Source organism: Oryzias latipes, chromosome 17 (assembly GCF_002234675.1).
Source record: "Oryzias latipes chromosome 17, ASM223467v1".
Taxonomy (NCBI): Eukaryota; Metazoa; Chordata; class Actinopteri; order Beloniformes; family Adrianichthyidae; genus Oryzias; species Oryzias latipes.
In genome coordinates this window covers 12,430,687-12,502,775 of record NC_019875.2, presented here as the reverse complement: position 1 = coordinate 12,502,775, position 72,089 = coordinate 12,430,687, and the positions used below count along the sequence as shown (strand labels likewise).

The 72,089-nt window shown below is 36.3% G+C and overlaps 2 protein-coding genes across 3 annotated transcripts in view; both read left to right on the top strand.

Annotated features, from left to right (window-relative positions):
- Positions 1-20,480: 20,480 nt before the first annotated feature.
- Positions 20,481-44,288, top strand: LOC101156281 (T-cell receptor alpha chain C region). The gene is made up of 5 exons (XM_011486319.2): positions 20,481-20,535; positions 42,274-42,486; positions 42,610-42,645; positions 42,735-42,842; positions 44,030-44,288. Coding segments are annotated over exons 1-5 (399 nt in total). The 5' UTR covers positions 20,481-20,495; the 3' UTR covers positions 44,032-44,288.
- A 22,466-nt stretch (positions 44,289-66,754) lies between these two features.
- Positions 66,755-72,089, top strand: part of LOC111949110 (kinesin-like protein KIF20B) — a 9,987-nt gene continuing 4,652 nt past the window's right edge. For both annotated transcript variants that reach the window (XR_002875155.1, XM_023965534.1), the window contains exon 1: positions 66,755-69,196. The gene's annotated coding sequence lies outside the window, so the exon portion shown is untranslated. The remainder of the gene's footprint in view (positions 69,197-72,089) is intronic.

Below are 72,089 nucleotides of genomic sequence, written 5' to 3'. Positions count from 1 at the left end.
TGTGTTGTGTGAACACGGGTGCAAGAAAGATGATCTTTGGATCTGGAACCAGATTATCCGTAGAACCCAGTGAGTTCTCAAACACTTTCAGTTTTTCTTGATGTTTTTTTCCTTCTTAAAATATTTCCTTAAATGGAAATGACTGCAGCAAGTAAAAGCAGAACGAACCTGTCCATGATCCTCTTTGGACCCGGAACCAGAATGACTGTAGAATTCAGTGATCTGGATTGGACTTCTCCAGTTTGATGTGGTTCTGGTGTCATGTCTCTCTTGTGTTGGAAGTAAATGGGTTTTTTTGATTCTGTTTAGAACTATTTAAGTCCTGAGCAGACTCGGTTCAGATTGTTCTGGTCCATGTTTCAGTCGTGTCAGCTTCGTGTGCTGAAGCTGCTCTCCGTGGGTCATGTGGTTCTGGTGTCGATACAAAATCCTCTTCAGTGGCAGCACTGTTCTTTTCCAACTTGTGTTTGGTTCTGAGTCGGTTCTGGCTCATCAGTTGGATGAACGCTGATTCTGTCTGCTGGATGAGAACCAGCTACAGCTTGAAAGATCTGATCCAGGAACAACAATTGAAAATCCTGTTAAAATGTTTTGACTGTGATGAAAAGGTGAGGACTGATCCAAAACTCTGAGGCAGAAAACCTGCAGAGGTTTTTGTGAAGGAGCTGAATGTTGTGTGACTGGTAGTAATCAGTACAAGATCTTCTTTGGACCTGGAACCAGAGTGACGGTACAAACCCGTAAGTCACAGAACCAAGAATCTTATTATAGTCAAAAGAGGAATTTTAAATGAAATGTTTTTTTTTTAAATAACATAACTGAAAATGCTAAAAACTGATTCAAATGTATAAAGTTGTGTTGATTCAAAAAGTCATTTTTTAAAAACAAAATCTTGCTTATATTAATGGCAAATGTAAAAAAAAACATTTACCTTAAGGTTTTTTTTTAAACAAACTGTAAATAAGTTAAAAAAATAAGAAAATTAGACTAGTAGAGTTTACAAACTACCTTTAAAAATGTTTCTGAGTAAAATACAAGTTTTATGTTACAATAATTTCACCTACTTGAAACGATAAAAACATATTAGGTGCCAATTACAAGTTTAAAGTTGACAAAAAAGTTATTTTTATTTCATGCAAAGAAGAACACAAATGCAGAAATATGAGCTTTAAGGAACAGATCTTTGCATTTTAATGAGAAACCAAACAGATCATTGAGTCTGATTATTGTCCTTGATCGGACTTTAACTGACTGATGAAGAGTTTGTGTGCTGAAGATTCATATTGTGTGTCTGTTACCACCCCAAACAAACTGGTGTTTGGAGCTGGAACCAGACTAACCATTGAACTCAGTAAGTTCTTCTGACTATTGTTAATCTACATACATTTTAAAACATATTTTTCTGATCAAAGTATGAGATTTCTGAAGCACAAACAAAAATTCAAAATCAGCAAGTGGGTTTCTTTGGTACAGAGAAAGTAAACTTTTTGGGGGACAATTCTTTCAGTGAAGTTTTTGGGACCCAAACTCGACATCAAATATGAGTAGAAAGAGAGAAAACCCTCAGATAAAGATGCGTTTAAGTGAAGAGTCTTTTGAAGGTTACGCGCACAGCACGTTTGCGTTGATGGGTTTGCGTCATGGAGTGTTGTGTTGTGTGAATACTGGCAGTGCAAGGAGGATGGTGTTTGGACCTGGAACCAGTTTAACCATTGAACCCAGTGAGTTCTGAATTTAATAGTTGTTTGATGAGAAGAAGATAAAAGTTTAGTATTAAAAAAAACATCTTTTTTAAATGACTGAATATGTTAAAGGACAGTCAGATTATGTATCAAGAGAGTGGCTCAGTCTATGAGTTCATCAAATTTGGTTAGATTTGCATTGGTGGAGTTTAAATTTGGTGATTTTTGAGGTGAAATCAGTTTAACTACTAAACCCATTAAATACTTACATTCATTCTTTTTGTTATATTAATGTAGATGATGCAGATGATGCATTAAAGGAAGACCAGTCATTAGAAACACGATTTCTTCTCCTCCCTGATGATCGACTCTTAAGACTCATCAAAAATGCTCTGAGGTTTTCTGTGCAGAGCAGACAGAAAAGAGTTTGGAAAATAAGGAGCCATCCAGAGGACTGCATCTCTATAAACAAAAGTATTATGGATGTTGACCCACTAGTTACAGAGGGACTGCGTGAGACAACATGGTTTGTGTCATAGAGCATTGTGTTGTGTGAATAGTGGTGGAGTGAGTCGGATGCTGTTTGGACCTGGAACCCGATTAACCGTCGAAACCAGTGAGTTCTGACATGAACGGCCTTGTTTTTGGGGAATTCTTGGTTTTCTGATGTTGATCTGTTCAGAGACATCACCTGGTCCGAAACGAGCTTGGTTTGTTTTGTCGACACTTGGTCTCTCTTCTGTCAGGTAGATAAAGCCAGTGACTGAAGACGCTTTGGTTTGCGTTTCCATGCAGATGAAAAGGTCTGTGTTCTGCCGACGGGTCAGTCTAATCTGATCTCACTCATAAATTAGAAATATTGGAAGAGTTCAGCAGAAGCCTTTGGATACAGACTGAAGTCTGCTTCGGTGCTTTGTGTTGACTTTGTGTAGAGGGGTTTCATGTTGTGTGAATGTTGGTGGGTCCACAGGCAGGCTGCTGTTTGGATCTGGAACCAGATTAACCATAGAAACCAGTAAGTTCTAAGTGAATTGTGACAAAGTTATAAACACAAAAGTTATTTGGAAGAATTTTAGTTTTCATTGAAACTGTTTACTTTAATGTTTATTTTTCTGGAAAATATGTTTTTTCTGGAGCTTCTGGACTCTGGTTTATCTCCTCTGGAGTTTTTGTTGTGAAGCTTCTTGCTGTGTGAATACCGGTGTCAACAAGCTCATTTTTGGATCTGGAACCAGGGTTACCGTAGAAACCAGTAAGTTCTGAAATAAATCAAGTTGTTTTTGAGTAATCAGGATTGAATTAATGAAAATGGCGCTGTGATGGACAGGTGAACTGTCATTGAGTTACCTCACCTTCATTCTTCATTAGTTGAGTAGGAGGCAAGTTTAGAAAATGGATTGATGGAAAACATGAAAGTATATTGAAAGAATTTGGGTTTTATAGAAATGTTTGTATTGTCTGGAGCTTCTGGACTCTCATCCAGCTCTTCTGGAGTTTGTGCTGTGGAGCTTCATGCTGTGTGAATGTTGGTGCTGCAGAGAAGCTCATTTTTGGACCTGGAGTCAGAGTTTTTATAGAAACCAGTAAGTTCTGCTCTTTTTTAAACCGTCCATAAGTCGGTTCTGTGTTGGACTATGAAGAATTGTCAGAATGAAACAGAAAAGGATTGATGAAAACTGAAAAAATACCCAAGTTTTACCCATAAGTTTAAACTTTATCTAGTGAAATAAAAAACCAAAGGCTTATAGAAAATCTGTATTTTAAATTTTAGTAAATTGAAGGCAAATGTTTTTTTTTAAAAAGTACAATAAAACCTGAATAAACTGAACTAAAGCTAATAGTTTACTCTTTAAACACACATTTTAAATTGAATTTACAGGGAATATTAAATTCTAGTGTCCAATGAGAAGATTTATTGGTGTGTAAATGTAAAAAATAATGCTTTGTGCGTTTGTTGGTTTTGCTAAGCTTCAAATTGTGTTTTTTGGACTCTGAATCAGACTGACCATTGAAAGTAGAAAAAAATTATAATTATCTTTATAAAACACACATTTTTTACATAAAAACAGATTGATTATTTTAATGTTTTGAAAAATTATTATATTTAAGATGAAATTGATGAGCAATTTAAGAAGTTCAGTCTTTGCTAAAATAACATTTTATTGATGTTGATTTAGCTTTATTAGCTGCAATCATTATAATGTTGGTCTTTTTGTGCCCTCATATCTGCAATAAGTTTACAAAAGCTGGATTTTCATGTGATAAAACATGGAACCAGGTTGTAAAGCGTTTGGAAGTGAATTGCTGGGTTTGTGTCCTGGAGCTTCATGTTGTGTGAATGCTGGCACTGACAAGATCTTCTTTGGATCAGGAACCAGATTAACCGTTCAGACCAGTAAGTTCTGCTGCAACTCATCCACAAAACTGCTTTAATTTTCTTAGTAATATTAATATTTATTCCACACTATCATGGATCTTTTCATAATGTTTTTTATATTTTTTAATTATTTTTAATTAAATAAAAGTTTATTAGTTTTTTTGCAGCCTGAAGGCTGATTCTGGAAAAACAGTTCAAATAGATTTAATATGAAATAATAATAAAAAAACAAAGTTCTAAACAATTTTTCATTTTCAGGCATTAAACTCAGACAACAGATCAGGAAAAAGGCTTTTGAAATAATGTCTAATAAAACCTCACTTTTACATTGATGATGGTTTTGATCCCTAGATCAAAAGCAGAGTTAAAACGTCAAAATCCCAGGTTCTGATCAAAGTTTGACTTCATTAAAATGTTGATCAAAAAGAACAATTTGGGTCCATAAAGTTCTGCTGAGTGAAGGTCAGGAGCAGCTGTTATTGTAGCAGAGCGGTGGGTTGTGTGTCTGGTTATGGAGCTTCAGACAAGATGATCTTTGGACCTGGAACCAGATTATCGATTGAAAGCAGTGAGTTCTGACAGTTTTACTTTATTTTTAAGACGTTTGATCTGAGTTTGACTCCAATACTGTTTGAATATTGGTTTAGCCAAATGCATTGACAAAAAGAATAATCATAAAATCCTAATTACGTAAACCAATCTTAGAAAAGGCTGTTTGTAAATGTAATGATGATTTTTGAAGCTCCAGGCCATTTTGTGATTGTCTTCACAAAATGAAATGAGGAAAAAGTTGTTCAGTTTGTGGCTCTGTTGTTGTTGTGTTTGTGCCATGCAGACGCATGTTGTGTGTCTGGTTTTGGATCTGCTAAAGCGACTATTTTTGGACCTGGAACCACTTTAGCCGTTGAAAGCAGTGAGTTCAGATCACAATCTAGCGTTTTATCATCTGCATAAAAACAGAAGTAAAATTCCTTCATGACAAAGAAATATAATTTTTGGGATCAAACCATCAGGAAATCTTTCTGTTTAGATTGATGGCTGATCAGTTCGTTTTCTTGGTTTTTGCTGCTGAGTTTCCTGTTGTGTGACTACTGGTTCTGGATATAAGATCATCTTTGGATCTGGAATCAGAGTTTCCATTGAAAGCAGTGAGTTTATATGTTTATTTTTGTTGTTGTTTGTTTTTCAACTTTTAAAAGAAGTATTTTTTGTGTTTGACTAAAATCAAAGACGGTTTAAATCTTGATTCATTGAGAAAAAACAAATTTACTTAAATGTCCCAATTCTTTAAACTGATCTTTCAAAAGGTTGTTGGTAAATGAAAAGGGGATTTTTGAAACTCTGTGTCTTTATGCGATTGACTTAATGAGAAAACATGGTTGTTTAGTTTGTGTTGCTGAGTTTCCTGTTGTGTGAATGCTGCAAACAAGATAATCTTTGGACATGGAACCAGACTGATCATAGAAACCAGTAAGTTCTCATGAAATGAATCCATAATTAATGGTTCTAATATGTATTTGCAATAGGGGGTAAAACTTTAGGTTCCTTTCTTTGGCTTTGTTGTTTGCCTTTCGTCTCTCTGTTGTGTTGGTTTTGGATTTGATCTAAAACAAATCAGAATAATGATTTTGTTTTGGTAGTTTTGGTGTAAAAGCAGCCGTTCTCCTTGCTGAGAGTCGTTTCTTGGTTTCTTGGGTTTGTGTTGTGAGTCTGTGTGTTGTGTGTCTCTTGGTGGTGCCAACAAGATCATCTTTGGATCTGGAACCAGATTATTGATTGAAAGCAGTGAGTTTTGATGTTTCAGTTTATTCTAATCTCCCAAAGATATAAAAGGCTGACGGGAATGGTTTGATCTTAAAAGTGATCAAAAATAAGTGTAAATATTCAGACAGATGTTCTATTATTTCTAATAACTTTTTGACTTTAAGTGATTTTAAAAACACGTTGATTTAATACGTTATTATTGGGTGAAATTGAGATTTTCTTAGTATAAAACTGAATTCCAGTGTTGGTTAAAAGCAGAGAAGGTTGTGCTGAGTTTGTGTCACTAAGACTCCTGTTGTGTGACTAATGCTGCTCAAAAGATCATCTTTGGACCTGGAACCAGTGTGACCATTCAAACCAGTGAGTTTAGATTCAAAATGATACAAATAACCTAAAGTTCTATTGTTACGCTTATGCAAAAGATGAACTTGGTTCCTTATCATCTGAAAAATACAAACTGTAAACATTTTATGTTTTAGAGGAAAATCCTCTTGAATCTAAACACAAAACTAAAATTATGTCAAAACCTTATTAAAATAGGAAAAGTGGATTTGAAAGTGAAGCAGGTGCAGCAGGTTTGTGTTTTAAATCTGTGGGAATTCTGAAAACAAAGTGTTAGATTTAAAAATGGTTTAACTACAGATTTTGCATATTTATTTATTTAATTGACTGAAACAGGAATTTTAAATTATCTGGAAAAAACACGTTTATTTCTTTATAATATTGACTATTTTGATGGTTGAAAAAATTTGTGGAGTAAATATTTTTTAGAAGATAAATATTTTAGTAAGTAAAATACAAATTTGTTCGGTTTGGTAGGTAACAGCAATGTTTATCTGCAGAATTAACTTATTGTTTTTTAGAAAAAGCGTGAATTTATTTTTAGAATTTAAATATTTTTAAAATCATCAGCAGAAAAAAGATCGAATGAATTAATCTGAATTAATTTTTATTATTTTTCAATAGAATATAATGAAAGCAATCAGGAGTGTGTGTAGTCGTCTCTTTCATGACTGGGCTGCAGTTTTTTGTTGAGGACGTTCTTGTTGTGTGACTGATGGTGGTGGATATAAGAGGATTTTTGGACGTGGAATCAGAACAACTATTGAAACCAGTAAGTTCAGACATTTATCATGTATAGTTTTTAAATGGAGAAAAAAGTACAACTATAGAAGATTTCTGTTCAAGTCAGTAACTTCGAAAAGTCTATCTTAACAATTTGGCTTTAGATTTTGTTCAGTTTTTCTAAATATAACCTTGATTCAAAAAATAACAAGAACTTTTAGTGTTTGTGTTGAGGAGAAATTAAGAATCTTAAAGTCATCATAAACAACTGAATTCCCTAAATGAAATGAGAATCCACTGTTAAACACCCGATGCTGCTTTTGTGTTCACTGACTTTGTCAAGATGAGGAACTTCTGCAGGACTTTCTAGATCCCCTTTGGATCGTAATACTTGTTCTAAACAGAATGTTTTTTCTTTTTTTAAAGTTCCTATAAACATCTTTAAATAAAACAAAACTGAGAAAACAAACTGCAGAATATTCAGCAGTTTTCAGAACAGATCTATAGTTTTTAGAGATGAGAGTTTGTGCTTAGAGGCGTCATGCTGTGTGAATACTGGAGGAGCATATAAGATCTTCTTTGGATCTGGAACCAGATTAGCCGTTCAAACCAGTGAGTTCATACTTTCATCATTCCAGTTATGTTTCTGATACATCTTTAAGTTTAAACTTCTGTGCTAAAACAATAAAAAATATTTTTTGTTCATGTTTAACTGTAAGCTTTTATTGTGAAAAGTTAGATATGAATGTGATCACAACCATTTGAAAATCATTCAAAAAAAATAGTACCGTAATCTGGATTGAAACTCATAATAATTTATATTTTTTAACAGAAAGATAATATCAGGTTATTGGAATTGGGTTTCAACCATTGATTCAAAGATTTAGTTTCCCAATGTTTGCACCTGGTGCCAGATTAAGGGTTCAAACCAGTAAGATGCTCTTCAAAATTTCCAAAAGGATTTATTTAAAAAAAAATAACAGAGAAAACAAACTGTTTTAATGTTTAACAGTTTTACAATAAGAGGAGATCTACAGTTTGTAGAGATGAGAGTTTGTGCTTAGAGGCGTCATGCTGTGTGAATGCTGCAGGAGGAAATAAGATCTTCTTTGGGTCTGGAACCAGATTAACTGTTGAACACAGTAAGTTTGATTATTGATTTTTGATTACATGAAGAGTTTAATCAGTTTAAAAAAGTAAAGAAAAATAACTTTTGCTTCACAAAAACATCATTAATCAGAGTTAGCAGACAGAATCCCAACCCTGGTTGTGTATAAGGTTGTGGTCTCTGAGTTTGTGTGTTGGACTTTTACATTGTGTGAATCAGTTTGGAACAAACAAGCTGGTCTTTGGATCTGGAACCAGATTATCAATTGAAAGCAGTGAGTGATTTTTAATAAATAATAAAAAAAGATTTGTTATAAGTTTATTTCTGACTAAAATTTAAAAGCGATTGACATAAGGATTTAGGCAGAAATATAAAATAACACATTTACCATAAAATGACATTTTTTTCACTTGTTTGAAAAAAAAAAATTGTTGATAACTGATTAACAGTCCAAACCAGTGTCTTCAAAATCTAAAAAAAAGAGCTTTTTTTAAGAAAAAATACTGAAAGAACAAACTGTTGAATGTTTAACATTTTTACAATGAGACGAGATCTACTGTTTGTGGAGATGAGTTTGTGCATAGAGGCTTCATGCTGTGTGAATACTGGAGGAGGAAATAGGATCTTCTTTGGGTCTGGAACCAGATTAACTGTTGAACACAGTAAGTTTGATTATTGATTACATGACGACTTTATGATGATTCCATTTCAAAAAAGTAAAGAAAACAAATCACTTTTGCTTTACAAAAAGCATCAGTAGTCAGTCAGCAGAGAGAATCCCAAACTGTTTGTGTTTAAGTTAATTGTTTAAACTCTAGTTTGTGCGTTAAAATGTTGATGTGAGTTCAGTTTTTAAAAGTCTTGAATTGTTTTATAAAGTTGTGAGTTGGACGGAGGGTCAGTTTGTGTTTGTGTACTGGACTTAAGATAAAAACAATTTCTGGATCTGAAACCAGTTTAACCATTGAAACCTGTAAGCCAAGATCAAATTTATGATGATTCCAGATGATGACGGTCAACTCAAAAGCATAAATAAATGTCAGAAACACTGGGATTTCAATTAAAATAAATCAGGAATAATTACTTGTTTTGGTTGGTGTAAAAGGTTAGGTTAGGTTGCTTAGGTTACTAGAAAACAGTGAGAATCGGTTCCTGAGTTCTTTGGTTTGTGTTGTGAGTCTGTGTGTTGTGTGACTGGTAATGCAGGCAGGATCACCTTTGGACCTGGAACCAGATTATCAATTGAAAGCAGTGAGTTCAGATGAGTTTCTTTGCTTAAAAAAACAAAAAAAAGTTTGACTAACCTTTGTTTAACTGTCTTACTCAAAATTAAAAGTGGTTCACATATTGATTCTGGCAGAAATATTGGAAAAACACACCATACATTTACCATAAAATCACAAATTTTTCACTTGATTTAAAAAGAAAAGGTGTTTGTAAAGGAAAAGTAGATTTCTGAAGCTGCATGTCTTTGTGATTGTCTAGGGCAAGAGTTGTTCAGTTTGTGTTGCTGAGTTTCCTGTTGTGTGAATGTTGCAAATAAGATTGTCTTTGGACGGGGAACCAGACTGATCATAGAAACCAGTAAGTTTTCATGAAATGAATCCATATTTACATTTCAAAACATTAATGGTTAGTCTTTGTTAATCTTTAGTCTTTGTGACAGGTTGTCAAACTTTAGGCTTCCCCTTTTGGGTTAGGTTTAAGGTTGCGTTTATGGGTCAATTGTTGTTGCGTTTGTGTCATGCAGATGTATGTAAAACCATGTAAAACAATCATTTTTGGACGTGGAACCACTTTAGGCGTTGAAAGCAGTGAGTTCAGATCAGAATCAACGTTTTCTGCAGAAACATTAACAAACCAAAGGAAAGATGTTTTTGGAAATGATGCTTTTCAAAGAGGCAATGTTGCTTAAAGTGTTATCATCTGCATAAAAACAGACATACAGAAATATAGTCATTAGGATAAAAGGAAATGATCACATTTTGATTGATCGCTGATCAGTTTGATATTCAGTTTATGTTGTTGAGTTTCCTGTTGTGTGAATACTGGAAACAGGATGATCTTTGGACGTGGAATCAGTTTATCCATTGAAAGCAGTGAGTTCAGATGTTTATTTCTATCATTGTTTGGGTGTTTTCTCCCCCAGAAAGGAAATAAGAGAAATGATGAAAGGAACAATTTGAACTAAAAACTATTAAAATAACTGAATTGACCAAATATTTTTGACACATAGCACTCTTCAATGTTTAATAGCTTCAATCATTTCTAATACCTTGATTTAAAAATGTGTGGATTTAACATAATTTATTATTGGCTGAAATTGAGGTTTTCTTGGTCAAAACTGAATTCCAGAGTAACTTAAAAGCAGAGAAGGTTGTGCTGAGTTTGTGTCACTAAGACTCGTGTTGTGTGCCCTATGCTGCTCAAATGATCATCTTTGGCTCTGGAACCAGCGTGACCATTCAAACCAGTGAGTTCAGATTCAAAACGATACAATTAACTATAATTATTATTGACAACTCTGACGAAGACGGAAGACATCCGTTGATAGATGTAAGGTATGAGGAAAAACACAACCGTGTCTGATAATAGAAGAACTTTAAAAGTCAGTTATCGATACAGACACTGTGACACTTTATTGAACTAAAATTATTATTACGCTAATGTAGAAGCTGTTTTTTTTAAATTAAACCACAAATCTTTAATTACAAAAAAATATATATATAAATTTTTAATCCTTTTTTTAATGGATTGGGCTGCAGTTTTTGTTGAGGACGTTCTTGTTGTGTGACTGGTGTTGGTGGATATAAGATGATTTTTGGACGTGGAATCAGAACAACTATTGAAACCAGTAAGTTCAGACATTTATTAAGTATAGTTTTCAAATGGTTAAAAAAAAGATTTTTATGTTTAAGTTAGTAACTTAAAAAAGTCAAAAAGTCTATTATAAAAAAGATTTTATAAAAGAACTTTTATAAAAGATAGAGCAAAAGATAGAGCATAATATTCTACAATCAGTACTTTTAATGTTTGTGTTGAGAAGCTGTGCATTGTGTGTCTACTGGAAATGGATTGAAGATGATTTTTGGTGCTGGAACCAGTTTAACCGTTCAAACCAGTAAGTTCAGAAGCAGATCCAAACTATTTTTTTAACTTTACTCATTTTTAGAACACTCTATTCTCCAACTCAGAAATTTTACAAATGTTAAGATTAAAACGTTGGATTCAAATAAAATCAAACTTAAAAAACATATTCCTTATATTAATGTTTTGCACAAACCTTCAATCAAAAAAAATTAAAAAATGTTTAAATGGTTTTAAAATAGTTCAAAGGTGTCAATATATTAATAAATTATTATTGAAAAAGGAGGAAAAATGCTGTTAGTGTGAAAATAAACTAAAAAAAGATTAAGTTTTGAAGCAGACTATTAATTTAAATTAATTGAAAATTTCCCATTTGTGCGAAGAATTTTTTTGCTTCATGTTATAGACAAGTTGTTTGGTCCTTGAAAATGATTGAAAAAATCTAATAAGATTTATACTTCTTAACTTTTTTGGCTTTCAGACAGAAAAATGTAACTCCTAACGTAATCATAAACAAGCGTTCTTAAACTGAATACACTGACTGTGACCAGAATCAACTGTAAAACATCTGCTGTTTTGTTTCGTGGTTGTTGAGTTTCTTTAAAAGTCTTAAGCTTTGGAAGTTCTTAAGAACTTTTGAGATTCTCTTTGGATCTGGATCCAGATTATCAGTTCGAATGGATACAATTGTCTTTGTCTTTAAAAGTTCATATTAACAGCTTTTAATTACACAAAATGGACAAATTAAATTTTAGAATAACCAGCAGTTTTAAGAACACTTGCAAAATAAGAAAATATCTACAAATGTAGAGATGTAAGTTTGTGCTTTGAGGCTTCATGTTGTGTGAATACTGGAGCACGAGAAAAGCTCTTCTTTGGCTCTGGAACCAGATTAATCGTTCAAACCAGTGAGTTCATAATTCTATCGTTCACATTATGTTTCTGATGTGTTTTAAGTTTAAACACCTGCGCCAAAACATCAAAAGAGTAAATAGGTTTTTCATGTTTAACTATAAGCTTTTATTGTGAAAGGATAATTATGACCGCCATCACAACTGCTTAAAAATCCTCTTAAATATGAAATGAAACTCAAAATAATCTACACTTTATAACATAAAGATCATTTCAGGCTGATTGCAGTTTAGTTTCAAATTCTGATTGTCAGAATGAGTTTGACAATGTTTGGACCTGGAACCAGATTAACAGTCCAAACCAGTGAGATATGTTTTTCCATCTTTAACCCCCCCACCAAAAATCAAATAAAAAAACACAAAGAAACAATCAGTATATAACCGTAATACTCAACAGTTTTAAAAACACATTCAACAAAGAGGAGATCTACAGTTTGTAGACATGTGAGTTTGTGCTTAGAGGCTTCATGCTGTGTGAATGCTGGAGGAGGATATAAGATGTTCTTTGGATCTGGAACCGTATTAACAGTTGAACGCAGTAAGTTTATCTATTGATTATTGAATGCATGAGGAGTTTAGGATGATTCCAGATAAATGAGATGAAGAATCTGGATGGATCAGATTCATAGTGATGTTCAACTTTAAAGCCCAGATAAATATCAAAATCATCCAGATTTCATTTAAGTACATCAGCCCTTTCTTTGTTTGAGATGTTTTGGTGTGAAAGTGATTGTTTATGGTGTTTAGGAAACAATTTCTAGGTGAGAATTAGTTCTTTGGTTTGTGCTATGAGTGTTTGTGTTGTGTGAATGTTGGTACTTCCAACAGGATCATCTTTGGACCTGGAACCAGATTATCCATTGAAAGCAGTGAGTTAAGAAGGTTTTCTTTATATGTTTTGACTTTTAAAACAAGTTATTAAATTAATTTCTGTCATAATAATTAATTTTGTGTGTCTGGATTTGGATCTGCTGAAGCGATCATTTTTGGACCTGGAACCACTTTAGCCGTTGAAAGCAGTGAGTTCAGATCAGAATCAACGTTTTCTGCAGAAACATTAACAAACCAAAGGAAAGATGTTTTTGGAAATGATGCTTTTCAAAGAGGCAATGTTGCTTAAAGTGTTATCATCTGCATAAAAACAGACATACAGGTATATAGTCATTAGGATAAAAGGAAATGATCACATTTTGATTGATCGCTGATCAGTTTGATATTCAGTTTATGTTGTTGAGTTTCCTGTTGTGTGAATGCTGGAAACAAGATGATCTTTGGACGTGGAATCAGTTTATCCATTGAAAGCAGTGAGTTCAGATGTTTATTTCTATCATTGTTTTGGTGTTTTCTCCCCCAGAAAAGAAATGAGAGAAATGATGAAAGGAACAATTTGAACTAAAAACTATTAAAATAACTGAATTGACCAAATATTTAAGACCCATGGGGCCACTTAATGTTTGAATGTTTCTCTCATGTATGATATCTATGGCAATTCTTGTGATTTAAAAATGTATTTTCAGTGAAATAATTGATTAATTGTTATTTGATGTTTTCTAAATCTAAAACTGAATTACATGAGTTTGTTTTGAATTTGATTAAAATCAAAGACTGGATATGGATATTAAAAAACAAAAATAAAATTCACCTTAAATTCAGTTATTTTAACGGATTTTATAAAAGATTGTTCGTAAAGGAAAAGTGAATTTTTGTTTATGTGATCAACTGAATGAGAAACGTGAAGAGTTGTTCAGTTTGTGCTGCTGAGTTTCCTGTTGTGTGAATGCTTTAAATAAGATCATCTTTGGACTTGGAACCAGACTGATCATAGAAACCAGTAAGTTCTCATGAAATGAAACATAAATGGTTTTAATATGTAGAATTTTAACAGGGTGAAAAGTTTCCAGTGTTGTGTTTCTGTCATAATAATTCATTTTGTGTGTCTGGTTTTTATCTGCTAAAGCGATCATTTTTGGACGTGGAACCACTTTATCCATTGAAAGCAGTGAGTTCAGATGTTTATTTCAATCATTGTTTGGGTGTTTTCTCCCCCAGAAAAGAAATGATAGAAATGATGAAAAGAACAATTTGAACTAAAAACTATTAAAATAACTGAATTGACCAAATATTTTTGACACATAGCATTCTTCAATGTTTAATAGCTTCTATCATTTCTAATACCTTTTTGACTTTAAGTGATCTTAAAACATGCTTTTTTAATATAATTTATTATTAAGTGCAATAGAGGTTTTCTTAGTCTAAAACTGAATTCCAGAGTTGGTAAAAAGCAGAGAAAGTTGTGCTGAGTTTGTGTCACTAAGACTCGTGTTGTGTGAATACTGGAGCACGACAAAAGCTTTTCTTTGGCTCTGGAACCAGATTAATCGTTCAAACCAGTGAGTTCATAATTCTATCGTTCACATTATGTTTCTGATGTGTTTTAAGTTTAAACTCCTGCGCCAAAACATCAAAAGAAGATATAATTTTTTCACGTTTAACTAAAAGCTTTTTTGTGATAGGATAATTATGGCCGCTTTCAAAACCATTTGAAAATCATTCAAATAAATAGTAATCTGAATTGAAAGTCACAAGAATCTACATTTTGTAACAGAAAGATCATTTCAGGCTGATTGCAGTTTAGTTTCAAATTCTGATTGTCAGAATGAATTTGACAATGTTTGGACCTGGAACCAGATTAACAGTCCAAACCAGTGAGATATGTTTTTCCATCCTTAACCCCCCCACCAAAAAAAACTAACAAAAAGTTAGTGTTAAATTAAAGTTAGACTTTAAGTGGTTTTAAAACATGCTTTTTTAACATAATTTATTATTAGGTGTAATAGAGGTTTTCTTAGTCTAAAACTGCATTTCATTGTTGGTTAAAAGCAGAGAAGGTTGTGCTGAGTTTGTGTCACTAAGACTCCTGTTGTGTGACTAATGCTGCTCAAAAGATCATCTTTGGACCTGGAACCAGTGTGACCATTCAAACCAGTGAGTTTAAATTCAAAATGATACAAATAACCTAAAGTTCTATTGTTACGCTTATGCAAAAGATGAACTCAGCCTAAAAAAAATCTGAAAAAACAAACAAAGTGTAAAACCTATTCAAACACATTTTCAGCCTAAAATTGATGTAAAACAGTGAAATAGAATAATAAATTACAGGAAAATGTGGAATTGAACTGAGTTGAGTTTAAAAACATAATCAATACTTTCTTAAGGGAAATCCATCTTCATTAGGTTCTAGTTCAATTTGTGCTTTGGAGTTTAACTTTGTGTGTCTGGAAATCAGAATAGGATCATATTTGGACGAGGAATCAGATTAATTGTTGCAGAAGGTGAGTCCTTATATTTCTGATCATCTTTAACACAACTTGGATTAAAAATGTTATTAACAATTTTTAGATAAAAAAAATGTTTATCTGCAGAAATAACTGTGTTTGATTAAAAAAAACATACATTTATTGGAATTTCAATGTTTTCAAATCCAAGAGCTGTGAAAAAAACAAAATCATTAATCCAATTTTATTTAAACTTTAACAAAACAAAAGAATAAAATAAATGCAATGAAAAAGTTAACTTTTCCATGTAGAGTGTATTTCTTAACGGACTGGGCTGCAGTTTTTGTTGAGGACGTTCTTGTTGTGTGACTGATGGTGGTGGATTTAAGACGATTTTTGGACGTGGAATCAGAACAACTATTGAAACCAGTAAGTTCAGACATTTCGTTTCAAATTGAGAAAAATGCACAACTAGAGAAGATTTCTGTTCAAGTCAGTAACTTCAAAAAGTCTATCTTAACAACAAGTTTTAGATTTTTAATTGTTTTACAGTCAAAATGTTTTGTTGAAACCAAGTAGGTTAAAAATTGTCACTCAGATTATGTTTCTGATGCATTTTCAATTTAACTGCAAATCTAGAAATGCAAATTATTTGACATTTTTGAAAAATAAAATAAAATAAAAAGAATTAAATTTTTATATAAGACAACAAATATCTTAAATCCTTAAAACATTCAGAAGAAATAATTATTTATTCATGTTTAACAATAAGCGTTTATTATGAAAAGATAAATATGACAACAATAAGAACCACATTGAAAATTTATTTTCTGCTTCTTTATGCCAGAAAGTTGATTTCATGCAGGATGCAGTTTGATTTCAAATTCTGATTGTAAGAACGTGTTTGTTAATGTTTAAACCTGGAACCAGATTCAGGTTTAAACCTGTAGGATGGTTTTTGTTTCTGCTTCCTAAATATGGCTTTTAATAAAAATAAATAAAAACAAACAAACAAAAAAAAACACTGAGTAAACAAACTGTCAGACATGAGAGTTTGTGCTTAGAGGCTTCATGCTGTGTGAATACTGGAGGATATCGGATCTTCTTTGGATCTGGAACCAGATTAACTGTTGAACACAGTAAGTTTGATAATTAATTACATGAAGAGTTTATGATGATTCCAGTTTAAAAAAGTAATTAAAAATCATTTTTGCTTTACAAAAAGCATCAGTAGTCAGAGTTAGCAGAGATAATCCCAAACCCGGTTGTGTTTTAAGTTTGTGGTCTCTGAGTTTGTGTGTCGGACTTTTACATTGTGTGACTCAGTTTGGAGCAAACAAACTGGTCTTTGGATCTGGAACCAGATTAACCGTAGAAACCAGTAAGTGTGTTTAAACTCTAGTTTGTACGTTAACATGTTGATGTGAGTTCAGTTTTTGAAAAGTCTTAAATTGCTTTTATAAAGTTGTGTGTTGGGTGGAGGTTCCGTTTGTGGTAGTGTACTGGACTTCCATGTTGTGTGTCAGATGGAAGCTATAAAACCATCTTTGGCTCTGGAATCAGTTTAACCTTTGAAACCCGTAAGTTCAGATCAAATTCATGATGATTCTAGACGATGATGATGATTAGTAGTGGATCAGACTATAATCTCTTTAGGTTTAAAATGTCTAGAGTTAAAGATGTATTATTAAAAAACATTTAAAATATGTCCTTACAGAAAAACTGATTTAGTGTAAACTGGCTCCTAATATTCAGGATTGTGGTTCAAACTTCAGCTGCAGTTTGTGTTGTTGATCATCACGTTGTGTGACTCAGGGCAATTATAGGATGCTGTTTGGCAGTGGAACTAGATTAACAGTTGAATCTGGTAAGTTCAAATAACTATTATATTAGTCAATAGTATAAAAAAAGAATCAGTTTGTTTAATCAAAGCTCTTTAATTATCCTATTAAATGATTTTTGAAAAACAAACTCTAAATTTCAGTAAAAACATTTTCATTTTTTTTGCAAAAGATTGATTTAAATAAAATAAATATTTTATTTTTAATAAATTAAACTTGAACAATATTTATGTTTTTACGTTTGAGCAACAGAACTGAATGTGGAAAGACAGTGAATACTTTCACCTCAGTCTGCTTCAGTTTGTGTTGCTGAGCCTCATGTTGTGTGTCTACTTATGGTGGCGGAACAAAAATGATCTTTGGATCTGGAACCAGATTAACCGTTCAAACCAGTGAGTTTAAAACTGTTTTATTCAGATAATGTTTGTGATGCGTTTGGTTTGATCTTTAGAAGAAGGAAATCTTTAGTTTTATTTTGAAAGGATGAACATGAATACAATCACAGCTGCTTTCGAAACACGTCAAAGTAATGATAATCTGGATTGAAACAAAAAAATGATCTGTTTTGGCATCAAACGGAAAAGTTTAAATCTGGATTTGAATTTGTTGTGACTGATGGAATCAAAATGGTCTTTGCATCTGGAACCAGATTAACTGTTCACACCACTGAGTATTCCTATTCATCCTTTATATGACCTAATACGTAATGTTTAGGAAATGTTCTACATTATAAACAGTAATGAATGTTGATTTACACTTTTAGATCAGGGTTGATGGTTTGATTCTTGGGGTTTCGATTTTATAAGAAACACCTGATTTGATATGCACTCAAAAAACGTTCACTTTGAATGAACATAAAAAAATTATGGAAAGGATTTCCACATGATTAGATTGCGTTACTTTAACAAAAATGAATCATGTTGGTCCTACTTAATGTATTTAGGTTGGCTCAACTTAATATATTTAGGTTGGGTCAACTTAATGTATTTAGGTTCAAACTAATAAATTTAAGTTGATTCAATTTAAATAGAGTAGTTGCACCCAACTTTAAATTGATATTGTTGCTCACTCTAAAAAGAAAAAAGTTGATCCAATTTAATTGAATCACTTCAATTGGTCACACATAAGAAAATTAAGTTTATTTAACTTAAATTTCTATTTTTTTCTTTAATTTTATTTACACATCTGTAATTGGTACATTGTTCCAATGTTACAACCAATGGGTCTTTTAATTTTCACATCAATGACATGAATTACCCAGCAAAGTCCCACATCACAAGCCAAGAGCTCAATTACCGTGAACTCTGTGTTAAGTATTGGAACATTAACAGTTTACCGCACAAGGGGGTTGGTCATCATCCTCTACCAAACTTTAACTCATGGTGCAAAAAAAAAATAAACATAACAGTTGAAATCACTAGTTAAAACAGAGTAAAATAGCTAGACAATAAAACCCAGGGACAAAAACTCACACTTAAACCCCAATCTGCCCAGATAGACAAAGAAAATGGTATCCCACAATTCCTTGCGATTACTAATGCATCCAATTTAATGGTATCACGTTGGATCAACATGATTGAAATTAGTAACTTTTAAATGGATTATTTTTATGTACAATCGACATGATTCATTCACGTAAGATTTACAAACATAACATTTTCTGGTTGAAATGACAAGTTACTTTTTCGTTAACTTAATTGGCTGGTAATTTCCTTTTTTTGAGTGTGTTTGGTTGAAACTTTAGGCTGAAATCTGAAACTTTTCGAGATCTGAATCCATATTGACCCAAAAGATTGAAAATGGTAAAACTAAGTCAAACCAGTCAATTAAAAAGTTAATTTCAAGCATGTGATCACAGTGAAGTGGTTCCAGTTTGTGATTAGGGGTTTCACATGGTGTGAATGATGGAGCCAGAAAACTCTGGTTTGGACCTGGAACCAGTTTAACTGTCGCATCTAGTAAGTTTTACAAATTAATCCTACTAATTATGTTTTATTGTTCATTTTATAGGTTAAATATTATGATGCTGCACAGAAAATATTGAATGAAAATAAAATAAATCCAATTCAAAGTTTATCAGATTTCATGGATAAAAGGATTTTTTTGGAGGAAATTGTTGTTCACGTGAACACAGATCAGTTTGACAGGAGATTTGTTTGGAACAGGGTTGTGAGTTTGTGTTGTGAGTTTGAGTTGTGCGACTACCAATGTAAAGATGATATTTGGACCTGGAACCAGATTAACCGTTCAAACCAGTGAGTTCACACTTGAATTTTTTATTAGTTTATGGTTTGAAAGTTGATGAAATCTCCAGGGAAAGTTTATTTGTATGAACTTCTTCATGAGAGATTTATGAATTAAGCAGACAAACTGAGATCAAATATTTCTTTGAAACACTTAAAATGAGAACATTTATCCTGAAATGTATTTGAACAAACGTGGCTTCTAGAGGGTTCAGTTTGGTGTTGTAGAAGTTTTGTAGGAACTGCTTCAGTTTGTGCTGCTGAGCTTCATGCTGTGTGAATACTGGAAACTATAAGCTGATCTTTGGATCTGGAACCCGTTTAACCGTAGAAACCAGTAAGTCTGTTTGTTTATGTGAGTTCAGTTTTTAAAAACCCGGATCTGCTTATATAATGCAGGGGGGCACTTTGTGTTTGAGTGTGATATAAAACAATTTTTGGACCTGAAACCAGTTTAACCATTGAAACCTGTACGTTCAGTTAAAATGCAAATTGACCCCAGATAGCAAACCAAAAAATGTCCAGAAGTCAGGAATCAGGAATTTGCGTTAACAATTGTTTGAATTCAGAAAGTTTTCACTGAAGTTAATTCAAAATTAAAGGAGTTCTTTTTTTTATTATTAGAAAAAAAATAATTTATAATAAAAAGGTTAATTCAAATTGAAGTTACTTGAACAACAAATTAATTTATTAAACGATTGAGTGTAATATTACAGAAAAATGATTTTGTTTCTTTTCTAGTTTGTGAGTAAAAGTTCTATTGTGTTTGAAAACAAGAATAGTAATGTGTGATAAACTAGATTAACTATAGAAACCATTAAATACAAAATAATTAGATTTTTGTTTTTGCTAAACTTTGCATAAATCTGCAACTTTTTCTTTTTTTATTATTATTTGTTTTTATCATAAGAAGATGATGAATTTCTGTTGGAACAGACAATAATCTATATGACTTTAAAAATGATTACATTAATAGTTGTAGATTTAAAAACAGGTTTGTTTTATTTTTTCGTAAACATTTCCTCTCAGATAAACTGATCATTTAGTGTAACATGAATTTAGAATTTCTGGATTGTGGTTCAGTCTTTAGCTTCACTTTGTGTTGTTGAGCTTCATGTTGTGTGAATCAGAATTTAGCAAAGATGCTGTTCGGCAGTGGAACCAGATTAACAGTTGAACCTGGTAAGTTCACATGTTTTCTTTAAATCAAAAGTAACTCTGCATGTGGAATTATTTTGATTAAATAATGCTAAAAAAGAAAACGTATTTCTAAACTCCAATTTACTTTATTTGAAACTTTAAAAAAGTATTTTCAAAAATTGCTTTAAATTCGATTAAAATATTGTTTTAGTATAAATTGATTAAAAAAATTAAAATTAGTGTTTAGATCAAATGAATTGGTGTGTTTGAGTTTGTAATCATTGAAACTCACAATTCAGTTTCAAATTCCGACAACAAGGCTAGGTTTATGTTGTGGAGTTTCATGTTGTGTGACTGATGGATTGAAGATTATCTTTGGATCAGGAAACAGATTAACCGTTCACACCAGTAAGTTTACTTACGAAAATGTTCATATGATGTAAATTTAGACAACTTGCATAATTTGGAAAATTTTCCTTTTTTTCTTTTTTTTCAAATTCTTGTGCATTGATGAGCTGACACGGTTGTTGTGACCTGTGAAGATGTGGAGCGGGATTCTCTAGATAATAATTCAGTAAAAACAGCCACATTTGAATATTTGATCTGATTTTTATGAGGCTGTTATTTGAGTCCAGCATGTTTCCATGCTGACATTTGGTTTGTAGCCTCATAGTTTGTGTTCAGCAGCTTCATGCTGTGTGAATAGAAATGGGAACAAGATGATCTTTGGGAGCGGAACCAGATTAACCGTCCAAACCAGTAAGTCCTGATCTCCATTATTAACTACAGTCTGTAGAAGATAAAACATTTCAATCTTTGGGTTATCATTGTTGTTAACATTTCTGGTCTGCTCACATCTTCTGAAAAGGTCGTGCTATTCATGACCTGCTGATCAATAATCAATAAAGTCTGAAAAACAGTAAACATAAACTGGATTTAAATGTTTTAATTGATCAATGTGATCATTAAATGTGATCATTTTAGCAGTTTATCATTATTTAACAGCAAAATGACAGACATGATTGCTGTTGTGTAGTCTCTGTGAGTTTGTGTCGTTCTGCATCACGTTGTGTGTCTGGCTCTGGAGGAGCACGAAAGATTGTCTTTGGATCTGGAACCAGTTTGACCGTACAAACCAGTGAGTTCTGACATTTTAAACAGTTATAAAGATTGATTGAGACTTTAGATCAGGGTTGATGCTTTGATTTCTGTGGTTTAATTTTTATGAAAACCCGCATTCTGGTAAATTTGGTTACATTTTCAGACTTAAAATGTAAAAGTTGTCCAGATCCGAAAGGAGCTGAAACCCCAAAAAGTTACAAATTAAAATAAAAAAAAATGTCTTAAAAAAAATCTTTATTTTAAGTGTTTGATCAGAGTGAACAGGTTCCAGTTTGTGATCAAGAGTTTTACATTGTGTGAATGATGGAACTGGAAGACTCCGCTTTGGACCTGGAACCAGTTTAACTGTTCAAACCAGTGAGTTCTAATACAAATCTCTTAGATCAGGTTTCCTTTTTTTAAATCATCTCTGAAAACTTGTGAAATGTTGTTCTGCTAACAGTGTTAAGGACTTTTAAAGGACGTTCAACCCTCTTCACACCGTAAATCGGTAATTTACAACGTGATTTTTAATCCTGGATTCCACTTATTTAAACACCTTGAATGGAAAAAAGACCAAAGATTTTTTTTAAATAAAATTGGAAATAAATGTAGGCATGAAGGGGTTAATGAAGCACCAAAGCTATTTTTAACATTTCTGTGATGAAAATATGACTTAAGTTCAAAACCTTCCAGCTAGTTGCTTCATTTTGTGTGTCTGAGTTTGTGCTGTGGACTTTCTCCTTGTGTGAATCAAGTGAAGCTCATATTTGGTCGTGGGACCAGACTGACTGTTGAACCCAGTAAGTAGAAACAGTTTTTGAAACGATTGGTGCAAAAAAGAAATGTTTTGAAATGTTGACTAATCTGCACAAAAGCAGAATTTAAAGAGTTCTTTAACAAACTAAATGACAGATTGTTTTATATGAACTTTCTGGATGTTTGACTTTAAAAGAAATTGCTCAAATTTTGTCTTGAGAAGCCTGGAAAAATGATGTTTCAGAATTTTTGGATCATTAGTTGTGTTTCTGTGATCTGAACAGGCTGTTAACAGCTCTGCATCGGTGGAAGATGGTTACCTGTAAAAGGATCCAGAAAATAAAACATTTAGAATTTTTATGTTCATTTTCTCTGATGCAGATGCTGGTTTTTAATTATTTTACTCAGCTATGGTTGTGAGGACCAGTCCGCTTCAGTTTGTGTGTCTGAATTTGTGTTGTGGAGCTTGATGTTGTGTGAATGTTGGAAATGTGAGGATGATCTTTGGATCTGGAACCAGTTTAAACGTTCAGACCAGTAAGTTGAAACCGAGGATTAATTGCCATGGTAGAAATAATTTCCTTTCTTTTAATGAATCTGGGAGAAAAAAGACCCAAAAGTTTCTCCAAATGAATTTCAGTTACCTGTAAGTTTCATTGACATAACAAACTTTGAGGAAACTTTGTGTTGTTGACTTGGTTTGTGTGGTGGAGTGTTGTGTTGTGTGAATGGTTATGGAGGAAACAAACTCACCTTTGGACCTGGAACCAGTTTGACCGTTCAGACCAGTAAGTTCAGATGCTAATCTGGTGTTTTACTTATTTTCATGACGAATGTCCTTTAAACTTTAAACTCAACTTCATAAACCATTAGGCTGCTGAAGGCACCTTGAAAGATTTCAAGAATAAAAATAAATAAAAACAACCCTGAATAGATTTTTAAGAAATATATAGATTTTGTATATTTCAGTCTAGAATAAATGTATATTTAGACCTAGATTAATGATACAACAATCCTGAATAGATTTTTAATGTTTTAGTCTAGGCCGGCAAAAATGATAAAAAGTAAAAAAAAAATCCTCTATTACTGACGAAAGCTGATGAGTGAAAATGAAATGGTAAGATTTATAGAGAAATTTCACTAAAAAAAAAGGAAAGTAAACAAAATTCTAATACACAGAAACACTGATGCTCATATCTGACTGTTATCTGAAAGAACTGCTGAGCTGCATTATTAGTGTTTTGAAAAATAATTCTTTATATGGAGCCAAATTAACAATAGAAAATAGTAAATCCATAAATTACGGCAGTTTTTGTTTCTGTTTTTGTAAAACTTTTGTGTAAATCTGCACCTAATTGTTTTAGTTTTTAATAGTTTACTAATAGATTACCAGTAGATTACTAGTTGGAACAGATTATAATTAAAAATGCCTAAAATTAAATATCTAGATTTAAAAAAGACGTATTTTAAATATTTTCTCTCAGAAAAACTGATCAATTAAGGTTTAAAAGGATTTTTCATGTTCAGATTTTGTTTCCATCTCCTGCTGCGGTTTATGTTGCTGACTTACACGTTGTGTGAATCAGGGCTTTGGTAAAATGCAGTTTGGCAGCGGAACCAGATTAACTGTTGAACCTGGTAAGTTCACACTATAATTATTAATCAATATTTAGTCTTTTACTCTTAGATTTTCTGTCAAATTACTTTTTAATTAATTCTTTTTTTAAATGTCTTTAGATGTAAAAAAGTGATTCAAATGAACTCATTTCTAAACTCCAAATCAGTTCAATTGAAACCTAAAATCCGTTTGTTTTGTAAGTTTTAACAAAAGTTCAAACAAAACTAAAGTTTAAGTATCAAACTCCTGTAAAAGCTGAAACAATTGTGTTGATAAAAAGAATTGATGTGTTTGAGTGAGAAATGAAATCACTAACCTGGATCAAGCCTGACCTGTTGACACAAAAACGTTTTTTGATCCGGGTTTAATTCAATTTCCAATTTTGATGATAAGGATGAGTTTGTGTTGTGGAGTTTCATGTAGTGTGACTGATGGATTTAAGATGATCTTTGGATCTGGAACCAGATTAACTGTTCACACCAGTAAGTTGACTTGTTTACTGTTCACATGATTGGAAAACTGACTTGTTTGGGAAATGTTCCCATTAATTCTATTATACTGTATTGATGAGCTGACAGGATTTTTGTGATCTCTGCACACCTGGAGGGAAATTTGTCAGAAAACAATCTAGAAAAAGCAAACAAATTTAAATGAATGCATATGTGATTTGAGTCCAGCATGATTCCATGCTGACATTTGGTTTGTGGCCTCAGTTTGTGTTCAGCAGCTTCATGCTGTGTGACTACAAATGTGAATAAGATGATCTTTGGGAGCGGAACCAGATTGACCGTTCATACCAGTAAGTCCTGATCTCCGATATTAATTACAGAGTGAAATATTTCCGCCTCTGGATTTTTACTGTTCATTTATAGACTTCATTTATAGACTTCTGAAAAAAACTTGCGATTTATGATCAACTGACAAATAATCAATGAAGAAACAGTAAACATAATCTGGATTTAAATGTCTTAACTGCGATCATTAAATGTGATCATTTTAGCAGTTTATCATTATTTGAATGTGAAATGACAGATATGATTGTGGTTGTGTAGTCTCTGTGAGTTTGTGTTGTTCTGTATCATGTTGTGTGTCTGGCTCTGGAGGAGCACGAAAGATTGTCTTTGGATCTGGAACCAGTTTGACCGTACAAACCAGTGAGTTCTGACATTTTAAACAGTTATAAAGTTGATTGAGACTTTAGATCAGGGTTGATGCTTTGACTCCCTGGGTGGAGGTTTTCTGAGAAACATCCAGTTTGGTTCACATTTTAGGCTGAAAATCCCAAATGTATCTAGATCTAAATCCAGATTAAATCCAAAAGGTTAAAAAGGGTAATACTAAGTAAAAAATCCTTAAAACAAATTGTAACTTAAAGCATTTGGTCAGAGTAAACTGGTTTCAGTTTGTGATCAGGAGTTTCACATTGTGTGAATGATGGAACCAGAAAACTCCACTTCGGACCTGGAACCAGTTTAGCTGTTCAAACCAGTGAGTTCTAACATCAATCATCCAGATTTTGTCTCATTTTATAAATGAAAGTTATGATGCTGCATAGAAAATGTAACTGAAAAAGCATCAATTCTTTATTTAGTCAATGAAGTCTAAAAAGTTGGAAATAGATTTTGGATCTTCTGGTTAAAATTAATGTAATGAAAGAAGTTCTTGTTCATGTGAACACAGATCAGTTTGACAGAAGAGGATTTGTTTGGAACAGAGTTGTGGGTTTGTGTTGTGAGTTTGTGAGTTGTGTGACTAACAATGTCAAGATAATATTTGGATCTGGAACCAGATTAACCGTTCAGACATGTGAGTTCACGTTCAAATCTTTCATAAGTTTATGTTTCATCTTTGAAAGTTGTTGAAAACAGCAGAGAATTATTTTTTCTATGACAGTTTTTTATATTTTCAGATTATGAAAAGATGAAGTACAGTCCAATTTTGATAGAAAAAACATTGAATGTGAAAACTTGAATAAATATATAGTTGGACCTAGATTAATGATAGAAAGCAGTAAATTCATAAATTACATGCACTCAGAACTCTCTGCGAGTGCAGGAACAGATTTGCATAAGTTGCTTTAAAACAAAGCTTTTTGAGTGTGTGAGCAGAGGGTGTACAAGTTATACTTGAGCTGATCTTAAATAAGTTTGATATTCATGTTTTTATGTTTATTTGTTTGCATGTGTGTGGGTGCCAATGCCTCTTGGCCAGGTCTGCCTTTTAAAAACAGAGATTTTATCTCAACCTCTTCATAAAATGAAGATTAGAAATGATTTCTGATCTTCATTTTATGCATAGATTTTTATGCATAGATTACATAGATTACCTACTTTGTTTTTGTTATTGAACTTTTTTTGGTAAAAGGTTGAAGATGTATAATGCAGTTAATTTTAAAAATGCCTAATTGAGTAAGAGTTAGATAGAATTATTATTTCCTTTCAGTAAATCTGGTCGTTGAAGGCAAAATTTGTCAAATAATTTTTCATATTCAGGGTTTTGGTTCAGTCCCCAGCTTCAGTTTATGTTGTTGATCTTCACGTTGTGTGACTCAGAGCTCAGTAAAGATGCTGTTTGGCAGTGGAACCAGATTAACTGTTGAACCTGGTAAGTTCACATATTAAATATTAACTAATTGTAAAGTTTTTTTTTTATCTTGCTGTGAAATTAGTTTTTTTTCTAGTTATTCTATTTTGTTGTAAAATTATGATTTCAATTAAGCTTATTCTAAAAGAAAAATGGGTTAATTTGAAAAGCTAAATAACTTTTTTTAGGTTAAACAAAATTTCAATCAAAAACATCTATTTAGTGTAAAATTATCTTTTAAAAAGTTCAAATGAGTTGAACGTAAAAAGATATTGAATACATGTAGAGGTGAAAGTTCTCCTCAGTTTGCATCAGTTTGTGCTGCTGTGCCTGTTGTAGTGTGTCTGGTTATGGTTCACAAACAAAGATGGTTTTTGGATCTGGAACCAGATTAACCGTTCAAACCAGTAAGTTCAAAATTGTACTATTCAGATTACGTTTCTAAATGGTTTTTAGGTTTAAACTCCAGTGCAAAACCTGTTCAGCAGAAAAGTTTACCAATTTTTGGACCTGGAATCAAATTAGTTGTTGAAAACTATATATTTAATAATAAACTAAATGAGGAGATTAACTTTTGCTTCACAAAAAACATCATTAATCCGATTCAAAGAGAATCCCAAACCTGATGGTCTCTGAGTTTGTGTGTCAGACATTCATACTGTGTGACTCAATCTGGATTAAACAAGATCATCTTTGGATCTGGAATCAGTTTAACCGTAGAAACCAGTAAGTGCGTTTAGATTGTGGATTGTACTTTAAAATGTTAGTTTGTATTTTTTAAAAAGTCTTTATCTGTTTTATCAGCATATGGGGGGTGGACTAAGGAATATTTAAGGGCATCTTTGGATCTGGGACCACTTTAACCATTGAAACCTTGAAAGTTCTAATTCATGATGATTTCACAAAGCAGAAAGTTAAAGATGTTCAGAAGTTTGTTTTTAGATCTTTTTATAAAAACAAAGTCATCTGCAAAAAAGCAGACTTTATGTTTTTATCTTAGTTCAACAATTAAAAATCATAAAAGTTAACTTTTTTAAAAAGGTAAAACAATCAGTAAAAGTTACAAATTTATAGAGCGAATTTGAAAAAGCATAATTGATGATCTTACCAAGTGTTACAGATTTACTTTGAAACATAAAGCATTTATTTTCTTCAGATAAATTAACTTTCATATGCGTTAAATTCGAAGTTATTAAACTGAAGAAAAATCAAAGTTAAAGCTGGTATTTTATTTTTTTTAAATTAAGGAAACTAAGTTTTTAAACGATAATCAAAAAAGTTTAAAACGCTCCAAAATGTAAGTAACTTTAAAAAAATATTTGTTTTAACGAACGGTTTTAGTTTAAAAATAAATCAGATTGCTGATGATTGTTTAGTCCGCTTTGCTCTGGAAGTAAAAGTTTAAACTAGAAGTAAAACTTTTATGAAAAAAAGATTTTATATTACTAAAAGAAACAATGAAATTGCTAGATTCTACATATATTTTTTGCTTTTGTAAACATTTTGTTTAAATCTGCAACTTATTAATATTAGGCAGTTTTTAGGAAGAAAGGTGTTGGTTCAGATGAAAATCATGATTCCAGACAATAGAGGAACAGACTTCAATCCTTCAATTTTACAAAATGCCTAAAGATGCAAAAGATCAAAATAAAAAAAATGGATTCATATTATTTCTTCTCAGAAAAACTAATTGTTTAATGTAAAAAGGATAAATAATATTCAGGTTTTTGCTTAAGCTTCAGTTTTTGTTTTTGGTCCTCACAATGTGTGAATCTGGGCAATGCTAAGATGCTGTTTGGGAGCGGAACAATAATAACTGTTGAACCTGGTAAGTTCACATAATAATTCTTTTGGATATTTATTTGAACCTGTTTAATCAAAAGTCTGAAATGATAGTTTTTATTGATTAAACAAAAATTAAACTCTTAATTTCTGTAAATGCATAGTTTTTTTTCAATTGCTCTACTTTGCTGTGAAAGAATGATTGAAATGAACAGATTTCTAATCTTAACTCAGTTAAATTTATGATGAACATCAATTGGGTTTTTGGTTTAAACAAAAGAGTTGAATGTAGGAAGAGACTGAGTACGTGCAGAGGTGAAAGTTCACCTCAGTCTGCTTCAGTTTGTGCTGCTGGGCCTCATGTTGTGTGTCTGGTTATGGTGGAGGAGGATATAAGATGTTCTTTGGATCTGGAACCAGATTAACCGTTCAGACCAGTGAGTTCAAAATTCTATCATTCATATTATGTTTCTAATGCTTGTTTAGGTCTGAATTCTAGTTTAGTTGTCATGAAAAGGGGTAATTTGTACATAGTTTACTACATGTTTTATTGTGAAAGGTCAAATAGACCACAATCACAGCTGCTTTAAATTTTCTTCAGATCAGTGATCATTTGGATTGAAACCAAAAAGAAAGGACAGTTTGACATCATTAGGATAGTTTGAATCTGGATTTAATTTGGTTTTAAATTCTGATAGTGAGGACAAGTTTCTGTTGTGGAGTTTCATGATGTGTGACTGGAGTGAAGATGATCTTTGGATCTGGAACCAGATTAACTGTTCAAACCAGTAAGTTTGTTTTTTGTTTGTTTGGACTTAAGACAACTGAGGTGTTTGGAAGATTTTCCCTTTTTTCCTAAGTCGATCCTCTGTACATCCTGAGTCTGCAGAAAATAATCCAAAATGAAAAAAAAATTTGAAATGTTTTTTATTATTAGAAATGGCTGTGATCTTAGTCCAGCAGGTTTTTTACATTATGGTGAGTGTTTTTTTTAACAGTTTGGTTTGAATCTGACGGACCGTTTCCAAACAGAATTTGGTTCAGTTTGTGTTCAACACTTTCATGTTGTGTGAATTCTGCCAACAAGCTGATCTTTGGATCTGGAACCAGTTTAACAGTTCAGTTTGGTGAGTTCAGATAAAAATCCATCGTCTCCAAAAAATAATAATTCTAATGTAGTGTAACTCCGCTCCATACATTGCATTACATTTTAAACTCGTCGTACTTGCTGATAGGGTCAAAACTGTTTAAGCCTATTCTTGTTTTATTTTAAGCAGATCTACTGTTTGAACATTTTTTTTTATTTTGATCTGAGAAACTTTTTTAAAATTAGCCTTTTTCATTAAGAAAAAAAAGGAAAATTAAGAATCTTTTCCATGAAAATACCTGACAAGTATCGTACTTATCACAAGTCTGTGAATAGTGATTGATGTCTTATAAAGATGTGAGTTTGTGCTTTGGGTCTTCTTGCTGTGTGAACACTGGAGGAGGATTTAGGATTTTCTTTGGATCTGGAATCAGATTAGCTGTGGAGTCCTGTGAGTACTGACGCTGCAATGATATTGTACATAGGCATTGTGCTTCAGAGGTTGTCTCTGGAACTGGAAGATGACTGGACCGGCAGACACTCAGAGCTGGCAGTTTTTTTCATTTGGTTTGTCATTGCTATTGTGTTTGTCTATTGTCCAACAGCATCTGTTGCACTATAGAATTTATCTGTAGATTTATATACTGTATATAAATGTTTACCTGCAGCCTCATCTTGGGTTTACTGAATACTGATCCGTCAGAAATCTTTATCATAGATAAAGCTTTGGAAGGCAGCGCTGCCACTGCAAACGTTTAAAGAAAAGTAACCATCAAACGTGGGATTTATGTCAGTGTAGATACCCACAATTGCAAATTATATCCAATATATTCATCAAGACTCAGTAGTGTTCGCTCTCTTGGGGATGCTGGTTATTGTGAGGATGTCGATTGTTGTGTGACGTATGCTGGAAACAACAGACTGGTCTTTGGATCAGGAACAAGAACCATCGTGCAGACCAGTAAGTCTTTTCTGTCCTTCATTGTGCTGACAATCAGACTTATCGACTTATATTCAGGATTATAGTGAAAATTCAGTGATGGAGCTGCTGAATGTAGACATGAATATCAGACCCTTTTGAGGTCCAGAAGTGGACTTTGGTTCTGGACTTAAGCACAGCCAGAAGCTTTGCTGATTCTTTGTTTTTTACTCCTAAAAAATTTGGAATTGGATTTGGTTTATTTCAAGGAATCAAAACACAAAGATACTAAAGAAGACAAACATAAGAGATGTATATCTTTACAGAGGTATATCAAACTTCAGGTGAATGGTCACATTTTTATTGGCCTTTTTTTTTTTAGAAGTAAGAGATACATGTAAAAGATGCCATTATAACTACTCTAAATTATAGACATGTTTGATCTCATACATACAGTACATGACACAATGAAGCCATGAAATTTGAAGGTTTCCAAAAACAGCTAGTTAATTGCTTGAAATGAGTGGGAGGAAGTAAACCTATAAATTCTTATCACTGTTATGCTAATGTTATAATTGAAAACAGTTTCTTGTGCAAAAAGAAATGGCCAAGATGAAAAACATTCTTGTCAATCAGTCTGACGTTATGCAGACGATGTGATTTTGTTGAATGTAAAAAAAATCTACAGATCAGATACCAAGCATTAGTTTTGTGGAGTTAAGTCTGACTTTTAGACTAACTTTTTTGAGTTTAAAGGAGTTTATCTTTTAGCGGTAAAACCAAACTAAGTTTTGAAAAAAAGTCAAAATCCAGAAAACTTTTATCTGGAATGACAAGGAAAATCATACATTCTTTTCAGTAACAAAATAAAATTTTAGGTTTTGCATGTAGTCGTACTGCAGTGAGGACGTGTGAGTTTTTGTTGAGTCCACAGTCTTTGTGTGTCTGGAACTGGAAACAGGAAACTCTTGTTTGGGAATGGAATCAGGCTGACTGTGGGGAGCAGTGAGTACTTTTCTGCATTTATCATAAAAAACAAAAGGTTTCAGAAATTGAAATTGATACATTCTACACATATTTTTTGTTTTTGTAAATCTTTTGTGTAAATCTGCACCTAATTAATATTCTGCAGTTTTTAAGAAGAATGGTGTTGGTTCAGATCCAAATCATGATTCCAGATAATAGAGGAACAGACTTTAATCCTTAACTTTTACAAAATGCCTAAAGATGCAGAAGATCTAGATATTAAAAAATTGATTCATATTATTTATTCTTAGAAAAACTAGATTAACTGTTCAAACCAGTAAATTCTAAATTGTATTCAGATTACATTTATAAATGGTTTTTAGGTTTAAACTCCAGTGCAAAACATGTTCAGCAGACAGGTTTGACAATTTTTGGATCTGGAATCAGATTAGTTGTTGAAAATAGATGTTTAATAATTGGCTAAATGAGGAGATTAAGAAAGTAAATAACTTTTGCTTCACAAAAAACATCATTAATCCGATTCAGAGAGAATCCCAAACCTGATGGTCTCTGAGTTTGTGTCAGACCTTCATACTGTGTGACTCAATCTGGATTAAACAAGATGATCTTTGGATCTGGAACCAGATTAACCGTTCAAACCAGTAAGTTCAAAATTGTACTATTCAGATAATGTTTCTAAATGGTTTTTAGGCTTAAACTCCAGTGCAAAACCTGTTCAGCAGAAAAGTTTACCAATTTTTGGATCTGGAATCAAATTATTTGTTGAAAACTATATATTTAATAAAGAACTAAATGAGGAGATAAACTTTTGCTGCACAAAAAACATCATTAATCCGATTCAAAGAGAATCCCAAACCTGATGGTCTCTGAGTTTGTGTGTCAGACATTCATACTGTGTGACTCAATCAGGATTTAACAAGATCATCTTTGGATCTGGAATCAGTTTAACCGTAGAAACCAGTAAGTGTGTTTAGATTGTGGATTGTACTTTAAATTGTTAGTTTGTATTTTCTAAAAGTCTTAATCTGTTTTATCAGCATATGGGGGGTGGACTAAGGAATATTTAAGGGCATCTTTGGATCATGGACCACTTTAACCATTGAAACCTTGAAAGTTCTAATTCATGATGATTTCACAAAGCAGAAAGTTAAAGATGTTCAGAAGTTTGTTTTTAGATCTTTTTAAAAAAACAAAGTCATCTGCAAAAAAGCAGACTTTGTTTTTATTTTAGTTCAACAATTGAAAATCATAGAATCTTGACTTTTTTAAAAAGGTAAAACAATCAGTAAAAGTTACAAATTTATAGAGCAAATTTGAAAAAGCATAATCGATGATCTTACCAAGTGTTACAGATTTATTTTGAAACATAAAGCATTTATTTTCTTCAGATAAAATTAATATCATTTGGGTTTAATTTGAAGCTATTAAACTGAAGAAAAATCAAAGTTAAAGCAGGAATTTTATTTTTTTTAATTTAGGAAAACTACATTTTTAAATGATAATAAAAAAAGTCTGAAAAGCTCCAAAATGTAAGTAACTTTTATAAGTTATTTATGTTTTAATGAAAAGATTTTAGTTTAAACAAAAGCAGATTGCTGATGATTGTTTAGTCCGCTTTGCTCTGGAAGTAAAAGTTTAACCTGGAAGTAAAACTTTTATGAAAAAAAGATTTTAGATTACTAAAAGAAACCTTGAAATTGCTAAATTCTACATATATGTTTTGCTTTTTTAAACATTTTGTTTAAATCTGCAACTTATTAATATTAGGCAGTTTTTAGGAAGAATGGTGTTGGTTCAGATCCAAATCATGATTCCAGACAATAGAGGAACAGACTTTAATCCTTCAATTTTACAAAATGCCTAAAGAAGCAAAAGATCAAAATAAAAAAAAATGGATTCATATTATTTCTTCTCAGAAAAACTAATTGTTAAGTGTAAAAAGGATGAATAATATTCAGGTTTTTGCTTAAGCTTCAGTTTTTGTTTTTGGTCCTCACAATGTGTGAATCTGGGCAATGCTAAGATGCTGTTTGGGAGCGGAACAATAATAACTGTTGAACCTGGTAAGTTCACATAATAATTCTTTTGGATATTTATTTGAACATGTTTAATCAAAAGTCTGAAAGTCTGAAATGATAGTTTTTATTGATTAAACAAAAATTAAACTCTTAATTTCTGTAAATGCATAGTTTTTTTTCAATTGCTCTACTTTGCTGTGAAAGAATGATTGAAATGAACAGATTTCTAATCTTAAATTAGTTATATTTATAATGAACATCAATTGGGTTTTTGGTTTAAACAAAAGAGTTGAATGTAGGAAGATACTGAGTACGTGCAGAGGTGAAAGTTCACCTCAGTCTGCTTCAGTTTGTGCTGCTGGGCCTCATGTTGTGTGTCTGGTTATGGTGGAGGAGGATATAAGATGTTCTTTGGATCTGGAACCAGATTAACCGTTCAGACCAGTGAGTTCAAAATTCTATCATTCATATTATGTTTCTAATGCTTTTTTAGGTCTGAATTCTAGTTTAGTTGTCAGGAAAAGGGGTAATTTGTACATAGTTTACTACATGTTTTATTGTGAAAGGTCAAATAGACCACAATCACAGCTGCTTTAAATTTTCTTCAGATCAGTGATCATTTGGATTGAAACCAAAAAGAAAGGACAGTTTGACATCATTAGGATAGTTTGATTCTGGATTTAATTTGGTTTTAAATTCTGATAGTGAGGACAAGTTTCTGTTGTGGAGTTTCATGATGTGTGACTGGAGTGAAGATGATCTTTGGATCTGGAACCAGATTAACTGTTCAAACCAGTGAGTTCAAAATTGTATTATTCTTATTATGTCTCTAAAGCATTTTTAAGCTTTAAACTCCAGTGCAACACAAGTTTATCAAATTATTTTTACATTTTTTATAATAATTGTTATTGTGAAAAGCTAAATGAGACTGCAATCACAGCTGCTTCGAAAACCCCATTAAATAAGTAATAATCGGGATTAAAATGCATCACAATCTACATCTTTGTGTCAGAAAGATAATTTCAAGATGACTTTAATTTTTTCTGTTTGTAAGGACAAGTTTACCATTTTTTGGATCTGGAATCAGATTAGTTTTTGAAAACTATACATTTAATGGTTGATTAAATGAGGAAGCAACATTATTAATCCGATTCAGAGAGAATCGCAAACCTGATGGTCTCTGAGTTTGTGTGGCAGACCTTCATACTGTGTGACTCAAGGAGGAGGATATAAGATCTTCTTTGGATCTGGAATCAGTTTAACTGTTCAGACCAGTAAGTTCAATTTGATATAATTTATTTTATGTTTCTGATGCGTTTTTAGACACATCCCTGTTATGCTTATGTTATAATTGTAAACAGTTTGTTGTTCAAAAAAAGGTGGCCAGGATGAAAAACATGCATGTCAATCAGTCTGAGGTTATGCAGACGATGTGATACTGTTGAATGTTAAAAAATCTTCAGTTTAGATACTAAGCATTAGTTTAGTAGAGTTAGGTCTAATTTTTTACTTTTTTGAGTTTCAATGGGTTTCATCCTTTAGTGGTTAAACTTAAAAACTTTTTTGAGTTTTGGTAAAAGGTCAAAATCCAGAAAAACTTTTATTGGGAACGACGAGGAAAATCATGCATTCTTTTTAGTAATGGAATAAAACCATAGGAAGTGTGTTTTGCATGTAGTTTTGTTGCAATGAGGATGCACGAGTTTTTGTTGAGTCCACAGTCTTAGTGTGTCTACATCTGGAAACTGGAAACTCTTGTTTGGGAATGGAATCAGGCTGAGTGTGGAGAGCAGTGAGTACTTTTTTGCATTTATAACAAAGAAAAAAGTTTCAGGAGTGAAAATTTTAACAAGACTTAAAAACGTAGTCCAGTCATAAGCAGACGATGCAAATTCTCTTCCATTCAATTATGAATGAATGGAAGTATTTATGAAGCGCAAATTCACAACTGAGGCTGTAAAAGAACGTTTTTTGGATTTATGTTTGATCACTTCATACAGAAACTAAGAAATCAAACTTTTAAACAGTTTTTGGGAAAAAAGTCTAAAAGCAGAGGAGAAAATAATTAATCTTCAGGATGGAGAGAATCATGAAATCAATCTTAGGATGGAAGCAAAGCCGTGAGACAAAAACATTGTGTGCAGTTGTGATGAACTGAGGCTGTGTGAGTTTTTGTTGAGTCCAGAGTCTTTGTGTGACTACATCTGGAGTCAGAAAAATCTTTTTTGGTGAAGGAATGAAGCTAACTGTTCAATCTGGTGAGTAAAATACAAACTTAATAGGACAATTTAAGGACTTGTGGCTCCTCAACAGTATTTACTAATTTAACAAGAGCAGGAAAACTTTTGAGGATAAGTAATCTGGACTAAGTGTTTGAAGTTAAAGACAGTTCCCCTCTTTTTGGGTAAATTGTCAAAAAGACTTTGACAATTTAAAAATTAAAGAAATCCTCATGGATAGTAAGCAAAGCATCTTAACTCCAAAACGATAAGTCCAGATGACTTTTTTCGTCAAGTTTTTCTGCTATAGAGGAGTCCTGGATGAATGAGTCTCAGAAATAACATTAACATGAGCTGAATAGGAAAAACTCAGAACATGTATCTTCTATTTTTTCTCTCTTCTGACAGTTTTTCTTCATTTACCATTTAAATGTGCTAAATCTTTGGAGAACACGTGTGTTTACTCACTACTGCACAGCTCCCACAGTTCTTGTTCAGTTCACACTGACAGTGTGTCTGGATCTGCAAACCGGAAAGTCTTCTTTGGGAATGGAATCAGGCTGAGTGTGGAGAGCAGTGAGTACTTTTGCGTATTTATCACGAAGAAAAAAAAGCTTCATGAGAGGCAATTATCAAAAGAGTTAAAAACCTATTCCAGTCATAAGCAGACGATTTGTTTCTAGTCAATTCAATTCAGCGCTAGTTTACAACTGAGGCTGTGATATTATGATACACAAATGGCAAAATTAACTTTACAACCATTTTATTAATTGATTGTTTTAATCATATTCAGTCCAGATCATTTCATTTGGACCAGATTGTCACCTTTGCTTAATACCAGCCAAGGACCAACAGATTACGTACAAATGTATTATTCACAACATTAATGTCACTTAAATATTGAAATTGATAATTGAATTCTTCAATTTGTAGATATTCTTAAAGAAATTAAAAATATAAACTGTCTCTAAATCCCCCCGTTACCCCGCATAACCTTTGTATGATCACTACATAGAGAAACTAAGAAATCAAAATTTTAAACAGTTTTAGGAAAGAAAGTCTAAAAGCAGAGAAAAAAACCATTAATCTTCAGGATGGAGAAAATGAAATCAATCTTAGGATGGAAGCAAAGCCGTGAGGAATGAACATTGTGTGCAGTTGTGATGAACTGAGGCTGTGTGAGTTCTTGTTGAGTCCAGAGTCTTTGTGTGACTACATCTGGAGTCAGAAAAATCTTTTTTGGTGAAGGAATGAAGCTAACTGTTCAGTCTGGTGAGTAAAATACAAACTTAATTGGAAATTAAAAGACTTGTAGCTTCATGACAGTAGTTACTAATTTAACAAGAGCAAAGAAAATTTTAAGAATAAGTAATCTGGACTAGTGTTTGAAGTAAAAGACGTTTCGCCACTTTTTTAGAGTCCAGAAGAGACTTTGACAATTTAAGAATTGAGAAATCCTCATGGATAGGAAGCAAAGCATCTGAACTCCAAAATTAAAAGTCCAAATGACTTTTTTTCGTCAACTTTTTCTGCTATGGAGACATGTTATAGTGTTATCTCAATAGAGATAACACTATAACATGAACTGAATAGGAAAACTCAGAACATGTAGCTTATATTGTTTGTCTCTCTAGACACTTTTTCTTCATTTAATGAAATTTCCTAAATCTTTAAAGAACGCCGTACAGCTCCTTTGTTTGATCACTGCTGCTAAGCTCCCAGAGTTCTTGTTCAGTTCACACTGACAGTGTGTCTGGATCTGGAAGCTGGAAACTCTTGTTTGGGAATGGAATCAGGCTGAGTGTGGAGAGACGTGAGTACTTTTACGTATAAAACAAAGAAACAAGACGTTATTGGCGAGATTCATGAAAACTGTGTGATTCTTTTCTGTCATGAGTCAATAAAAAACTAAATCAGAGAGAAGTTTTTTCCTGGTAAACAAGCTGATGTTAAATCTGGTTTGGTGGTTTTGGTGACACTGGCCGTTGAAAGTGAGCACTGACCTGCAGTTACTGATGAGTCGACAGACAGACTGAGAGTTCAGAGCTTCAGACACAATCACAGAAGAAACCAGAGCAAATATTCATTTACCTGCAGCAATAACATCAAGGCAATATTGGAATTTTAAGTTTGGATTTTATATAAAAAAGTCTCAAAATTAAAATCCAAAAAATATTATTGTTTTTGTTCTATGAAATAATTCTTCAATCGTAATTAGAAAACCTGTCAGCCAACCTGAAGCTTGAGTTTGCAGTTTAACCAAAGTCCCAATTTAAAGCAGTGAAAGCAAAAAATGTTGACATAAATGTATTTGGTGCTGCTAACATCTCTCATTGATCTATCTTGACCTTCAATTGACTTTTTAAATTTATTTTTCAATTGATTTTTTTTAATAGAATTTCAATTGATGCATTAAGCAATATTAAAACATCCATATGTAAGATATTCTGACAAGTTAAACATGTCAACCAGCGTCAGCGCGCACTGAAGTCCCTCATTCTATTTAGTTTAACTGCAAAATCATCTACATTTTCGGAAATGTTTTTCTTGTTTTAGTCGAGTATTAATGAAGAGCGTTTAAAAACAAAACGTTAATCCAACAATATAATGCAGCAAAAGCACAAACGTAAAAACACAGATGACCCTAAAGTCCCGTTAATGTCACGTTCCTGATGGTCCTGGAAGTTTAAAGATGTTAGTAGGTGAACCCTGCAGTTTCTGCTGGGCTCACATAGACTGTGTGACTGGAGGAGCATCACTGTATAAGCTCATATTTGGAGAAGGAATCACAGTAACTGTGGAGGACAGTGAGTAGATGTTTTATGATTATTATTTTATGATTCTTTATGTTTTTGTACTTTCCTTTTGCTGTTTTGAAGGAAAAACGATGTTCAGTCATAGTTCAGGCATCAGCAGGTTGTTTTTCTGTCTAGTATGGACTTCTGTTGGGGTTAGAAGAAGCTGTCTTCCCCTTCATGACAGTGGCTTTATTAAACAGAAAGTCTAATGATGAAATCGATATGAATTATTAGAGGTGGCATGTTTTTCCATCAGCCTGGAGTTACAGCTGAGGGGTCACACACTGTGTGTCTGGATCAGGCTGGAAAATGGTTTTCGGTAGGGGTGTCAGGCTGACTGTGCAGAAATGTAAGTTTAGATTTCTTTATTTTTTCCTTTTATTTCCGATAATGATTTTCCAAATAGAGGCTCTAGCTGCTGAGTTTATATTGTTTAGGTTGCAAAGAGGAAAAAAACCCTATTTTTTTTCACTCCCAACTGATGCTTTGGTATTTTTAATTTGCTGAATGTTGTCTGAAAAACTCAGCTATTGCTTTAAATCCAGAAAACATGCAATACAGTGCACAGAAAGTTACGTCCAAACTAAAACATTACAGACTTTTTTTATTGTTTCCAGTAATCTCTTTCTCCTTTCTCTTCTGAATTTTCATGCTTTACATGAATTTGTACTATTTCTTTCTATTCTACTTTCATTAACCTGCTAAAACCCGAGCTAATACTTTCCACACACACATAGTCACAAGGCCCCAGTTAAGCAGGTCTTAAGAAGTTTAAATAACTGCAAAAGTCAAATCTAACATGTGAGGAGACAAATGTACCACAATGCATCACTAATCATATCAGGAACATGTGCTGTAATAATGACTACAAATGTTATTGTTTACTTTTTAGATGAACGAAAGTCTGGAAAGAACAATTGGAGAAGCAACCTTCAGCTTTAACCACTTTAGCTTATAAAAGCAAAAAAAAGGCTTCTAGAAATATCTAATAGAAATAGAAATATCTTTATTGTCATTGTACATGTACAACGAAATTACAGATTCATGCCTCACATGAATTTGTACTATTTTATCTATTCTACTTTCATTAACCTGTTAACCTGTTTTCACAGAAAAACAGACCAAACAGAAAACCAGAGGCTTGTATTCCTTAGAAAGACCAAAACTGAATTTTACTTAAAAATAAAGCTGTTTAAAATGACTATGTGGAAAAAAAAGGAATAAACACACCAACGAGAAACACAAAATTGTGATGAAAGTGTTTGCATCATTGCAGGCTAACAGGAATGTTATATACGTATATATACATATTTAAAAAAAAGTGACAAGAAGCAGAAAAATATGTTATTAGCTTTATCATTACACGGCTGGCGGTCTCGACTCTTTGAATTAAGTGGTTTGTCGGTTGCTACACACAATTCACTGCTATTGATGAGTAAAATATTACCGTACTCACAATTCTTTAGTAATGCCTCATCACTATGTGATGATAATGAATAACCCCCTACATTAATTAAAATGTAGGCAAACTAAAATGAGTAAGAGCTTCACAGCAGTCTGTGCTTGTTGTTGGAGCTCCTCTCAGTGTGTGACTACTTCTGGAAACCTGAAGCTCCTCTTTGCTTATGGAACCAAACTGACGGTTGAATCCAGTAAGTTATTTGTTGTATCTTTCCACAAACTTTATTGTGTAGCTGGGAAAAACAATCAAATTCAGACTACGGTCTAAAAAGGACATGTTTTTTTTTCAAAAATCGCATTGATCAGAAAAAAACACTCCCACTCAAACTCACAATAGAAAAGATGAGAAAACCAAAAATAATTTATGTAAAATTGTTTGACAAATATTTTTCTGTGGGTTTTTATAAGCCAAAAATTGCCTTTCAATGATTTTGAAAGTTCTCCATAAAGGATCAGCTAAACTAATGAGTACAAATAAACAAATATAAATCAATAGTACATCGAAAATTGTTAAAAAAGAAATTAGTTTTTGAACCAACTGTAAAAATCACATTTGATCTTTAAATTCTTTAGAAATTGTCCAAGTTCCAAAAAAGACACACTTTTCTATATAGATATAGGATTCATAAGAGTATCAGAGCAGCTTTGTCAGATTAAATGTTCAAATGTTAAGTCTTGACGAGGATGTGAGTTTATGATCTACTGCCACGAACTGTGTGTCTGGATCTGGTTTCCAGAAGCTTCTGTTTGGATCTGGAGTAAAACTTTTCATCAGCAGCAGTGAGTAAATATTTTAAACCCGAACAAATCCCTTTTCTTGTTAAACTGACAGAGCTGGCTTGTGGGACATTATCAGTAATAAAGATGGCTACTGCAGTGTTTGAGAGTTTTGAGCTTTGTGAGCTGAGGATGAGCGTATTGCGTTTGACTCTGCAGCAAAGATCATTTTAGGCAAAGAAATGCAGCTAATCGTCCGCTTAAGTAAGACTCAAACAAATGCATATTTTAACTTTGACTTTTTTTTATTGATTCGGAAGTGAAAAGTATTCATTTTGATATTATAAACAGTGAAAAAAACAAACATAAATAAAAAAACAGCTTTTTTGCCAAAAACGAAAACTGATGTCATTAATCCTGCGTGATAAATCCTGTGATCATATGATATGATCATATGTTGTAGAAAATAAACCTGTTTCATTTAAAACATTTTAAAAAACTAATTCACTTAAATTTTCTTACATCTATTTCAGATGAAAACTAAAAAGTCTTCAGTTCTTCAGATCTTTGTGAAATCCGCTGAAGTAAATTTACTAATCATTGCCTGCCTTAACTTCACAAGTGTGATAGTTTTCACACTTTGAGAATCTCCAGGTTGTTTGGGTTGTGTGTGAATTGTGTTTGTGCTGTGGTGTGTGTCTCTGTGTGAATGATGGAAGTTGGAGACTGATCTTTGGACAAGGAATAAAGCTGAAAGTCCAAACCAGTAAGATACAATTATTTACTGCATCCATGCTCAGGGTTTTCCCAAACTTTGAGAATTCTAGTAATAATCCAAAATTAGGGTTGAAACGATTCATTTTAACAAGGGTTTGATTCATATCATAATTTGTGGTCGCTGATACGATTCATAGTTGATATTAGTTCATTTTGAACGATCCGGTTCACTGATCTAAAATGGATCAAGGACATCTTTAGCTAAAAATTTAACCAAGAAATCTTGGATTTCTAGTTTGAACTCAGTCATTGACCAAACTTCAAAGAATTCTTAGTTCTGCCTATTGCTGTTGTTGTTGGGGTTTCCTTCACTGTGTGACTCAGTCTGGAGCTCAGAAGATGTTGTTTGGGTCAGGAGTTGGACTCTCAGTTGAAGCGAGTGAGTCCTTTCTGGTTCTGATCCATTTGTTGATCTTTAAAAGTTTTTATCAGAATTTTTGCCTCCATTTTTTTTAGCTTGTACTCACTAATCTGAGTAATTCTTATTTCGCCAGATGCCTCCTGTTGCTTTTGATATGTCATCAGACTTTTCAGCCATAACTGGCTGAAAAATCGTTTGTTGGTGTTTGGACTAGCACCATCAAATACGATCACGTTGACATAAATTCCTAAATGTTGTGATCATGTTCATGAAATGAGCTGGTTCTCCTAGTCAAGTTCTTCACTGTCAGATCTGAAATTATTGAAACAGGAAGCCATGTTGGACCTGAGGACCCTCAACCAAAACCGATTTCATCTCTCTGTTATGCATTTACTGTTTTCAGATCCTGTTTTGGATCTGTGAGACACATGCTTTTGTTGGTTCCATGTTCATGATACTGAGTTTGAGTCTGATCAATGGTTTTAGCTCTGCTGTCTGTCACAGTGTGGCAGTGAGTTCCTTCTCCATCTTTCCCCGACCCCAAATCTCTGAATTTTTGTGTTCATGGGTCCTTCTTCTTTTGTGTGTTTCAGCAAATGAAGTCAAGCCGGACTTTTACTACCTTGAAGACCAAGATAAAGAAGACGACGTGTGCTTGGCCACAAGCTTTACAAGACATAATGCTGTGACATCACAACAGGATTTCAAGGGTTTCAATGAAACAAAGCCCACAATGATAACAGAATTTGGAGGGGTCTACAACCAAGTGGCATTTCTTAAAGAGCAAGAAAAAGGAAAATGTCAAGGTGAGGGTCTCCATGTTGACAAAATTAAATAGGCGCAATAGCAATGCTTAATTTTTATTGAATAAAGATTACTTTTTCAGAATTAAAAAAGACTAATCTTATGTGATCTTATTTTTTTTACAGCTCTCTCTACAAGTGAACCCTGTACTCCTAAACCTGGTAGGTGTTCAGCCCGCTCAGATCTGAAGGTGTCTCTAAAGTTGTCTCTTTGGGTCGGCATCTGATTTCCATTCTGCTCCTGTTTGCAGACCCCATAGTGAATCTAGCATCTCTGACCATCCTCGGCCTCAGGGTGATCTTCTTTAAAACGGTCGTCTTCAACGTCCTGATGACGCTGCGCCTGTGGAGCAGACAGTGTGAGTACCAAAAGAAAAAAAGAAGTCCCATGCAGCCCATACAAAAGTAAACACACTAATCCACTAAAACAGGAGCTGAAGACTTGACTTAGACATGTTAACAAAAGTAAAAGCCTGGTTTGGGCTTTTGGGCTTAATGTAACTTGACAAAAGCCAGAGTTACATTTGTTACTAAATAGAAAACACTTAATTTGGACTTGTTACCAAAGACTTGATTTAAACTAGTCAATAAGTACTGTACTTTAACTTGTTGCCAAAGTTATTTTTCTTTACTTGACTTAGAATGTTAACCAAAGACTAAAGACTTGCCTTAGACTTCTAACCAAAGACTTGGTTTGGACTTGTTACCAAAGATTTAATTCAGACTTGCTACCAAAGATTTGGCTTTTACTTTCAACCAAAGGCTTGATTTTGACTTGTTACCAAAGACTAAAGACTTGATTTGGACTTGTTACCAAAGACTTGACTTGAACTTTTAACCAACAACTTGATTTTGACTTGTTACCAAAGACTTCACTTAGAAAGTTACCAAATACTTGACTTATACTTTTAACCAAAGACTTGAATTGGACTTTTTATCAAGACTGGACTTAAATATGTTACTGAAGATTAAAGACTTGACTCGATTACTATAGAGCTGATTTGGACTTGTTACCAAAAACCTGAATTGCACTTGTTAATAAAGACTACAAACTTGACTTAAAACGGTTTTCAAAGACAACAAGGACATCAAAGTTCAAGCTAAGTCTGCGGATCACTTTGGTGGAGTTTTAGCAAAGATCTTAATAAGCAAACCTATAGTCTTTTACTTTATGTAGTCCAATTTCTATTTTAAGAAAATGTAAACTTTAGAAGACAAAATGTTGGAGATGATCTACACTGAGGCACTTGAAAACATCATTTCTGGAGACGCTATCTGAATTTCTCCTGACCGTCCAAGTGGAGGAGAAAGTGCAGGTGATTATCTTGGGATCACGCTGTGTTGTTTACTCCGAATTTGTGTAAAACTTAGTCTTGAAATAAACCAAGAATCTGAATGTACAGATAAGACATGCTGAAGTTGACGAGTTTGGTTTCCAGATTTTAGACACTTGAGGAAATAATGGAAGGTTTATGAACTGTAAAATCTTTTCTGTTTGTTGACAACGATCCCATCAATTAAAGTTTTTGTTCTTGTTTTTTTTCAGAATCTTGTCAGACTTGATCAGAAACCTCACTGTGAAGATGAAGATGAAGACAAAGATGAAGGCGTGTAAATAATCAAATGAGCTGTTTGCTGTTGCGTCTGTGAGAATCTAGCTGTCCTACAGAGAATGTGCTAAAGATGATCAAATAGAAATGCTAGTTTTGTGTTGACCGCATGAATAACTGTTGATGTAAATATGACAGTAAAATGTATTGGCTTGATTATGTTATTTCTTATTTTAATAAAATCTCTGAAAATGATTTTGAATCTTTTTGTGTTATTCAAACACATCCATCCATCTTAGGGTCACAGGACTATAGGAACCAACCCAGCTATTGTTGGGTGAAGGTGGGGTATCTCCTGAGCAGGACGCCAGTTTGTTGCAGGGCAACATGCACACACACCTAGGGACAATTAGAGGAACCAATTAATCTATAAAGGATGTTTCTGGACTGTGGTAGGAAGCCGGAGTGCCTGGAGGAAAATCACACATCCAAGAGGAGAACATGCAAACTCCACAGAGAAGGGCCCCAGCCTGGATTCAAACCAACGCCTTCTTGCCGTGAGGCGAGTGCTAACCACTCCCCACCCAGCAGCCTGCGGAAATATATTAGAATGTAAATCTTGATTTGAATAAAAACTGTGCTGGAAACCCAAACTGCACATGCTTAGCCAATCAGCATAAGAGTGGATGGAGCAAACAATGCAGCATACCAGGTTCAGATTAAAGGTTTAAAATGTGATGACCTCATCATAACCAATAAAAATAACTATCAGTGAAATCTGACCAATTTTCATTCAAACTTTGGCTGGAGCATTTTGAACCAGCTGGGGGCTTTTTTGAAGAGTTTTAGAACAGCCTGATTGTTAAAAAATTAGGTGAGTCTAATCTTAAAGTAACAAATGCATGAACTCATTCTTCTGCATCTGTTATGTTGTAGAGATTGCAATGAAACAAACAAAAAAACCTTAGATAAACCAAACACCGAGTTCAAAAGTGCATAGATTATATTTAGAAAAATTCCATTTATAGATGTTTACAATTTACAAAGGCTCTACTGCTCTGTTAAGCTGCTTCAGCCAAATGATTTAGCCAGCTGGGATAGGCCCAAAACAGGCAAGTTGATTCAAATGTGCTTGTTCCAAAGGGGTCTTCTACAAAGTCTAAAAAGAGACCCCCCCCATTTTAGTGTCCCAGTTGATTAATCTGCTCCACAGAGTTAACTGGTTCAAACCAGCTGGGGATAATTTGAAGGACAATGAACAAATTGTACACAAACACACATGCACAAAACAGCACACAACCCAAGGGCCTTAACACCCTCTCTTAACACCCCCCCTTAGCAAAAAAAACAAAGGTTTTAAAACACAAGGACTATTAGGGCACAACGTGACAAGTCAAAAAACAAGAACAAAAAACAAGATTTGTTAACTCAAAGAATAGGGTGTCTGCAGTCCTAATGTCACCAAGTGTGCGCCTCATCTCCATATTGCACTCTTGAGGCATTAACAGCACTTCCATCTTTAGATGTGATTGGACAACCAAAGGGACAGAGATGGGAAGTTCCTGATTTTAGAAATATTCTGGAGGTGAATGAAGTTCTACAAGGTGGGTTTACGTGAAAGTGAAAGTCAAGACCTCATCAAACAAGATTCCAAGATTTCTTACCACAGGACTGGAGCCAGTTTAGCTCAGGAGCCAGTTTAGCTCAGGAGCCAGTTTAGCTCAGGAGCCAGTTTAGCTCAGGAGCCAGTTTAGCTCAGGAGCCAGTTTAGCTCAGGAGCCAGTTTAGCTCAGGAGCCAGTTTAGCTCAGGAGCCAGTTTAGCTCAGGAGCCAGTTTAGCTCAGGAGCCAGTTTAGCTCATGCTGGTTTGCGGCGCCTTCCATCCGTGAAACCCGAGTTTGACTCCGGGCTGCTCCCTGTTCCCTTCTCTACCTCTGCTGGTTCCAAGCCCAGTTGAGAAGGTTGCGTCAGGAAGGGCATCCGGCGTAAAACATTGCCAAATTTACCATGCGACTTGTTCGCTGTGGCGACCCCTGATGGGAGAAGCCGAAAGTGGAAGAAGAAGGACTGGAGACCAAATGAATACCACTCAGTGTGATTGTGTTGTTACTAAGTGTATCCTTGAAGCACTTTGATCCAAGAACAGTAACTTCTGTTTTATCTGAGTTTAGTAAAAGAAAACTGGAACTTTTTCAAACCTTCAAATCTGAGAGATACCTGTAAGATGTGTCCTAAACGTAAACACTTATTTAGTGCTTTACTGCCTTCTTAGAAGGCCTAAAGTGCTTTACAGTCACAGATACGCACACACACGTTCACACCATGATGACAGTGCCAAACACTGGCATTGTCCCACCAGAAGCAATGTGGGTTTCAATGTCTTGCCTGAGGAAACTTTGACACGAGTGGGGAGGGTGGTAATTGAACCTGCAATCTTCTGATCAGAGGGCGACAGCTCTCCCGCTGCACCATGAATGAGAGTTGCTAAGCTTCATTGGCATAGCAATGGAAAGTTACTTTATGTATTTTATCTGTATATATGTTGTGAAAACTTCTATGTGAGGGACTGCAGATAAAAATTCTGTTCATGGTGCAAAGCACATTTTCCTCTGTTAATAAAGTTTAAGTATTTTGTCCATGTCTAACAAATTAATGTATCCCTATCTCCCACATGTAAGCTGTGTTGCCTGATATTGTCATCTAATGGGATAAATTTGGCTAATCAGAGTTGGACCAAGAACAGAGCCCTGTGTTGCACTATGACTGACTCTGCTGTGTGAGGAAGATTGAAATACCTTTTCAGTCCCTCTATGGGGAAATTACTTTGCTGGAATAGCTACAGAAACAAACAGTAAAAAGTGGGAAACGATGGAAAACATTCTATCAACATATACTATTTGAATGCTAAATAAAATTAGGAAAATATAAACAATCATGCTCATGCTTGAGTTAGTACTTGTGGTGGGTGGTGGATGTGAATGGGTTCTGTGAGGTGTGGTCTTTGCAGAGCCCAGCTGCAGGACGTAAAGACCTACAGCATCTCTTCACACAGTAAGAGTTTCACTGAAGCTGCTCCTTATGGCAGACAGCGCATGCTGCAGTTAAGACGGACTTGTGGTCCAGTAAAGATGTCATTTTTACTGGTAGCCTTCTATCTTTTACCTCGCAGACTGACACAAGCAGCAGCCAAGGACAAAACTGGCCTTTTAAAGACTAATAATGCATCTTCCTCTCTCCCTCTGAGATGCTGCTGTTCCAGCAGGCTGTGCCGTACATGATGGCTTATCCCACTACAGAGTCACAGAAGGTCCTCAGAAAAGGACTCCTTCAACATAAAGGACTTCACCCCTGTGGCGATCCTGCTGGCCCTTGCCTGCGTGGCGGTTGTGTTGCCCAGCGGGTGGTTTTTCCTCTAGCTTTACTGTGTTGGTGTTGGGGGGCACCACTGCTGCTTTGGCAGGGGCCTTGGTGTGGGGATGACTGGGCCCTCTCCCTCTTTCTTTTTACATTCCATCATCCACCTTAGAAGAACATGAAAACTCACTTGAGCACAGGTGTAAGCTCACATTTGCAGAAATAGTTTGCGTGGCTGAATGAAATGTTTCACATGTTAGCCTGAATGCATAAATATGCAGGTGTGAACATTAGTTGTATTATGTCCATGTTGATGTGTTTTTATGTGGACATTTTTGGAGCCAACAGGTATGTTTGAAACATTTGAGTGCGTATGTGCACAGGCCCCGCCCCTTTTATATGTTTTATACATCTAAACCTGACAGTAATGATAATAAACATCCAGCAACTTCTTGCTTTATGATGCTTTATGATCCCCCCCCCCTATAATCACCCTCCCCCCCCCCTCTCTAACACCCCTCTCTCTTCTTCTCTCCTTTTCTTTTCTGTCCGGTCCAACATAAAACAGTTACAAAAATAATTCATAAAAAATACAGTTTAGTCTAAATTTAAAAAAAATTATATACACCTTGTGTGTCAGAAGAGTCACAACCCCTATTGTAGCAGTAAAATATATCCAACACAAGAGACCTTCAGCTGTTGGACAGGACAAATTAGAAATAATAACATGAAGGTTTTCAGCCTCCCCAGCAGGTACAACTTGTTTGGAGCCTCCCAGTACAACACATCAGTGGTGATGGTAAAGTACTGTTTATTGTCCAGGTGAACTCCCAGAAACGTATATGGATTTACTTTCTCAAAGTAGCGTAGAGGGTGAAGAGAAAGTGCCAGGACTGTATCCTGGGGGATTCCCACACTACAGTTTTGACTACCATACTCACAATCCATGGCTCTAAAAAACTTAAACCTAATTGTCAGGTGGTCAGGTTCTCTTAGTGTTGCTGGGCTTTTCCAGGTGAGCTGAAGCACGATGAAGAAGTGATGATTTTCTGCGTCAAAGTTGGTTTGATAAGCAAACTGCAGCAAATCCATTGCTAAACTCACCACAAGACACAGAGAATCCAAGACATATTTCTCCAGAGTCTCCATGAGGCAAAACACAAGAACCCCCAATCTAAACCTTTTCAGATCGGTGTACTGATACCATGCAGGAAGTCCTCCAGAGCTGTGGTACCACTCCTGTGGCATCAGGCCCAGCTGGCGTCCTTGCTTTAGATCTCAGCTGAATTGCAGATAGGACCACGGGTTGGCAAGGGGGTCTGTAGGCTGGAGAATAGTGTGGCTTCAAGTGTTTGAACAACAGTTGGGTGGAAGAATGGGCCAGAGATGTGAAGAGCTGAAAGAGAGGGATAGTGTTGGAGAGATTCATTATTTCATCTTCTTCTTCTCTTTTGACCCTCCTGGGACTGCCAGAGCCTGCAGACAAAGGCAGGTGGGACACCCTGGACAGGTCGCCATTCTGTCACGGGGTCACATATCACACACCCATGCACTCTCACACTCACACCTATGGACAATTTAGAGTTGCCAATTGACCATTCTGGATAGTGGGAGGAAGCCGGAGACCCTGGAGAAAACCCTCACATGCAAAATGAGAACATGCAAACTCACAGAAAGGTCCCCCATTGATGTTCTGTTGGGATTTGAACCGGGGGCCTTCTTGCTGTGAGGCAATAGCGCTAACCACTACACCACTGTGCAGCCTTCTGGAGGCCTTTTTCTTTCCATTCGAGAGATATGGAAAAAAAATGCAGGTGTGTTGGGGGTGGTGGTGGATGGTCAATCAATTTATATCGTTAACCCACTTCTGATCCCCTTCAGCCAAAATGTGTGGTTCTTTGATACGTGAAATGTTTCGAGGCTCCCCCACTCCCCGTTGTCTTAATGCTGCAGTTGTTCCTCCATCTTTTTTCTATAGCTAGCCATTCCCCTCTCAGATCTTTCTCCTTACCTCCTTCAGCTCCCTGATCTGAAAGCTGTCTTCTTCTCTTTTACTAGAACTGTGGGTTTTAGAGCTCTGACCATAAAGCAGTCCATCAGAGCCTCCTCTTTCTCAGTAGTCCACCTTTTCAATTTTGGTGCACCACAGGATGACTGGTCAAAACACAGGCTGTAGAAAGATAAAACTATGGTCAACTGTGCCCAGACGAGTGGGAGACAGGAAAAATGTGCCCCCTTGGTATGAGCATAAAACATGTCCAGTATTGTATTGTCTCTGGTGGGACAAGTAACATATTGTAAGAATGTGGGCAGAACAGCTGTGGAAAACAGATGGGTTGCCTCTCCAGAGATGATGAAGAGGACCTGTGACTGCCGTGTCTGCACCTTGCTGGTGGAGGAGAGCAACATCTGCAAGGCTGCATCAGGGCTAGCAGAGGGGGGTACATACACTGCAATAGAGACATGTGTGAACTCCTGTGGTAGGTAGTATGGCCTCATGTCAACCGCAAAACGTTAATTGCTCTGCTCCATAGTTGCTCCTTCAACTGTGCAGCTTCTCAGGTTAGAAAAGGAAGCTTCTGCTCACCAATTTCAGCTGTTCAGACCACAAAAACGATCCAAGGAAACTGTCAGGGATGTGGGGGGTCAGCTGTGTGTGTGTCAACACACTCTCTTAACTGCAGCGAAGGTATCCATTTAGTTGGAGATGGTTATCACGTTCCTCATGATGATGGAGGGAAGGACTGGCCTAAAACGTCTAATCTTTTCTGGATTTTTTTCTTAGCACAGAGGTCTTTGTGTGGCTTCAAAACTGGAAAACTTTTCTATCAGATGAAATGACCTCAAGCTTAAAGCATTTCCTGTGACTTGTATGATTTGTTGCAATATATGTTCCAAAATGTTGTGGTCATTCGTGTCAAATGCAGCACTGAGGTCTAAAAAACCAGTACAGACATAAGACACAAATCTGCAGGCTTCATTTTCACAGTTTCAGCTGTCAGACTGATGAAGGAGCAGATTGACTCTTTAGGCACAAAAAGTACTTTAAATAAAAGAAATGATACTTTATCATCCTTCTTCTACTCCAGTTCTGCCCTGTGCGGGGTCCCAGGGTTTTTGAAGCCTATTCTAGTGACTTCAGCGTGAAAGTAGGGGTTAACCCTGAGCTGGGTGCCATCATAAATCAGTTTGAGTTAGCATTATTGATATCTTTATCTTACAGAAAATCAACATCAAAGAAAAAGAATTTAAATCCTACTTTTGCAAAATCAAAAATAAAACTGTGAAAAAAAAGAGAGACACGTTGCCTCACCCCCATGAAGGCAAATATGCCTTATTATACCAACATTTTAGTTTTTGACTCTTTCTTCCCAGCAATTCAGTTGAGAAAATACATATGGTGGTGCAGTGGTTAGCACTCTTGCCTCACTGCAAGAAGGCCTCCGGTTCGAGTACCAGCTGGGGGACCTGAAACAGGTCAGAACATCAATGGGGGACCTTTCTGTGTGGAGTTTCAAGTTCAAATTAATTTTATTTATATAGCACCTTTCATGACGAGAAGACAGCTCAAGGTGCTGTACATAAAAACAGCATCTGTTCTCCCTGTGCATGCTCTCTCCATGGTCTCCGGCTTCCTCCCACCGTCGAAAAACAGGCTTCATAGGTCAATTGGCAACTCTAAATTTTCCCTAGGTGTGAATGGGTGTGTGATTGTGGCCCCTGCGACAGACTGGCGAACTGTCCAGAGTGTCCCCTGCCTTTGCCCACAAGTGGCCAGGATAGGCTCCAGCAGCCTTCTGACCCTGAAAGAGATAAAACGGTAGCAGATGAATGAATGAAGAAAAAAAAAGGATGAATAACAATAGATATACTAAATAAAATATATTGTTTGGATAGTTTTTTCTTTGCTATAAAAAGTTACTTTTTCTTCACTTGACATATAGTAAGACCATAACTACTGTAACACATATTAATTACATAGTAAATTTCCTTAACTGACAATGATTAAGATGTGTGTGTGTGTGTGTGTGTGTGTGTGTGTGTGTGGGTGGGTGGGGGTGGGGGGTGGTGCAGGAGTGCTGTTTATCGTGTCAGGAGGTTTAAGGCAGAATGTTACAGTCACTGCACATACTGCAGCTGATCGGCCTGGATCTGTGCTGCTGATAGATAATATGCTGTGGTGCAGAGGTAGAGCGTTCAAACTCTGATACGAGGATTGTAGGTTCGGTTCCTTGGGCAAGACTTTGCTCTTGATGTTTTTAGAAATGTACATATCATATTTTCATTAATAGCAAAAGCCAACAATTGCATGCTCTGTTTTCAGATGCACTTATTGGTGAATCCTGTGCCACGTGTTTTTGTGTGGGCGGTCAGGTTTGTGTTTATGCACACAGATTTTACTAAATTGGGCTGTTTGGCTTTACAAATAAAACAAAAAAAAAAACGACGCTATTAAATAGTTTGGATGTTTGTTTGGATATTTGAATAAATGCATTTGTAAAAGTAGGCTTTAGAAGCATTTCACAAGAATATGTTTGATCATTTCTGAGACCATCAGGTGTGTGGTTCCATAATTGAATTTTGAAAACAACTGAAATGAATTTTCTATACAGCATAAGGAAACATAAAAGCTCTAATTTGACTTTTTTGACACTCTGGTGACCTAAATTAGCCTGGATCCCAAATAAAGAGTACAAACGTTTGTGCTCATACAAAGAAATTGCCCATGATGTTTAATTAGGTACTGTCAAATTGTGTGTGATAGTGTGACCGTGCGACAAGCTGGCGACGCGTTTAGGATGTGTCCCACCACCTCTACTGGGACAGGCACCAGCAGCCTAATGACCCCGAACCGGATCCAGCAGGTTAGTAAAATGGAAGGATGGCAGTTTTATTAGAATTTACTAAAAACAAATGCTCAAGGAATAAACGGTGCAAAATGCAACAAATCCATTAGTATTTTGTGGATGAGTGTAACAAACGGGGGAGTTCATAATGGATTCAAGTTTTCCAATCATCCAAAGCTGTTTCAGACCAGTTCATCGCTTCCCTCTCAGAATCTAGAAGTTCCTTCTTTTTAATAGATCAGTTCCCCTTTTTTTTTTCAAAGTTATATTTCAGTTTTTTTTTTACAGATGTTTTATTTTTGTCACTGAGAACAAGTCTTGGTTTCCTTTTCTTTTTGATGTGATCTTCCATTGTGATAATATTTTCAAAAGAAAAATGTAACTGCAGGAAAACTGAAAAAATTGGGTTAAGGTTAGGACTCAGAATCTGTAAAGATTGGGGTTACTCACACTAAAAAAGAGGAGGCCTAAAGATAGAAAACAAACACTAATCTTAAAAAGAAATACATTAGATAGTAGTAAAAAGATCTGTTCATGCAGCAAAAAGTGTTTTTCTTACTTAATGAGAAATCTTACAGCAAGATATCAAAATCTAGGAGTTCTACACAAGCATTCAAAAAGGGAAAAATAAGCTCAAAAAAGGTAACTGATTAATAGAAATACTTCAAATTGAATATTCCAAAGCTCCAAAAATAAGTATTTTTTGCTAGTTCTAAGTAAATGGATTGGATTTTTTAGTTTATGTAGACCTAATTGTAGTTTATTTTGATTACATTAACAAAAAAACTAGTCTAATAAGTGGAACTGAGTATCCATTGTGCTATAGGCACCTTAACATTGGGAGTTGGGTCATCTAGACCCACTAGAGAGTGCGCTGAACCTTTTTTCTTCAATGATTTGTGATCTTCACTGGTGTCCATGGATGACATTAAATCTTTCCACCTTTATCCACCTTTGTCATGGTAGGGAGAACACGTCAATGTAAGGACGGGGTCATCTAAGATAGCACAAGGGTTAATTATATAATAAAATGTGAACACAATGAAAATACGATCTTAGTGGAGGTTGGTCCATCTGGAAATTTAAAACTGGCACTTATTTATAGAATAGAAATCTAAATTTTCGTTTCCAAAATAATAACAGTAAGTGCCAGTCTAATTTGTCAATGTTTATTCTTTCAATCAAAAAATAATTTGCAGAATTCTCAATCTTAAATCAAGTTTTTGGATTTAGAAGACTCTGGAGCAAAAACATTTTAAATCACTTTAAAAACAATTTCCTTATTTCTAGATTGAGGAGCAAAGAGAAGTTGAAACAACTTTAAACCTGGTAAAATATCTAGGATGTCTAAAAACAAGGTTTCAGTTCTTTGCAAGTATTAAATAGTTTGCAGTGCAGCTATTAAAGTTTCATTTAGTTAGTGCCACTGACTAGTTAGATGGGTAGTTTCAGCTCTCATTTGGTCTTCTGCGTGTCACTTCCTGCTTTCTCAGAGATCTAGTTCAGTTTACTTCCTGTTTGTGGTTAAGTCCAGAGACACTGGAAATGGAAGAGATGGTCTAAAGAAGGACCTCCGTAAGAAGGAAAATGTTAAAAGTTTCTGCTCTAAACCTGCTTCCTTGCTGCAGATTTTTACCTGCAGGTTTCATTTTTCTTTTCATCTTCCTTTCACATGCCTTACTTGCTCTCTATCATTTCCATAAACTTTAGTCATACACACTCGGCTGTGATTTCAGACCTTTTCTGAGCTTCAGTCTCTGTCCGTGTGTCATTAGCAGATAGAGTGACCTCCACATCCTCTGCAGTTTCATTCAGATTGTTTCAGAAAACAGAAGTTTGGAGGTCGGGTTTTGTCGAGGCCCAGCTTCTACACCCTGATGTGATGTTTTAGGAGGACACTGGTCTGCTTCAGAGGTTGCAGCAATTTTCGCGTGTCTGCTGCTTCAATGCAGGGAAAGTATCCTGATCCAGGCAAATATGAAGCCTCCTGGATCTGGAAGCTATCCTCTGTTTGCTTTTCTGTAGGCGGAGGTCAGACGTGTGGAGGATCTGATCACTGCATGTGTGCCGTCACTCCCAGGTGACATCACTGGGTGGATGGAAACCATGAAAACCATGGAAACAGCTGTGTGAGTCTGTGATCTCCACCCACTTCCACTGCAGCTGTTTTCCATCTGACTCTTGTTTCCAATATTAAAAGCTTGTAACCGCAAAAGCAGATGCTCCAAAACATTTTCTAACAGAGAAAAACACTTTTTATATACAGATTAAAAAAAGTAGGTCATTTCAGGCTTTGTGGTGCTTCCTGCAGAATGATGTTAATGGCCCCAAACAGTAGAGAGACTCCTGACTCCTGAAATGCACCACGAAGATGCTGTGCTCTCAGCTGTGCTCTCAGACCCAGCTATAGTCCTGAATCTGTGTGATGTGACACTTAGGCCAAGTTTAAGGTTCCAAAACTGTCGCTGGAATTTAAAAAAATGGGAAATAAAGTTGAAGTAACTTTAAAAAAATACGTATAAGGATTCTGCTGCAGTTTTGTCCAGACAAAGCAGGTTTCAGGTCCTTCCTCTAGAACCAGTTCTAGCTGGAACTGTTCTGATGCCATTGTTAGTTTCTGAGCCCCTCAGTAGTCAGGATCCAAAGCCATGGTGAGTTTGACAGTCAGCTGTAGATCCTTGGGTTGGAACCAAACAGGTGAAGCTGTTTTGGTAGCTCACAGCTATTGGTAGCTGTTCACTTGAGTTTGAACCCAAACTTTGGTTTTGGCCAGAACATCTGCTGGACCAGCTGTTCCTTCACACCTATGTATTGAATTTCTGTTCATCCTCATTAGCCTTCATCAACCCTTCATTAGAACTTTAAAGGACAGAGCTGCTGCATCAGAGATGCACGCTGAGGAGATCAGTCCTCCACAGCAACCAGCAACAGATCTGATGTTCACGTATCCTCAACAAATATTGATGTTTATGAATGAAATATAACAGAAAAAAATCCAAAATAAAGCCCCCGCCTCCCCGCAGTCCTTTGCATGTACACAGTCTACATGCTGGAATACAGTGCACAATAATCTAATACTAGTTCAAACAGGATTTAAACTATTATAAACTGAAAAAAATCTGAATTTCTGCAGGTTTTTTTCATTCTCATCATTAAATATTTAAAACGTAAAGCTTAAAGAGCTCTGAAGCTTCGATATTGACAGGAGTCTGCTTCTTTAGTAGTTTTTAAACTGGACACACCTATTTTACTAATAGGATTAGTAAAATGTGAGGGTTTTAAACCGATGACAGTTTCTAACTTAGGCTATTTATAAAACTGAATAATAGAATAAAACTTAGGTGATCTCACATAGGAGAAATAATTGATGTTGAAAATGACATAGACAACCTTTCAACAGACTGGGAACCTACCCAGGCTGTACCCAGCCCTTGCCCAACAGTGGTTGTGATAAGCTTCAGCAACCCATTTGGAAAATCCATTTGGAAAATGGATGGATTGATTATATATACAGAGGTTTTTTATTTTCTTGAGATATAGTTTTTGCAGTGAACATGTGTGTTTCATAGTTTCCTAAGAGCGTTTGTGACAATCTGAGCTTGTTTAAAGTCTAGTAAACACTTTGAAGAGTAACTTCAACTCAAAAAAAGAACAAAGACAAAGATGATAATCCTAAATAATTTAAATATGCTTGTAATTTTAATGACCAATGAAATTCTGTATATCAGTGTTCATGAACACAACCTGAGTTCATGACACCCGAGTGGAGATGTTGCTGCTCAGAAACCACAGCCGACAGCTGCTCTGACTCTGCTAATAACAACATGACCTGCTAGCGTTTTTTTGTTCTGTCTGGTAAACATATACAAAATAAGACTTAATGTTAAGTCATTTTTAGACACACAAACTGTGCGCTTTTACAAAAACGTTATGAATTTTAAGCTAAATATTACTAAAATACATAAAAAGAAAATATAAATGTTCTGGATTAAAAAAACTGAATGTTTATTAAAAGTCACTGAAGGCTTATCATGATCATTTATGCATGTAAATATAAATAACTACATCCGGATAACTTGATAAAATAGACTATGACATATAAATCTGCAGATATACAGATTGAAATAAAAAATGTAAATTGAAATGTTTATGGGGATAATCTGATGTGTTTGACTGAATCAGAGGGGTCTTCATCGACCTCACAGATGAAGAAGACTCAGAAGTGAGCTGACTCTGCAGTGTGTGCCTGAGGGGGTCAGAGGTCACACACTTAATAATAATAATGGATTGGATTTATCTGCGCTTTTCAAGACACCCAAAGCACTTACATTATGTCCATTATTCATTCACTCCTCATTCATACTTGGTGATGGTAAGCTACGGTTGCAGCCACAGCTGCCCTGGGGCAGACTGACAGAGGCGTGGCTGCCATTTTGCGCCTACGGCCCCTCTGACCATCACCGGGATCATTCATACACATTCACACACCAGTGGAGCAACACTGGAGGCAAGGAGGGTGAAGTGTCTTGCCCAAGGACACAACGATATTTTGGCTGGTGGGAGCGGGGATTGAACCGCCAACCCTTCGATCATTGGACGACCTGCTCAACCACCTGAGCCACTGTCGCCCCACTTGTGTAACATTGCGGAGGACTTCCTGCGTGAACATCTGTGCCCCTCATCGTCTTGTCTCTGGTTTGATCACCCCTCGATTTGCTGGGGGGGGGCTGCATCTGTGATCCGATTGGCTGCTGGAAGATCGTTTGCTTTGCACTTTCCACAGGATGTGGTGGAGCTGTAGTCGAGCGGCTGCGTCACAGGCGTGAGCTGCTGCGGTTCTCTCCCCGAAACTCGGTGGGACAGGATGTGTGTGGGGGGAGTTAGCGGGGTGGGGCGGGGCTGAGGTCATGTAGGGGGAGACAAGTCATCAGGTGTGGCCTCAGAATCAGAAATGTGGAGGCGAATCTTTGCTGGCTTTGAGCAGGTGGACGCTTCCCCACATTCTGGGGATCAAACCTGCACAGCATGCACGGCAAAAACTGGCACTCTGATGTCACTTCCTGTTTGTGCAGATTACAGTGTTCCAATTTGTCTTGTTGATTCATCATTCTTATTAAATCTTATTCGTCTTTTTCAGAAAATGAAGTGCAAAAATAAACATCTTTTAGTTCTGTTGGTTTTTTTTCCATGCAGATGGATGATCCTCAACCTGCATCTCATAATTCAGACAGTAATCCATGAATGCGTTTGCAGATTATTTTATTCTTAGACAAAAAGAAATCTGTAAAAACCAAAAGCTAAAAAAGAACTGAAAAAATGTCAGACTGAAAAAATGGCTCTAATTCAAAACCACATTCAGGTTTTTAGTATCATAAAATCTTCATCTGTGGTCAAAAACTCTGACATGTCATTTTTCAAGTCTTTAATGTTTGATTTCTGCGAAAACCAAGAATGTTTGTCATCTTTTGCTCTACAAGACGGATCGAGTACCAAAGCATGAAATGTTCATGGTCTATGAGCCCCATTACCAAGAGGTCCAGAACCAGAACCAGCTTAACTTCACACAATATTTATTTGTTTAGTTTTAAATCGTAATGAAGCTCAAAGTGCTTTACATAAAGTCAAATAAAATACTTAAAAACAGACACATTCAAATAAATACAGAATTAGCATGTCGAGCCAGATTGTTCTTGTCTTTTCTGACAGTTTTGTGTCTTTCCATCAGATTAACTTTTTTATCCAGTATTCTGGAGTCTCTGTATCTGACTTTATGTGGTCTTCATTTACAGAAAGACTTAACACACAGAATATTTTTAAGCAGAAATTCTATTTGTGAACTGTGATCTAATTTCCAAAAACAGACATGATGGACTAAAGAAACTGAAAGGATTAATTGACTCATAACACAACACTAACACATTTACAAGCAGTACAACAAAAGTTTGATGGTAAACATAGATCTACCCAAAATTCTTATGACTAATTTGTCATAAATAACCTAGAAATTAGTGTTTATGGCTAATTTTGATAATTTATTTTATCTTAAAAGAGCCGGACAGCACAACTTATTTAAAGAAATCTTACGAAAGCAAATTCTACTAGTAGCGTATTTGTCACAATAAGCAAACATTTTATTTTCTATATTTTTAACTTGTTTTGAGAAAGACCCCCCCCAAAACTTCACCTTAACCTTTTTTCTTAGTTTACTAATAATGTTGATTTTCTATCTCTCTCTCTCTCTCTATATATATATATATATATATAAATATATATAAAATCAACATTATTAGTAAACAAAAACTGAGATAAAACTGATGTTAACATTTATGTTTTTCTCCTCCTTTTTTCAGACTTACTGAAGGTTTTTGTTTCAGGATATGTGATGCATTTTCACAGACAACCGCATAAAGTCCAGGACTGTCAGGGTGTGGGGGCGGTCCTCATCATCATCTCTGTATTCTGTTTATGACCCTCATGTATGAAAATGGGGGCTGGACAGTGGTGTGGCGGTTAGCGCTCTCGCCTCACAGTGAGACTGAAGCAAATCACGGCTTGGTCCCTTCTGATGTTCTCCTCGTGCAGGGGTGGGTTTTTTCTCCAGACACTCCGGCTTTATCCCACAATCCAAAACCAGGCTTCATAGGGTAAATTTGTGTGTCTACATTGTGTGTGTGAGAGTGTGGCCCTGCAACAGACTGGTGACCTGTTCAGGGTGAACAGCGCCTTCACTGGCCCCAGCAACCCCGTGACACCGAAAGAGATTCAGTGGGTTCAGGAGATGGTTGAATAGATGCAACTTAGGGACACACAGGAATTCTGCTGAAGGTGATGCTAAAACTAATTAAAAGTGTCCTGACATTTGCTAGGGGTGCAGTGAAAACAGCCTCTCTTTGTTGATGGCACTCGGTGGAATGTAAAAGACCAATTGAAATGTGATGCTTCATGATGGAGGGACTCTGAACTTTATAACAGCAGCCATGTAGGCAGGACACGGGGGTGGGGGGTGGACAACAATCGGTGTGGAGACGTGTCACAGTCTCTGTGAGAATGCTGGTTTCTAATTTGCTTTTGGCCCAGCAGGCTGAGCTGCTCCTTTCCTGCAGGGATGCTGTTTGAGATCCTTTTACCCGAAGCATCACTGACAGAAACGGCTGGTTAAATTACATTTCCATCTCTCATGGAGTGATAGTGTTTCTGCTTTTGATGAGACAAACTAAGAGAACAAAAATAAATAAAAAAGGGCATATCTTCTCCTGATGTTGTGCCTTTTTCCATAAACAACATTCACATATGATTCCAACTGTGAGAAACATTCTGAACCACTGTGCTGTTTTTTTCTTAGCTGGTTTTGCTATTGCTCTTAGCAGCTCCCCCGCTGACAGGAAGTCAGCAGCTGCGGTTGGAGAGATGCTGCCGCACAGCGAAGCTTTGAGGTTGATGAATCTGACAAACATCCGGCAGCAGGCGCAGAAAAAGTCGACCTCAGAAAGTTTCCATCTTGAGGTTGGAAAAAAACTGCAGCTGAAGGCCTGCAGACTTCCAGGAAACAAGAACTTCTGCAGGAGGAAATTTAAAACGTCACAAATCTAAAATGAGGAGTCAAATGAAGGAAAACTAGATCTACAGGAAGAATTTAGGATCTCAGAAACAAACAGATGCAAACTTTCAACGTGTTTGACTAAAGAAAAGACACACAAACGCAGACAAAGATATGCTGTACAACACACAAACACCCACATAGACACACATACAGAGACACAAATACACACTTGGAGAGACACACAAACAGAAAAACACACATACATTCTTACATATACACAAATACGCACTCACACATACATACAAATACACATGGACAGAGACACACAAACCCACATATTTACCCTTAAACACACGTGGACACACATTCACAGACACATACACACAGCTACATACACACACACACACACACGCATACACACAACTACAGACACACAAATGGACATACACACAAACAGGCAAACACTTAGACACACACATTTGCGCATGCACAGGTGCACACTCACACATATGCACAAATAAACATGGACAGACAAACACACATTTATGTATACACACAGACACACACACACATCCATGGACATCGACACACACAGACAAATATGTGCTTGTGCAACACACACAGATACATACAAATGAATAATAAACACAAACACACTCAAACAGGCACATGGACAAACACCCAAACCCACATTTTGCCTTTAAACACAGAGACACACGCACACGTGAACACACATGGACAGACACATACACATTTACAGACACACAAGGACATGCACACAGACAGACCAATAAACATTCACACACTGATGCACACACAAACAGATACACACATAGACACCCGCAAAGACACTCAAACACACACTGATAGGCACTTGCACACACACAGGCAGGCATACACATGGACATGGACACTAAAAGGCGAATCCACGCTTACACACAGATGCATACACACTAATTCACAGATAAATACCCACAGCCCCCCTCCCCCTTGCACCACCCACACGTTCTATCCTTCTCAGATATAAGTTCCAAAATTAGTCCGGACACACAGCCAGTCTCACATGACTCAGATAAGTTCTGCGATCATGATGCAATAATCAGAAAGAGACACCTGAGAAAAAATAACATCAGTTTGGAGAGTTTATAGAGAAAGACACATCTGAGACTGAGAAACATCAAGGTCATCCCCAGAACTGTTGAACAAACGATCTGATGGAACAAAACAACTCAAAACTCACCTTTTTCGTCGTACATTCAGTGCACAGTATTTAAACTGCTATTTTAACTGTTAACTTATTTTTGGTTTTGGAGTTTATTTTTATGCTTTTACATATTTTTGTACTGTGAGGCGACCTTGAGTGTCCAGAAAGGCACCATATATATAAAATGTATTATTATTATTATTATAATTAAAAGAGGAGTTATTTGGAAAGAGTTCGTCAACAAGCATCTGATCTCAAAGGGTTATTTGCACAGTCAGACAAAAAGGTGGGTGTGTGATGGTGTGGGACTGAATGACCTACACATCTCATGATGGCACTGGATTCCTGATAGTAAGTGTTGAGAGGCCTGAGGCCTGATTCACATCCAAGTTTGCTCCAGTTCAGATAATTTAGGATGGTGAACTTTAAACCTTTGAATCTTCAGTTTCAGGACCAACAGAAACTCAGTGAACTTCACGAAACAATAAAGGTCACATCTCAGTCAGCTGCTTGGAGTTGTTTGTCCTGCAGGGGGAGCCCTTAAGGCTCCATGATTTTTTTTTTTTTGCGAGCATCAGCACCATCATGTGGCTCCTTAATGAACTGCTGCTGAACTGTTGAGAGAACGGAAGTCTGCGGGTTCCAGCACAGTTCTACTGCAGATTTGCACCAGTTTCTTCATGCAAATTTGCTAAAAGAGCAGCAACCGGCACTTTTGTTTACATATGACCTAGTTTGTTATACAATGATTACAATTATAAAAAGTATAAAAGGGGAGTAAATTAGTAAAGTTAACAAATAACAAATAAAAACTGTAATGTCAAAGTCAAAGTCAGCTTTATTGTCAAATATGCTGCATACACAAGACATACAGCACGGATGAAATTGTTTTCCTCTTGCCCCACAGTGCAAGCATCTTATAAAATAATAAAAAAATTATTATTATTAAAAAGAAAAAATGATTATTAGAAATCTATCATTCTGTAAATTTGAAATGTTTTCCAAATATTGGAGAATCACACTGACGATCCGAGATTAGGATGCTCTGATGTGGAGCAGCACCGCCATCTTGTGGTCTTTTCAGGAACACCACAAGAATCAGTACAAAGAAATCAGCTTGTAAGTTTGTTTGATCTTGACAAAAGTTTGGTTTGGAACGTTCATCAGAAAAAATTAAATTAGTTTTTGTGAGACAAAAAAATTAAATTGTTTTCTATTTGTATTGTTAACTGATAGCAAGAAGGTTCTGGTTCAAATCCTGTCTGGATCTTCTCTGAGTCAAGTTTGCGTGTTCTCCCAGTGGATCCATGGGATTTCTGAAGCATTTCCACTTCCTTCCACAGTCCAAAAGCACGTTTCATAGGTTGATTGGAGACTTCAATAAAGTTTCATTAGGAGCGAGTATGTCTCATTGTGATGGACTAGTGAACTGCTCAGGATGCACCCTTGTGTATTCAGTGTTTGTGATAGGCTCCAGCAACCTCTCATGGCCCCACATATGTGCAACATATTGTATGCACATTTGATTTCAACAGAAATTAGAAATAATGTTTTTTTTCATCACCGTAGTTGTACTTTAAAATTTTAAGTTACGAACAATATCCTTATCAGCATCGTTTGTTTCCATGAAGCCAGCCTGTGGGATGAAGTGTTTCTCCGTAAATGCTCCAGCTGCCTTGAAAATGTTTTGTTTAGGATTATTTCGGTCAGTCATCCGCCTCCATCCAAACCTCTCCTCTGCATCCTCCTCACTTATGTCTTAGACACAGGCATGGAGGTTGACCCGTATGTGTGCTGCAGGTTTTTTAGTTCTCTGGGCCTGTAGAGGGTTCTTGAGAGGGAGGGTTGCATCTAACAGGGTTCATACACTTTTTTTAGTAATAGTTTTCCATGATTTTTCCATGCTTTTCCATAACCTTTTACTGAATTTCCAGAACTAAAAATGAACACACTTCATTTAGACTATTGTTGTCTGTGTCGCTAAATCAAACCAAGACACATACAGATACTAGTGCTGTCATGTGATTATTATTTTGTGCGATTAAAGTGGAGTTTATTTGAAGTTTTTTTATTGAAACTTGTGATATTGTGGCGCAGTAAAAGTGTACGGGGGATGCTGCTGTACGCGGCATTCCATTCATTAGTAAGGTGTGCTCCTTACTGACCCCACACAGATGCTGCACGGGATGTGCAGTGATGTGTAAATGCCCAAGGGACACCCACACAAATGATCTAATTTCCTTATATCTGACACCCAGGCTGAACACATGGAGCTCACACCTTTCACTTTAAGAGCATTGACAGCCTTCACCCTTTCGTGTTGCTCAAGTGTACACTACATCCTGTCACTTGTAGCATGCCTGTAGCAAAAATACATATGATCATTTGTCTTCAATTTAAAAGTTTCTTGCGGGTCGTCTGCATTTCCTGAAAGACTGTCCCATTTTTTCTCCTGCAGACAGCTTGTATCCACCCTTATGGGCAATTGAGACCAAGGTAGACTCCAAACTTTCGTCCATAATGTCATTTCTGAACCTCCTCTTTGGTCTTCTGGGCCTCTTCCCTGGTTACTTTAGGCTCAGGATCCTTTTACCAGTATAATCACTGATCCTCTTCCCAACATCTCATTCTGATTTCCTGCATTTATTTCCAGAATATCTACCATGAGCTGATCCTCTGAGTCAGTCCTGATTTTATCACCCATTCCAACCAGCTCCAGTAGGTGGCAGTGTTGTATCATGAATGAACCCACTCACACCTACTCATTCAGAGACACGCATTATTCTTTCACTTTTGTGTACGGCTGTCAGAGGGAGCCTTCATCTGACTTACTGTCCCGCCCAGCAAAGGTAAGTGTTTATCAGATATTTTCTCCCCACCCCACCCCCCACCCCCGCTCTTCTCTTTGGCTTCATCTCTTGTTCTCGCTTTCTTTCTTTCGCTGCATGACTCTGAGTCTTGATTTCAGTTCCTGTAAGCAACTAGGGTCAATTTGGGATGAATTGTGTGTGTGTTTGTGTGTGTGTGTGTGTGTGTATGTACTGTTTTTCTTAAACACTAATGAAGTCAATTAGCAGTCACTACTCTATGTATCTTTTCAGATATTCCAGTATTCTGGAATCTCCACAGTCATCATATACTGTATCTCAGAGTCTTCCTGCAAATCGGAGTGCCTCAGGGTTAAACTCTTGAACTTCTGCCGTTTAGCCTTTACATTAGGGGTGTTCAAAGTTTTTTTGGTGAGGGCCAAATACAGAAAAATGAGGAAAGGTCCGGGCCGCACACAAGAGGTGATATATTGACACATGATTACTCTGTACCGGTATTTCTAACTCACCTATAATGTGAAGAACTTCTCTCAGTGGGAGCAGTGATGCTGATCTGTGCCACATAGAACAAGCGCACGTCAAAATGAAACATTCACTCAGACAATGAAACCTCATTCCAACCAGGCAGTTCAGAACGGGTTTATTGAGTAGCTGAAGCCAGCAGATCTTTACATACGCAGCCGTTAGTGTGGTTGACTGGCAGAGTGCACAATTTTGTAGTTTATAAAGAGTCGACTGTTTTCTCAGAAAAGTAGACCAAAAAAAGGGCTTATGGCTTATGACCAACGAGGACAATTTTAACATTAAATGCACACAAATTAAAAAGCTTCATTTTACAATTACACTCTGTGACAAAATATGCAGCTATGAACAAAAAAAAAATTCCAAAAACAAAACAACAAGCTATTTTTTACATAAAGGGAATACTTTTTCACAGTTCAGAATGTATTTTCTTCACTTAGTAGTTTCACTCTATCTCTGTGAAGCGTGCAAACACGGCTTTGCGAACACCATCCTTGTAGGTGTCAGACGGAGACAGCTCATAGGAGCTTCCTTTACTTCCTAAGCCTGTGCCCTTTGCTCTTATGAAGCCTGTGGGGAGACGTGAAGGCCATCATTAGGAGAGACAGGCAGGCGGCAACCCCTCGTGTAACGCTGCTAATTACACGAAGAAAATAGTGAAGGAGGCCTGGATGGACGGCGTGTGTTGACTCACCGCGATGGGAAAAAACCTGTTGATCTTGCAGGCTAGCTGGCATTTCCTTGAATTTCTGTGCTCTTTCGGCACCTGTGTACAAAGCGTAGCTGCTCTGATGCTTGGTCTCATAGTGCCGATGGACATTTTACTCTTTCATCACGGCAACATCTTCAGTGCAAATCAAACAGACACACTTTCCGTTGATTTCCTTAAAGAAATATTCATTTTCCCACCGTGTTTGAAATCTTCTACACTCACTTGCTATCTTGAGTTTCTTCGGTGCTCCCATTTCTGGTGACTCGTAGTACACATTCTTCTTTGCTTAATTTTGTTTAGTGGAAAAACACCTTTCTGTGACCGACTCCATCTAGTGTTGAAACTGAGAAGTGCAACAGAGTTGAGCTCAAGCGCCATGTGCGGGCCATATTCAATTATATTTTCAAAATTTGCTGCGGGCCAATAAAAACAGACCCGGGCCACAGTTTGCCCGCGGGCCGTAGTTTGGACACCCCTGCTTTACATGTTTGGTTTGGACCAGTTCATGCAGACTAAACAATGTTTGTTACCATATAGATAAAACTGGCTTAATGTAGTTCTGTCACAAAACTACCATGGTCCAGTGGATTCTGCTGCTGCTTGGAGTAGCAAAACTCCTGGAGGGAAAAAAAAGACCAAAAGCAAGATATCTTGGAGTAAACATAACCTCTTTGAGGATAGAAGCAGCCAATCTTCTCTGAGTTCCGCCTGAATGTTTGACCTTCACCTTCAATCAAAATTCAATTTTTCTTTTTAAAAAGCACCTTTCATCTACAAAACAGCTCAAGGTGCATAACATCATAAAATCAAAACAAAATTGCAGAAAACACCAATCCCTATTCATGCAATAAAATAAATAAATAAGCCCCAGACAATAAAATACACAAAAACAAACACAAGTAAAAGAGAAATGACTAAAGCAAAAAAAAAGAGTTGAAGCAGAGAGAATCCAGTAGGCGCCGTCTGCCCTGTCCTCCTATTGGCCGGGGTGTCAGGATAGACACAAACACCCTAGCCAAGGGTGAGAAAACACTTGTAAACATTCTAATTTGGCTAAAAGACATGAAACATGTAAATCTGTGTAAAATGATCAAAATATGGGAGCAAAAATTTCTAGATGAAACAAATATTTATCACATCTATGTGATAAAATATCATAAAATATTAGAGTAGAAATTCTAGATAAAAAAAATAAAGTAATAAAATGATGTGATAAAACATCATTGTAGGTGCCATGAATTAAGTGTGGTCTTTCTTATGTTAAATGAATATAGATTTGTTTTTGATTATAGGTTATTGTGTAGGTAATCAGCTGGTGGGTCACATGGTTGTGGGTGGTGACATTAATTGACTATAACTCACCTGTGGTTTTTTTCCCCTGTGTAAGATGGAAGGGGGGGTGAGCTGGGTTGCCGTATTTTTTGTTGACCGCTTCATACGCTTCATATGCTTCATACGCTTCATATGCTTTATGCGCCACATACGCTTTAGTTTATACGCTTTTGTGCTTTTCCCTTGATTCCTTGTTTTTTCTATTTTTGATCATAATATTACAAGTGGATTTACTTACCTTCATTTTTCCATTATTAAAAGCTACAAAAATACAAACTTCGTTGTGCTCTGTCTATGGTTTTTGAGCGCGTCATTCAAAAGCCGGACCCACCCAGCGTCAGCCTCTCAGCGACTGTTTGGTTAAGTCTCTACATTTTGTCAACAAAAAAACTGGCCAAAATAAACATGGATATTTTGTGATTGAGCAACGGAGCTGAGATTCAGTTCCACGGACGGACATTGGGGAAAGTGGAGGTAGGCGCTGGCTGTCAAGTTAAGGAGGAGCTGCTATCAAAGCGAACTACAGCCAGGTAAGACCACCCGTGGATGCGCATGGAAGCTGTGCCTGTGGAAGGAAGGATGGCGGTTCAAAAGTTTGAAGACTTGGAGCAATCGTCTGGCTCGTAGCTGAAGAAGCTTTAGTTTCTGCGCAAAACATTCCGGTGCTGAGTGACTTTGCTGAGTGACGCAATGCTGTGACGTGTGAATGCGCTCTATTGGTGAAGTTGCCGCCCCGCTGTTTTTGTTCCATATATGGAGATTATTTGGATAAAGTTTATTTCGCTTCCATGAAGACAATATCCAAGGGTGGCTAAAGAATGAAATGTTTCTAGAAATCACGCTGATGCTGCATGTTTTGAAATGAACAAACACTGAATGAAATGAATGACTGAAGGTCTGATTAAAATGGAGCGTGATAAAAGACTGATTAAACCAACGGCCAAGGCGTTGGCAAATAAAATCGAAAAGCTTCAACATGAACGAAAAATAGCAGTGAATAAAATGAAATCACTTATACCAGAAATGAAATCACTTATGAAGACAAAAGAAAATGTTTCACACGTCCAGTCATGTTTTAAGAAATTAAATCAATTTTGTGTAACTGTTATTGCCTCACATGATGTTTTGATGCCTTTACTCATGGAGGATGAGCAAAATGGACAAAATGAGTGGTTTGACAGCATCATGACATACACTAATGCATTTAAAGAAGATGTTGAAAGATGGCTGAGTGGGTCTGAAGACTTGCAACAAAATGGAAGCCCCCATTTGCTTCAATCAGTTCCAGCTGTAAAAGATGAAGAAATGCTTCAATATCTAAGAGAGGATGGTCCACAAATAAATATTCCTGCATCACTGCTCAGTACAGAAGACATGCAAGATGACATTAAACCATATGACAGTGTGTCAAATGCTGAAGATAAAACTTCAGTTTCTGGGAGAAGGTCTGTTGCTTCTTCTACTTCATCTGCACGTCTGAAAGCAGAGGCTGACCTGGCAGTGTTAATGGCAAGACAGAAACTACTAAAGGAAAAACATGAACTGGAGGAACAAGAGGAACATCTGAAGAGGAAGAAGGAGCAACTTAAAATGGATGAAGACATTGCAGCACATGTGGCTAAATTGAATGTGTTACGATCTCAAAGTGTCACAAGTTCGAGGAAGTCAACTAAATACTCTGATGGAATGGATTCTTACTTGGAAAAGGAAACATCAAAACGAATGGTTCTTAATATTGATGCAAATTCCTTTATTCCACAACCATCAATAAAACAAAGAGATACTAAACAAGAACCCTTGGATCAAGGAACAAGGCATAGAAGGAAATCTCTACCTCTATATGTTGACTATGAACCTAAATATGAACCCAGACAATATTCAGAGAATCACAACAATAATGAACAGACTCAGTACAGAAGCCCTTTGAATGCAGAATCAGAGTCAAGAGATGAACATAACAACAATGTGCTGGGACTTATGAGAAAGCAGAATGAAATAACAACGCTCTTGATTCGACAGCAATTACTCTCATCATTACCAAAGAAAGAAATACCAGTTTTTGATGGAGACCCATAGAACTATCATGCATTCATTAAAGCTTTTGAGAATGGTGTGGAGAAAAATACGGACGATTACAGTGATCGACTGTATTTTCTGGAGCAGTACACCAGGGATCACGCAAAAGAACTGGTGAAAAGCTGTCAACATATTGCTCCAGACAGGGGCTATGTTAAAGCCAAAGCTCTACTAAGGGAGCATTTTGGAAACGAACATCAAGTTGCATCTGCATATATGGAAAAGGCTCTTACATGGTTGCCAATTAAGACAGAAGACCTCAAGTCACTCCAAGACTACAGTCTTTTCCTTAGAAGCTGTTCTACTGCTATGGAAGGAGTGGACTATTTGCGTGAGCTAAACATGCCTGCCAATATGCTAACCATTGTAAAGAAGATGCCTTACAAGTTCAGAGATAAATGGAGAACTGTAGCCTGTAAATTACAAGAAAAGTACAAACGAAGAGCAACATTCAGTGACATCACAGACTTTATTGAGAAACAAGTTAAAATCTTATCTGACCCAGTATTTGGAAATATACAAGATTCTAACTCAATGACAAACAAAGTCATTAACAAACCTAAACTGCAGCCTCACTTTGGCATAAAAAGAACGAGTTTTGCCACTGCTGTGGCTCCTTTGGAAAGTAAAACATCACCTGCAACTACATTTAAGAAACAAACTTTGAGGACATGTCTTTGTTGTGGAGGAGGACATAAATTGGATGTGTGTCCACAGATGGAGAAGAAAACCCATAAAGAGAAGATAGGTGTCACGGGTCCGCCTTCAGCTGCCTCCCTCCTCCCTACTCTTCATTGGAACCAGCTGCACCTCATCACCTCATCACCAGCAGACCTTCTTAAAGAGATCCATCCCAGCATACTACGCCAGTCCGTTACACTCTCTCCGGTGCCTACGCCTGGTCTCTAGTTTAGTCTAGTTTTTGCCAAGTTAAGCCACGTACTTACCTTGCCTTGTTCTACGCCTTCAGATCCGTTCCTCCATGGGTGCCGCTGGTTGCTCCTCGTCACAGGCTGTCTACGCCGTCCTCGGCTCCACCACTCGCTCCAAGCTGTGCTCGCCGTCCTCGGCGCTCCTCCTCGTCACAGGCTGTCTACGCCGTCCTCGGCGCTTCTCTTCGTCCAAGACTCTCATCTCCTCTCAGATTAAAACTTCTGACTCTGCCTCGTCTCCTGAGTTTCTTCCGGGTTCCAGCATCTGGGTCTCCATAGTGTTCAACCATGACAGAACGGACTGGACAATGCCCAGACCCAGCTGACCCGGAAGGATTCCGCCTGGCAGTCACGCAGCAGGGGATTGCCCTGGGACGCCAAGCTGAATCACTGAATCAGATGGCCACCGTCCAGCAGGATCTTTTCCGTCGGCTGGATGGAATATCTCATGCCCTAATGGAACTTACCAGTCAACAATCTTCCATCGCCGCAGCCAGCACCTCCTTCTCTGCCACCGGAAGTCCGGGCTCCGCTATCGCTAACGCAGCTAACGAAAACATCCGCCTTCAACCCGAGATCTTCCAGGGAGACGTCGAAGCATGCGGGGGTTTCCTCCTACAATGTCGGCTAATTTTCCAGCAGGCTCCGCGACATTATCATGCCGATCACAGCAAAATAACCCTCATCGTGAACTCTCTTAGGGGTAAGGCGCTCCAATGGGCGCAGGCTTTTCTTACTGCTAATCCCAGACACCAGGTCCCATTCGAACGTTTCATAGAGGAGTTTCGTCTGATGTTCAACCAGCCCCGCAAGGAGGAAGAAGCTACTCGCCGACTACTAGCTCTCAGGCAACGCAGCAGATCAGTGAGTGACCATTTAATTGACTTTCGTATCCTGGCGGTGGAGGCAGGTTTGCCGGACATCGCTCTTAAGGGGGTGTTTTACCAATCTCTCAATGACTCCATCAAGGATCATTTATGTTCTCAGCCCGAAGCCAGTACTTTTGAGGAGCTAGTCACCGTGGCCTTGCGGTCTGACGTTCGCCTCCGAGAACGCCAGGCTGAGCGTCCCCACTATCAAAAGAAAACTGTGGTCAAACTCCTGCCTCCGACATCAATCACTGAATCTCTCCATCCCGTTTCTCATGAACAGGCCAGAGGACCCCCGGAGGAACCTATGCAAATAGGACACTCCAAACTTACACCTGAGGAGCGGCAGAGACGTAGAGACGACCTGTTTCTACTGTGGACAGTCGGGTCATCTCGTTCATCAATGTACCTTACGTTTAAACGCCAGGACCCCCCGCTAGACGACAGGCCGCGGGCGGGTCACCCTCCTCTCACCACTGAGAATACCTTTTTGTACATCCCTGTCAAGCTATGTAACCTTTCAAGAACCCATGTTTGCAAGGCTCTCATTGATTCTGGTTCCGAACAGAGTTTTATTGATAACCATCTGGTGTCTGAGCTCAACCTTCCTACAGAACCATTGGAACATCCTGTCAAGGCGGCTGGACTAGGAGGCCAACTCCTTACTCACATCACCCACCGCACCAAGCCCGTACAACTCATCTCTTCTGGTAACCATCATGAATTCATGCAGTTTTATGTCACTCAATCCCCCCAATCTCCGGTCATCTTAGGTTTTCCCTGGCTGTGCGCTCATAACCCGCAGTTTGACTGGGTCAACCGGCACATCACCAACTGGAGTACTGCTTGTATGGCTAATTGCCTTCGCTCCGCCATTCCTTCAGTTCCCACTAGTCACTGTCCTACTCCGGAGGTCATCGACCTTTCCAAGGTACCATCCTGCTATCACGACCTTAAGACTGTTTTTAGTAAGGCCAGGGCTGGCGCTTTACCACCTCACAGACCTTACGACTGCTCCATAGAACTTTTAAAGGGGGCTACTATTCCCAAGGGTCGTCTGTTTAATTTATCCGGCCCTGAGAAGCAGGCAATGGAAAAATACATCCACGAAGCTCTCTCTTTTGGACACATACGTCCCTCCTCCTCTCCTGTCGGGGCTGGGTTCTTTTTTGTCCAAAAGAAAGACAAAACCTTACGCTCCTGCATCGATTTTCGAGAGCTTAATCAGATCACTGTTAAAAATAAGTATCCCCTCCCGCTAATCAGTTCCGCCCTTGACTCCGTCCAAGAGGCTCGGGTCTTTCCTAAACTAGACCTTCGTAATGCCTATCATCTTGTCCGTTTGAGGGAGGGGGATGAATGGAAAACGGCATTTAACACACTTTGAATACTTGGTAATGCCTTTCGGGCTCACTAACGCCCCCGCCATTTTTCAACATCTTGTAAATGATGTGCTTCATGATTTTCTTAACCGTTTTGTTTTTGTATACTTAGACGACATTCTCATATACTCCCCTGACCAGGCCCAACACACCCACCATGTCCGGCAGGTACTCGAGCGTTTACTCGAGAACCAGCTTTTTGTTAAAGCTGAGAAATGTGAATTCCATGTTTCCACCATCTCTTTCCTCGGGTTTATAATAGAGGCAGGTAACATCTGCCCTGATCCTGCTAAAGTCTCTGCCGTAACTAATTGGGAACCACCTGAGTCCAGGAAACAGCTCCAACGTTTCCTCGGTTTCGCCAATTTTTACCGCCGGTTCGTCAGGAATTACAGCAGCATCGCTGCCCCTCTCACTAAGCTCACTTCGGTCAATTCCCCCTTTATTTGGACTCAGGA

Bases quoted from the DNA above. Each gene is read 5' to 3' on its own strand.
- LOC101156281 (XM_011486319.2), top strand. From the start codon at position 20,496: ATGCTGTTCGGCAGTGGAACCAGATTAACAGTTGAACCTG. The intron at 20,536-42,273 runs GTAAGTTCACAT...TGTGTGTTTCAG, and splicing joins CAGATTAACAGTTGAACCTG to CAAATGAAGTCAAGCCGGAC. The intron at 42,646-42,734 runs GTAGGTGTTCAG...TCCTGTTTGCAG, and splicing joins ACCCTGTACTCCTAAACCTG to ACCCCATAGTGAATCTAGCA.